Source organism: Saccoglossus kowalevskii, chromosome 9 (genome assembly GCF_978046115.1).
Source record: "Saccoglossus kowalevskii chromosome 9, keSacKowa6.1, whole genome shotgun sequence".
Classification (NCBI taxonomy): Eukaryota; Metazoa; Hemichordata; class Enteropneusta; family Harrimaniidae; genus Saccoglossus; species Saccoglossus kowalevskii.
In genome coordinates, this window is record NC_140649.1 from 13,718,462 (window position 1) to 13,779,409 (window position 60,948).

Below are 60,948 nucleotides of genomic sequence, written 5' to 3' on the forward strand. Positions count from 1 at the left end.
CCAAAGATTATGACATGGTTCAGGTACAATACTAGGGGGTTCCACTGTCGCTCATGCAGCACAGTATTTCTCAACTGCTCCACCTGTATAATCTAGATCAAGTCACAAATGCTGAATTAAGTTTTTCATCTTTATCCATTTCCTCCTGTCAGTGCCAGACGCCATGTTTAAACTCATGAACTACTGGGAACCTGACAGGGTGTCTAAGACCTCATCAATTCTCAGCAGCAGATGTGTCTGTAGTGACAGCATTAAATTGTTGATAATCATAACATAATATCAGTAATCCGTCCTTCCTGCTAACAAGAATTACTGGACATGCTCTGAGACTACAATGGTAATTGCCTCAGATGTTGCTAGGCATCTTAATGCATGTATGAATAACAATTTACACTAACCCAGGTTATTGTTCGCAGCAGAGAGTATACCAATGGCCTTGCAACTACACACCCTGATATAATTGTTACCGATTCTTGTCAATGCATTCTGCAGATGAACCCTCTGTTTTTTCCAGTCACAGCAAAGTACGAACTCAAATGTAAAATTTTGAGATTTTGCAGATTCCCTATATATACCATGAAAATATCCATAACTTCATCTAGCGGTATGTTTGCCACTAATAGTTCTACTTCTGTCCCATACCGTCCAACTTGTACTTACCCTTGACAAATCAGAAGGGATAAAAACACATTTAAAAAAAACGCAAACGTTTAATTTGGCGACAAAGCACATTTTAAATATGCATTTATTATATGTTTATTTCAATCTTTTAATCCTAATCTGCGAATCCAGCAAGTTGAGCTCATATCTAAGTGTATAACAAAAAACACATTTGAAATGCATTTATTCCTTTCTTTGAAGTCATACAGACTTCCTGTTGGTTAATATTATGAGTTACAATATCGATACATGTATTATAAGCATAATTTAAAACAAAATACTATTCAAGAATTATTATTTTTATTTCCTGTAATCTGCATTTACCATGTGTTAACCCGAAACAAATTGTAATTGTGTACAGTAATTAGACTGGTAGAAATTGTATTATTTTCAAACTTGCATTTTCATTTGAGGCAGGCCATTATAAACTTAGGGGGAGAATATAATAGGATGATCAGAGCGCACAGAGACAGTTTGAAAAAAATAAATAAAAATGTTTCTTAAAAAATATAAGATTAAAAATAATATTAAAACCAAAAAATCTAAACCTTTGAACTAGTCAACACGTGGATTCTGTATTCTAAAAAATGAGCGAAATGTTAAAAAAAGTGAAAATTTACATTCCAACCAAAATTAATTAATTGGGGTACTAAAATTGATAAATAAGTTTTTTTTTATCTACAAGGTATAAATATAAATCCCTTATACAGTAGAGCTATCGAGTCTACATTTTACCTATGACCCTATGTAAATGTCACTCGTACTGGGAACATCATGTGAAGGGCTGTCAGGTCATGTCACAGATAATTAGTTTGCGCCGAAGTAATGAGATGTCACAAGCGTGTTACTGCCAATAACTGGGAATCTATTAATTTGCCCATTGTTTTCATTCAAATAATTAACCTGCGTGGACCACGAGAATTATGAACACGAAGAAACAAGGATTTATAAAACTTCGTTACAATAACATGGAATCATCAACTGTTATCTTCCACCGGATTTAGAGTGCTAGGGTAAAGGGAATTAAGTACGTTATAACGTTAAGCTAGTATCTGACGATATTGTACTCATAACTCATAACGTTTGTCACCATTGAAACGATTCAAGTGATGGATTCATGGTGATTGCAAGGTCAATTAGAATTATCATCATTTTCCCCCGGGTCATTTTCACTGACCCGTAAATGTGAGCGTTCAAATATATGTTGCGTTTGTTTTCCTCTTTCTTGATTTATGTTAAATATATTAATTACCATTTTCATCAAAATTTTGAAATTGTGTAAACTGTAAATACCAAACTATACACGTTTTATTTATAAGATATATATTTACATCCCATTGTTGATCTTGGCATTGTAAGTTTATTTTGACTGCAGGGTTCAGCTGATGTATGTCAAGTCATATTCACGAATTGTATGAATGTATCAGACTGTTAGCTACACTGTGGTGTCAACAAGGTGTATCAAATACCCATTAAATGGGGGAGAATTTATCTATAAATTCGTTGCCTTAATTTACAAAAAATACATATGGCCAAGGACACCTCTTTTTTATAAATTGTGCACTTAAAACATTGAATTTGTATTCTTGGATTGAAAAGTGGAAATAAAATACCCAACCATAGATCTTTGAGAAATGTCTAAGAATGTACAGAACAAATTACTGACTGACAAAACAATCCACAATAGCGAAACAAAAACAACGAATAAGTACACTAAGCTACTTATATGGACATGAAGTGATGTTTGAAAAGGAGTGAGCACATCCCTTCTAATCATTTCCTTTGCTTTAGCTTGCTAATTACCGTGTAAACAAAACCCATAATGTTTGAAGAAAACCTTCAAATGTGGCCAAAATTATGAAATCAGTATTGTGTTTTAAGATCAACACATATTTTTTGTCCTAATTATAATTAATTGTTTCTATATTTATAATTATTTGTTTTGATAGAACTATATATTTTTTTTTCGCAGACTACCTGATAGATAGGAAATAATGCACAATATCATAAGCAAAGCTATTAACCTACGGAATTGTGGGGACACGCTTTTTCGAGGCATAGTATTTTGAAAATGACTTGGTCTCATTGAAACTGGGTAGTGAATATTTAAGGCTTCATAATATATGGCTGTACACAGTGCATTTAGGACAAGACAGTCTTAATAATTAAATTTCAATAAACTCATTTATTTTAATAAAATTTGTTTTGTAATAAAGTGGATTTTTACAAAATAATATTTGTTCATTATTCTACAGAAACCTGTACACACAATCCAATGAATGAAGATGAACCCATTCAAAATGCATTTATACTAAGCCATATATAATGAAATGCATTTTAAACGCATTTATTTATAACATATCCCAGCAATCAATGGCTGCGCCATTTTTCAGGCATTCATATTTCATTCCAACTTGACCATCATGATATCTTGTTTTGTTCAATCCAGCTCAATTTCTATTTTATCAAGACGTTCTCGTGCACGTCTCCATGACAATATTTATCCGCCATTCTCACATGCCTGGTTACTTGCTTCATTGTTTACTGCTTCTCTGTCATTTTCAGAAATATACCATTGCAAATATTGTTCTTGTTGGCGGTCGCTTAAAGTATTTCTCGCAAGTCTGTCCTGAGTTTTCACATCCATTCTAGGTTACGCAATGTCACTTAATTCCCTCATTTTTTGTGTTCTGCCATGTTCTTAACTCTGATGTGTACGTACTGTTTGTATTACACCCTTTAAACAGATAGATTTCCCTAATCTCCTAGTTATTTATGTTACGCACTTTATGGCTTTTTAATTAACTTTTGACTTGTTAGTGCCCGTCGGACGTAGTCCGAAACGGGGACTTGTGTTTTGGGTTCCGTCCGTTCGTCCGTCGTCATTTTTCACGCCTGGACAGATTTTCTTCAAAGATGGGACAAAGACAAATCATAATGGGAGACATGTTCACATCGATTTATCTTTTATTTGGCTACTTGTGACCGACTGGCGGTCATTTCTGTCCCAAAATACACCAACGATCAGCATTTGGAGATGTCATCAACCGTTTCTTGAACATGACTTGACCGATTTTATTCAAACTTGGCATTGACATCAGTCATGGTGGGTTATTTATGCACGTCATTTTTTTCATGATTCGATTGAAACTGGCAGAATGGTGATTATTTTGTTATTTACGAGTTTTCTGATCATTTTACAGAGATATGATTGTACAGATTTGGATTACATTTATGTAAAAAGGCAAGATATAATGGGTTAAATGTTGTTTTCAGTTAGTTTTCATCAAAATGTAGCCAAATGGCGGCCATTTCCGTCAAAACCGAATAAATCACGGTTCAATCCATGTCATCAACTGTTTTTTGGACATGCCTTGACCGATTTCTTTCAAACTTGGAATATAGTATTGAAAACATCATGCAATACAATGACAGAATAAACATCATTACTATCATAATTACTAATTTAAAGAATTAGTATTATCGTAAATCAAATAAAAGTTTTGATGATGCAATGTCATATTTGTCAAGTAAACCAGTCAATTCTATTATGAATTAAAAAAATTAGACGTATTAGGTTTTGAGTAAAATGTACTTGGTAGATGCAATGCATTGTGAATGTAAGTACATGAATGAAGCTATAACAATTGAATTGAACAATGGAATGAGAACTTGTGTTCAGGGTCTTGTCTGTCAATATCGTTTATTTGATATGCCAAGACCTGGTGTCAAGCCTTGTACTAAAATGATTCATTAAACTGTTGTGCATATTCACATCCATTAGTTTTCAACGGCCTTTGGCCAAATTTTAACCAATTTTGTCTTCCAAACAGTTGCTGTTTGTCTGGTATCATTTCTCGAGCACGTCTACTGAGCATATGAAGTTGATAAAAATGTTTTTTGACTGTCACGTGTATCATTCTGTCAGTCATTTCTGCCACCACAAGTCATGATACATGTGAATAATGCTTCGTTTTATTTTGTTAACCTTCAACTGACAGCCATTGTTCCCTAAAAACAACATTTGGACACTTTCTGGGGCATACCTTAACCAATTTAAATCAAAATTTAGTATTTATACCTTCATGCACATCTGTAGTTAATATGCTAAATACTATCCGAATATTCAAAGATAATCTGACTATGCTTTTAAGTGTTTGACAAAGACACTGGAACATGACGGAGTCATTGACAATGACTTGTTAATTATAATTAAAATGTAGGCGTGAGTCATTCCCTACACTTTTGGAAAAAACAAATAAAAAAAGATGGCATGTTTTCGACCTGATTTATGAACCAGTTTAACCAAACCATAAGTTTAAAGGTGGACTGTTGAAATTCTTGTTTTGAAAAGTACAAACACATTTAGAGTTTCTGCACTACTGTTTGTACAAATGAGGTGAAACTTTTAATCGATGTAATGCCTTATTGTGCAAAATTATCCTGGGCTATATGTCTTGTGTGAGAAAATAATAGTACTATGAAATATTCGATTGGTCACACATATGTGTTCCTTTATTTATTTACGGACATGTACAAGGTAGAAAAGTCATTCTTATGCCGTTTGTCTAGACTATATTTAAAATTGGTAGTATCATGCTATACATTGCGTACTGGCATGGGAAGATTGTAACTTCCATCATAGGAAAATGCAAACATACTTTACGATAGCGTGGGAAATTACAAACTAGTGTGTGTGATAAGTCAAATATTGTACATGCCTCCATTCCCGTGGCAGCCATGATTATTCGAATAGATTCTCTCAATCCACGTCCATTAAAATACGTGAGGTGTGCCTTTTTTGTGTCAGTTGTCATGATTGAATCGGTGATCTGGAACAAGGTAGATCGTTACCGCTCAGAAATAATAACAATTTATTGGACGTTGGAGACCAGAACATTCGTGTATGCGTTATCGTGTCTTTTATATAACGATAAGGGGGAGTACAGACTTTATAGTTGTGAGTTGGTGATAATCAGCATGGAACGGGGTAGTTCACACACGCACACACGGTCAAAAATATTTGGCCTTGCATATGGTAATAGCTCTTCTTCTATGAGCACATTAACTTTCTCCCTTCGAAAAAGATGAAGAATAAGGTAGCTTGGTGCATGGCATCGCTATGTTCTGTATGACACTACAAGAAATTTATCTTTAACAACGGAATTGGGAATATGTCTTGATAAATGTGCACGTCGACATGAACTATGCTTGCTCCAGAATATGATGTAATACAGTACTATACATACTGTATTATATTATATACTGTATTAGTATCTGTGTCATCATTTAAGACTTATTGTTGATAATAATGACCATATTTAATGTTCAATTGTGAATCATCGATATTCATTACGCCTTGTTGAGATCGCACGTTATTTTTTCAATCAAAAATTGCACGAGTTACACTTTTAATTAGTGGTGTTAGATAGATAATTTATTCGATGTATTGCAAGAACTACATGTACAATGAGCAAACTAGTTTGACAGAAATTAGATTTGTAAATGTTTCTTCAAACATTCAACAGTCAACTCGCTTTCATATTCCTAAATCCAGCCCCATACTTGTCTGCAGTGCATAATATATTCTTCTGTGTTCTTTCTTTCTCTTTGTGGGCCATTCAGGAATGCCTTGATCCGTGGCAATGACGACAGTATGTCTTTGAATTCCTGGCAATTGTAATACGTAGAAACAATTGATAAGCAATTATGTACAGTTATAACGATAATCATTTTAAACTAAACAATCACATACAATGTTTTACTACACATAGTACAATTACAAATTTCATTGCGATGGTCAATAGCTCGAGAATTACCATAACTATGCTGAACTTATAGTAGTATTTTATAAAACCCACCCTCAGTTTTAGATAATCGTCAAGAACGTCAGGAAAATATTTATCACAATAAAGCAAAGATTCCAGAACAGCCAAATCGGCCATAGAAAGATCACCTCCAACCAAATAACCAGATGAGGTGCCACACAATTTCTGTTGAATATCACATCAGTTTGTTTAGGCACATAATATTACGGTGATGATTTGTTATTTATGATGACGTCACTGAAACTACTGTGCAACGATACTGCGCATAACAAATTGTCGTTTCCTGCACTGGTGCTGCCCCAGCCGCTGCTGCTCTCTTGGTTGCTTTCAAGGTTTTGAAAAAAATCCAAAATAGACAGCGAACGTGTCACTATGGATATTAAGTAAGATACTCTGTTTTGATGTATAGGGTATTCTTCATATGAAGCAAAAATGTACGTCAAAGCCGTCACTGAAACGTCGCAGCCCGTATCGCCACGGTGCGTTTTCAGTTACTTCCACGACATTTTTATCTGGCAAATAACCGGCGTTTGAGAATTTCTCAATTAATTTCAAAAATATTATACTCGATAAAATGAGTGGCTCACACTGTTGAACCACGGCGACTAAAAAAGTATCCATGGCGGAAAATAGCATTTACTGAGTGTATTTCGCAGTTTTTTTCAGCAAACAATGTATTTATGCTATTGATTGATGTGAAGCTTTTTATATACATAAAATAAAATATTGCATACTTCAAATATAAGTGTTGTTATTTCGTGGGAGAGCGGCTGTGGTGTATGGTAGCTGTGATTGTGCATGTGTACCAATAGCTTTAAGGAAAAAAATAGTACAATAATTAGTCTGTATATATCACGTAATATATATGTAGGGCAACGTCTCCACATTGACAGCTGACGGACGTAAACAAATGATGTTATCTGGATGTCTGGATGACATGACATCACTAAATTAACACGGAACAGCACAATTATCTCCGAGATTGAGAAAAGTCAACAAAATCAAGCAGTCGCTGTATACAATCAAAAAACATGTTTATATCTCAGTTAACTCAAAACACAACACAGGACTGATTAGAATGATACTGGCCCTAAACATAGAATGGACCCTGACTGAAAATTGTAAATACAAGCACTTGAATGTGTACATGGAAACATGCATGGCTTGGGAACCTTGTGTAATTTAGCACTCTCCAAGTGAAAACTAATTATTTGGATCAACAATATAAGTCATACATAGGAACCATGATTTGAAGCACGCTTTATCTGTACCAAAACAATAAAAAGCAGCATGCTCTTGCTTGATATTGCAATGCATTCGACCCTTATTTACGTCCATTCAGCATACACTATTGTACCGTCATCCCTCACTATATCCAACCATTATACACATACCAAATGTTACACTGTTACACTATTCGAAGGGCGAATCAGGTTTACTATAATTCATGGGCGTGACCCGCACAATGAAAACAAATGTACACAGCATGGCTACTGATAAAACATAGAGGGCAACATGCAGCCACATTCTGATATATATACAATATACGAGGATACCTCGTCATAACCTTATTATTATTATACATATATTCCTTCCAAGGATGCATCATGGAAATGCTGAAATCCAAAAAGTTTAGAACAGAATCAGCGAACTTTGTGTGGAGTCCGGTCAAATACCGCAAAATTACGGCACGCTGTAACTTTTGGCGTTACGGTGACAGATGTATAATACAGTCACTATGTGTAAAGTGCGAAACATAAACAACGAAATAAACAGAACACAAACCTTGACACAATCTTTTCACGTGTGCTGCATCCTGAAGATACGTAAATGCACTTATGCAGGGAAATGCTACTCGGAATTTGCGTTATAAATTGAAAGCTCATTCTAGGAACAAATGGTGGGGTCACATTTTGACATCATTAATATGCATCACTGTAATATTCCAAGCACTGTTGTAGATATAAACTGGCAACCTGTATTATAATGAAGGCATTGGGCAACAGATATGATACATATTTCGGATAACCATATATGGTCATGTGACCCCATTATTCAGCATAATTGTCATATCTCAAACACTATTGCAGATAGGTTCACGAAACCAGGGTTATAGTAAAGTAGTAAAGGAAGGAACAAGAATTGCATAACTAGAATTTCTCAAGCACTGTTGTAGATATATAAACATACAATTAGCACTATAATGAAGGCATTAGACAACATACATGACAAAAATATCGAATGATCTCATTAATATGCATAACTGTAATATCTCATGCACTGTTGCAGATAGGGACATGTAACCCGTACTATCAGTGTACACAGCACATGTGCCAAGTGTCATTTGCCATGAGGTTCGAAACCCCGGTCATTGCTGCTATGCAGCTATATTTCAATTTGATGTTTGTTTCTTCATTCAGATACTTAAATAATTTGAGTGGATAAATTTGGTTTCACATCACACGATCAGCTCAAAACATTAAATGCTGAACACGTAATGTATACAGATACCTCAACAAATATTTTGCCTACTTATTTGTCTTTTTCATCCTACTTTAAATAATAAAATACCAGAAATAATATGTAACCATTTATTTGCAGTTTAGTATATTTACTCTAGATTATTATTGGTTCAGTCGATTTTTAACAATTGCCACGAACTATATTTGAACATTTATGTTGGTAAATATGTTGGGTATTGTTGCCACAGTAACCGTTTCTATTTTGGGGATGATTTTCCATTTATAACTAAAAAGTAATAGAATGACTCATACAATATTCAGGAGAGGTCGTCTTTGGTACACTAACGGGCACATTCAATTTTGGTAGAGATGTAGATGCAGTTGTCATTGAAATAATCATCTTGGGTAATTTTTCACTTTTTATGTCATAGGGAAATATATTTGTTTCACTCTCCTCTCACCTATTACTAAATGTCAGAAGAGAGTGACCTTAAAACAATGACCAATTCGCCACATTTTGATATGGTTCTAAATATGGTTTCCACTATAACATGAATTATGGAAATGATTTTTATTAATAACTTGTGCGACTTGACAAGTACAATTCAATCAGAGGTCACTAAAGCTGGTTGTTCATTCTGGAATTGTTATGATAATCCATTACTAAATTTTTTTAGTTATCAATGATAAATCATTTCCACAATTAGTGTGCCCATAGCAACCTGGTCAACAAAATGTTCGAGATTTTAGTATGAAGGCAAAACACTCCTGAACCCACACACAACTTTTGTGTCATAAATAAAAATTTATTTCCGAAATGTATGGTCTCTTTGCAACAAGGTCAACATCTAAAACGAAATGGAAATTATTATTACTTGTTTGTTGTAAAAACCCTCCTTAGTAATAATAATAAGGTCATTCTCTTGTTTTTGTTATCAAATTATATAGCACATCACTTCTTAACGTCATAAAAATTCACCTCTTAAATACCGATGCAGTGTTTACCTGACAGTGTATTGACCCTACAGCCATTACTAACCGTTCATATGCAAATACAGGTATCACATCTGTAAACTACCCGCTTCCTCCGTTTTTCTAGTGCACATTTAAACCACACATTAAACCCTCCATGACACGTCTGAATAAATGTTATTGTGACTATATTTGAGTCAAGCAAAATACACAATATAGCTGGATTTTGTGATTTCATACTACACAGGTGAATATAAATAGTAATTTTCACTGATCGTGTGCAACAAATTTGGTATAATGTTGGAAACGTCGGCGTGTGGACAGTAGTTTTTTTTACATGCAAATATATAGCACTGTATTTTAGACCGTTCGAAGCCGGTAGATTGAGACTGGGAATAATATATCTATGCATGGACCAATCAACACACGGATAATTGTAATCATTGTCCCTACCGGAACAATAGTAAATATTGGTAGATGAATGAACAAAATAGAGGTTTGAAGATAGAGAGCATGATAAAATTTCAAGGGTGGCTGACATCAGCCTAATCGATTCCCCCAATATCGCCCATCAAAGTATGTTAAATGTGCCTTCATTGCGGTGAGCGCCAGAATGCAAATGAGGAAATATGCAAATGATGCACCTGTGGATTGGCTCTATGAACTTAAATTACAGTAAGGGAGGTTTGTTGATTCAGTGGTGTTGATGGAGTGCTGTACCCTAGCCAGTAGTTGACTATTATAATTTCAAATATGTTCAACATCGTACTTTTTTGTGAAACTACGTGTACGTACTCTTTTGCACTGTAATGTTTATTTTTGTAGATTCCGTTAATTTAACGTCAACAATGTGGATTGCATCATTAGACCCAAAATAGTCGTTACCATGCCATTTTTTGCTGTTCCTAAATGCATCATCTCTTAAAAAGGTGTTTTTATTCTCTTTACCGTGCCTCCCTGATAATAGTTCTAAACATCTACACTCAGGTAGAATATCAAAATATTGAATTGAGTGTTTTTGTGCTATATTTCTTGACTAGCTATGCGAGACACCGTCTGTGGTCTGTAATATGTAACACTGAATGGTATGTAATATGTAGTACCATGTCATGATGTGTATGTAACATGTAACATTATGTGGTATGTCATATATGACTCCATGTGGCGTGTAATATGTAAGAGTGCTTTGCAAAATGAAACACCATGTGGTATGTAATATGTAGTACCTGTACACAATTTGTAACAATATGTTGTTACCCTTAAAGTATGTAATATGTAGTGCCATGTGATATGTGATATATAAATCCATATGGCGTGTAATATGTAGGCACTGTGTGGTGTGTAATATGTAACATTGTGGTGTGAAAAATATAACACCATGAGCTTCATGTGTGGTGGAGATTCGGCTAGAATGTGTGTTGGCCAACTAGCGATCTTGTATAAATCGGCCTATCACAGCATGATTCAATTACCCAATAAGTGATATGTAGTAGAGTTTTATGGCCAATTTATTGGATATTCAAATCGTACTGCCTTCTATTTTTATAAAAACTGCTACCCCACATCTATCTGCTATAATACACTCGGTAAATGTACTCACTTGTTCTGCAACAGGGTCCAATCGTCAATAATACCAGCCTGCTTCTATATACAAATTACTTGATATTCATTCCAAAACAAGGTTTGTATGTTTTTCACAAAATGTCAATTTGAGTACAACAAATTTAGCCAATCGCAGCACTATTCACAGTACTTTCGACTAACGAACTATTTTATATACTGTTAAGTAAGAAAGAAAGTAGCCCCAATTCATACTTGTCCAGTCAGACAAAGGCGGACCCTCTCTGTTGAGATTGTACGTGTTGATTACATCTTGAGCCATAGGACAGCGATGTCTGGAATCTAAATAAGCCTAGTAGAAAATATATGTGTCAGATTTCCTTTTTTATAATTGCATTGTTTCCAGCAAACATGATGAAAAATAAAACTGATTTGAATGAATAGGTTTGACTGAAAATGTATTTTACAGACTATAGCCTTAGGATTTATTTGCTATAATCATATAGTGAAGTACATAGTATATTGTGGATACATTCTGGCCATAAAATTGCTTTTGCAGCATATGCGTGTTTTTCTTATTACAACTGCGTATATCTCTATAGAATTTTTGAAAAAACGAACTTCTTGGTCCAACATGACCCCGCGACCCCGTAGCGTATTTTTTTTTATATATGGTACATCTATTTGCGAAAGTTTTACCGCACACATGATCAACACAGACCTTGTTTAAAACATGTTTTTTTCATGTGATAATATATAATGTTAGCTTTCATAAGGTAAATGACATTTTATTCTTTCCTGGTTGGTGTGTCTGAAACGTGATGAAATTCAGGCTTGTATTTTTAGCACACACGTCTATTTGTGAATTGAATTAGCTAAGATTTGCTAATCCTGACCACACTTGAATTTTGTAGAGTATCAGAGCTGTATACAGTAAGGACGATTGTGTGAATAAATAAAATATTGTGATGCTTTTTTTCTTTCTGGCTAAATAGGTTTGAAGTGACCTGAACCTACAGGAGTGTATATTGATCTCCTAATACACTATCAGCATAGACATATCCGGTTACGTACTTACTGGTTGCAAGGATGACCGCATTGACGAATGGCCAATCAGATATCGTGAAAAAAGAAACGTTGGCGTGAGTTGCTTCCGGTAATTAAAAATATGAGGGTTTTTTGATACATTGACAATGTTTCATTTGACCATAAAATTCTGCCTTTTTTTGTATTATTCATATTTATGTGAGTGAGCCATATTTCATATGCTGTATATTAGGATTCCCTGTTGATAAAACATCTATTTATGAAAAAACAGCCAGATCATTATTATTGGTTAAGACACACAGACTACCTTGTCAGAAATATCAGCAAGGAGTAGGGCATACAGACTGCCTGGTCATCAATTCCACCATGACCATCATGATGTAAGACAAACATTCAGACTACCTTATACACTACTACTTTAACATAATTGTGAAATCATTACCTGGAATTTCTAAATTATCTGAATAAATTTCTATTACTATAATACACATATTATATTATATAAATCATGAATTTGAAATGAATCAAAACATTTAATCATCCGATGGTTCAATCCTATATCCGCAGCACTGTTTGGTGTTTTATGGAGTATAGGTATCTGAGTATAGGCATGGCAAGTCACCCATTTTTATTACTGATCGCCAAAATTGGACTGAAGTTCGTTTTCATGTCAAGTGATTGAACAAGGATGAATCCGATCCACATCCAATTGCAAAAAACGAATGTAATGAACTCATGTGCCATTATATGTAAATAACAACAACCAGATAGAAAATACGTATAAACGATGGCATCTTAATCTGATAAAACTGCTAATGAATATTGCAACGAATGTAATATTCTCGAATTTCCTTCTGATAGTTCTTAGTAAATAATGCTACTTGCGACCGATATAAGTTTCATGCTTCACCATTAAATGGTCATGCGCCCTCCACAAGTACACCGGTGACATCAATAATATGGCAACACATGATTTTAGTTTATGCTCACACTTACAATTATATACAACATATTAACATGTAAAAACCAAACATTAGAATTTGTAATCATTTAAAGTGGATAAGAATTTCCTTTGAAACAATCACATCCAATCGCACGGATGTGATTGGTATGGAAACAAGCAGTGTGTGGTTCTCACTATTTCCCAAAAATATTACGCAAAAAAATATCTATAGCATATATACCAAACAACTTCGATATGTGATGGATTTGTAAAAATTGAAACATATAAAATGGAATGACATTCTTTAAATTAATTAATTAATGTGCTTCGAAACAAATTGTTTATACTATGTTATGTAAGATTTTATCGTTGGTTGCTTCGATAATTAGTTAATGTATTTACTACTGAGACGACAGAATGGACAGGGTATGTTTTCTTGATTTTTTGATTATCAAAAACATGGTTTAGGACAATATTAACGAATGACAAATTGTTCAGGACTATGTGAAATTGAATCACTGTTATGTTATATTGTAAAATATTGTCTAATTAAACATGAAAAGATTTAAATATCATACGACAATTATTTTAACATTCTGTGTAACATATTAGATGTGTTATGTAAACAGTTCAAGCAGTATTTTCTCCCAATTGATTAAAAACTCATAGGTGATATAAACACTTCCTAATATGTGTACACTTTACCATAGACACATGGTAGATTGAGACAGCCGAACATATCACCTTGGTCTGCTAAACCAAACTGTTTCCTAGAAAACAACTATGATTGAAAACAATATCAGAAATATTAATTTGAAATATATATGCATTGTCATATATATATATATATATAACTGCACTATGCCTGAACTTGACCATATTGTTTCCAGATAAAAAAATAAAATAAAACCAATGGTGTCCAGTAGCTCGAACCTTAATACAGTGTGCAATTATGTATATATATATATATATATATATATATATATATATATATTGATGAGCACATAATACTATAAGACGAAAAAGAAGGTAGCTTGCAGACATCCGCAACACGAACAATTCTTAGCTATCTGGTAAAGAGGATATCAATCTAAAATAGTAAAAATCGTCATTACATGCAAGACGAGAGTCACACTTTTTATGTTTTATCTCAAGATAAAACACATCTATGGAACAAAATATTTGTATCACCGACTTGGATTGTGTTTTGTATACATCATCATAAAACACAGACGTTATGTTCTATACATGACACTCGAAAAAAGTTAACAACTTTAACAGCTTTAACAACTGAATTTGGGAATAATTTGGCACATCGACATGATATGCTGTATTACTGTACTATGCATACTGTATAGTATCTGTGTCATCAATTAAGTCTTATGGTTCATAATACTGACATTATAATACTTAACATTCATCAATTGTGAATCGTCGACAATCGATACGCTTTGTCTACAGTTATGGTCGCATGTTCATTTAAGCAGCCAATCAATAAATGCACGAGTAACGCCTTAGATTAGTGATGATAGATGATTTATTCAATGTATCACAATGAACGTTAATATTCTTAAATCCAGCCCCATACTTTACTGCAGTGCAGAATAAATTCTTCTGTTGTCTTTTTTTTTCTTTGTGGGCCATTCAGGAATGCCTTGATCCGTGGTAATGACGACAGTCTGTCTTTGAATTCCTGGCAATTGTAATATGCAGGAACAATTATGTACAGTTATTACGATAATTTGACATTTCAAACAAAACTATCGTATACTATGATTTACTACACGTAGTACAACTACAAGTTTCATTGCCATGGCCAATAGCTCGTGAACTTAATAAGAATACCATATCTATACCGAACTCATAGTAGTTATTTATAAAACGCACCTTCAGTTTTGGATAATCTTCAAGAACAGCAGGGAAATAATCATCGCAATAAAGCAAAGATTCCAGAACAGCCAAATCGGCCATGGAAAGATGATCCCCAACAAAATAACCAGATGAAGTCTCAGACAATTCCTGTTGAATATCGAATCAGTATGTGTAGGTACATAATACTATGTTGGTGATTTGTTATTCATGATTAATAACACGACTATCTATATTATATTGTTCGCATATGTTGTTCATATATATGTTACATACATACATACATACTAAAAAGCAGTACTACTATCAAAATCAAAATCTAAAAAAAACGATACCCACTGACCTTTTCAAACACTGTAAGATATCTGGGTACGGCATTTGCTTTTACATCCTTGCTATCGTCCTCTATGCCTTTTTTAAATCCAATATACACAAACTTCATTATAAAATCACGTGCACCATCATATAGCACATCGATCCTAAATAGAAAGTAGTATTGTATTGATTGAAAGTCTATCAAAACACTTAAAAATATCTTACTGCCAAACATCAGTGGTTAATTATGAAAATGTGCATTAGGAATATATATCTGAATCGAAAAAACACATACACAAAGGAAATACTACATTATCTTTCAAAATATCTGCCAACATGCACAATCTAGGTACATGTATAATTATGGCATAACGATGTGACAACATTTATAGATACATAGAAAAAACTCCATCGCACATTGGTTACTTGCTAAAATAAAATGTTTAGCCTGTCAGCTTAGCAGTTGCAGACATGGGACAACTGTCTTGATGTTTTATTGTTTGTAATTCAAATTATATCAAGACGTTGTATGTATACAGCTTTCATTTCATTCATTTGCTATGGGGCATGGAAAACGATTGGACATTATGACCCTAGCAACTAACAACAATGTCAAGTCTTTATCTGACAGTCATTGTTTGACAGCGTTATCAAATCCACGACGTAGCACAATATCTGATCTCACCTTGTTTTCTGTTCCAGTGTTTTACCATACATGTCGTATTTTCTGGCAATATATCGAATAATAGCGTTGGTTTGTACCAATTTCATGCCGTCAATTTCTAACATTGGCACTTGCTTGAATAACAGATCACCGGCTAAAGAATAACAATATTATTGTCAAAACGAACCAAAAAATAAAACAAATATATGTGTGAAGGTAACATATATGCAGGATAAAGTTCTTAATTAATTAATTATTTCAATTTACAGGAGTATCCTGGTAGGAGTGGAGTGTTCCAAAGTTATAAGATAAACAGTAGGTGTATGTAAAGTGAGAATCGGAAATAAACGAAATAAACAGAACACAAACCTTGACGTAATCTTTCCACGTGTGCTGCATCCTGAAGATACGTTTCCTCAAACTGTAGAATAAATATCAATATTAACTAATATAAACAACGTGCAATATGGATAGCAGAAGTGCCATCAACGACCATTATTCAACTTGATTTTCTGAGTGCGTTTTTTTATTCAGATGCTTAAATTTAAGCGGATAGATTTAGTTTCACATTGCACGATAAACACAAAACATATTAATAAGTTCAAAGCATCTGATCACGTATTGTATACTGAATTACATACAAATAACTCAAATGATGTGCCAACTAAATTTTTGTTATTTTCATCTTACCAAAAATAATACCAGATCATATGAAAGCATGTTTAATTTTTCGTAATGTTAAGTGATGTTAGATTTCTGTTGGTTCAGTCCCTTTTGAAGGAATGTTCCGGACTGCATTTGAAATGTTATGGATGCACTGTCTCATACAATTTTCAAGAAAGATGTTTCTTGGAACAGAAACGGACTGCTCGTTGCATTTTGGTAGATATGTGGGTACTGTTGTCATAGAAACAGTTTATATTTTGGGGATGATTTTCCGTTTATAACTAAAAAGTAATAGAGGGATTATAATGAAATATTCAGGAGAGATATATTCATTTGGTAGAGATGTAGTTACTGCCAAAGAAAGAAGAATTTCAGGAATGATTTATTTTTTATTTTTACAATATTTTATTATTTTATGTCATAGAGTAATATATTTGTTTCACCCTCTTCTCACCTATCACTAATTAAGTTATGTTCATTTTCAGAAGAGGTTGCCCTTGAAACAATGATCAAGTCGCTACATAGTTCTAGATCCGGTTGCCATAGTAACGTGATTTCTGGGAATGATCTATATTGATCATTCATGCGAGCTGACATGACATGTTTATCCTCTACATAAGTATAAACCAATCAGAGGGAACTAAATGACAATCCATTAATAACACATTCCTGAAATGTATGTACCTATTGCAGCAGGATCGACATTTCAAACAAAATGTAAAGGGAAAACCCTCTTAAATATTTCAAGGAAAACCATCTGTTACCAGTAATTGTAATTGTAATTTGCGAAAAAATTATCAAACGCAAAAATAAACAAGCCATACATGGCACAGTCCCCGTTAGTTATCAAATTTAAGATATATAGTTTTGTTTACAGTAATATAGCTGGAATATAACCATGTCAGGAATATGATATTTTAACATTAAAATGATTGACATTTGTATCTGATCGTCAAACAATACTTGTCTATATTGAGAGATATTGCTCTGGAACAGCATTCAAAATCAGCTATTTTGAATACATGTATATATATAACATGATGTATAACGAATATATAAAATTTAAATATAACAAGTCAAAGCATTTAAGAGATATGGCTCTAGAAGCCCAATCATTAAAACAAAATGGCCGCCAGTCAACCATTTTGAATCTAATCTAAAAAATAAAATGACGAGCATCAGGAACCCATAATGTCTAGTGTATGTACCAAGTTTGAACGAAATCCACCCATAGATGCTTGATATTTGATGATTTTTTAGCACAAAAATGACCACCATTCGGCCATTTTGAAAAGGATAGTCAAACCAATACATCTGTTTATCTATGACATGATGTATAATGAATATTTAAAATTTGAAAATATTATCAGTCAAAACAAGTCGGAGATATAGGTCTAGAAGCCCATTCATTAAAACAAAATGGCCACCAGACAGCCATTTTGAATCCGATCTGGAAAATAAATGATGTCCATCAGGAACCTGTAATGTATAATATATGTACCAAGTTTGAACAAAATCCATCCATAAATGCCAGAAATGCTTGATATTTGATGATTGTTTAGCACAAAAATAGGATCGAATAGGATCGTCAAGCCAATATATCTGTCCATCTATGACATGATGTATAATGAATATTTAAAATTTGAACATAATTAGTGAAAGCAATCAGAGATATGGCACGAGAACCACATTCATTAATACAAAATGGCCGCCAGTCGGCCATTTTGAATCTTATCTGAGAAACAAAATTATTTGCATCAAGGTCCCATATTGTCTAATGTATAATGTATATACCAAGTTTGAACAAAATGTTGGGAGCAGATTTCTGTGTTTAACATATTTGGGGATACCTTATGATATTCTTTATCTTACATTACGTCACTATAATTTATAGCCTATTACGTTAATGTAACTTGAGATTGCCCGCCAGATTGTAAACTTGTCACATGTGTGAGCCAAGGCGAACACGAGGCAGTAGTGTTTAGACCACGGAATAAAGTAATCGTGCTTCTCAACTCGAAGTAACTGACTTGTTATCTGATTCGGTGCCGAGACCAGGATGACCGATTCAAAAGAACAAGTTATTCAGCAGACAATTACGATGGATGCACGGACTGCTCATCACGGAAGGATGACGATACTGCTCGCCCGAGCTCAAAATATTATGACTACGTTCAACGCCGAAGACCCCAATCAGTTCGAAGAACTCATCATGCTAAAAGAATGAATTCATGAAAAGTTTGACACGATAAACTCGACGCCCTGATTGCCGATAAAGCATATAGAAGCGAAATACATGCGGTAATAGCTGAAACTGGAGATTATACCCACGATATATTTGCCAAGAAATCCAAATTTGAAGATTCATCGAGAGAAATACGCCAGATATCGCCCGCCAATGAAATACTCAAGTGTTGCCGTGACATCAAATTCTTCATCCGTTAACCTACCGAAACTCGAGTTTTGAAGACGCTTTTATCGCCGCTGTAGACAACAATATACACCTTGGTGTGGTTCAGAATTTCCAATATCTTCACGCCAAACTGTCCGGTGACGCCGCACTAACAATTGAAGGATTACAGTTAAGTAATGATAATTATACGCATGCACTCGAACTTTTACGTAAACGATACGGCCAAGAACACAAAATTACCTCTGCGTATATGAAGTCATTGTGCGAGTTACCAAAACCGATAAATACCCGAGATAGTCTTCGTACCTTTTACGACAATTTAGAAAGTAGCATACGCGGACTGAAAGAGTTAGGGAAAACGGAGAACTCCTATGGTGATTTGCTTACGCCACTCATTATGGAAAAACTTCCTGGGAACGTTCGGAAACAGATGGCACGGGACCATGGCGATAATGAATGGACACTTCCCGACCTACGCACAGCTTTGTTAAAAGAAATCGTAGCAATACAAGCCGGGTACGCGATCGACGAAAACCAGGATGCATTTCCACTTGTAAGCACCGCCGCATTCTACACGGGTACCAAGACAAACGTTAAGCCATTCACGCGTCAATCACAGCGCCCGAGTAAACCGAGAAATTGTGCCTACTGTAAAGGACTGCATTACCATAACGATTGCATTGTAGTTACGGATAAAAACAAACGACTTGAAACAGTCAAACGTGATGGACTTTGTTTCAATTGCCTTGGGAAGCATCGCGTTTCTGAATGTCGATCGAGGGGTAGATGTTTGATATGTTCACGTAAACACCATACTTCGCTTTGCAATACTAACAATTGGACACCAGGCAAAACCCAACCCGCTGCTGTGCAAAATCAACCTCCTACTCCGACACACGTGAACTTTGAAAAAACGAAAGATGTTCCGCGCGCTGAGCCAGTCTTATTAAAAACTGCCGTAGCACCTATTTCCGTGAATACAGACATATTAAACGCGACTATACTATTTGATGAAGGCGCAACCCGGTCATTTGTCACCGGGAAACCGCTGAGAAACTGAATATGAAACCCGTCGCCTCAGAGATGATACAACTTGCAACGTTTGGAGACACTGACTCGAATGTTAGATCATTTGATGTGGGAACTTTTCAAATCCAAACACTCTTTGGAGTTCGCACCATTAGTGCTCTTATAGTTCCTGAAATATGTGTGCCTCTGTCGAATCTGATAACACACTCGCTCGTAAACTTGCCTCATTTACGTGGACTAAAACTGGCGCACCCGGTCTTCAAAGCTGATTCATTCCAAATGTCTGTGTTAATTGGAGCTGATCATTATTGGGATTTTATCGAAGACCACGTCATCAGGGGACCGGGACCTACAGCTGTTTGGTCTAAGTTTGGATATTTGCTTTCGGGACCATCTGGTAAGAAAAGTTCAAATATCAATACTACTATTTTGCATATTGCTACAACTACACGAGAGGAAGAAACAAAACTTCAGAATGAATGGAAACGGGAGACAATCGGTATTAAGGATGACGCAAGTGAGAAATGCCTTAAAGAAAATGATTTTGAATCGTACCGTGATGCGCATTTACGAAGTGAGAATGGGAAATATATCGCCAGACTCCCGTGGAAATCGGACCACGCACCACTGCCAACAAATTATCGAATTAGTGATAAACGTACTCGCTCCATGGTACGTAGATTAACACCGGATTTACTGCAAACATACGACAAAATAATCAACGATTAATTGGCACGTGATTTTATTGAAGAAGTCGTGGATGATGATGCTAATCGTGGTCATTATCTACCTCATCACCCGGTAAAAAAGGATTCACCTACAACGCCGATATGTGTAGTTTACGACTGTAGCTGTAAACAGTCAAACGATTATCCCAGCTTAAATTATTGTCTACAAACTGGGCATCTGCTATTGAACAGTTTAACAGCCATTCTGCTCCGGTTCCGAATTAATGATTTTGCGATCTCCAGCGATATCGAGAAGGCCTTTCTTAATTCACGAAATTCTTGTGGTTAACGGACCCTACCAACCCTGAAAGTACATTCCGGGTGTTTCAATTTAAATCGGTACTTTTCGGGGCAGTTTGTTCACCATTTATTTTGAATGCGGTATTGAAAATTCATTTAGAAGCCAACAATACGACTCCTACTTCCGCTGATTTGAAAGATAATATCTACGTAGATAACGTTGTTTCTGGGACTAAAAACGTAACAGAAGCGGAGAAATACTATCATGATGCTAACGCTCTGATGAAATCATCTGGTTTCAATCTACGCTCTTGGTCATCAAACTGTAAAGAAATACGCGCACTTGCTGAGAAAGACAACGCCCTAGAAATGAACACCAACCTTGGTATTCTCGGTATTCGCTGGCAAACTGACTCCGATGTATTTTCTATTAAGAAACTCACTGGACATAATCCGGACCACAGAGTCACTAAACGCTATGTTACTAAGGTCGTCTCAAGTTTGTTTGACCCGTTGGGATACCTGACACCAGTGCTCATAAAAGCTAAGATATTTATTCAACATCTCTGGTAGGAAAGCCTGAGTGGGATGAACCGCTTGCCGATATACAAACAAAAAAATGGGAGGAGATAATATCAGATGTTGTAGCCAGTACAGACATTATGATAAACAGGAAATACTTCACTGATCACACTAAGTCTACTGATGTCCACAAACTCCACGTGTTTGTTGATGCTAGTCCTAAAGCATACGGTGCTGCCGTGTATCTACGTCAAGATCGACAGACCTCGTTAGTTATTTCTAAGACACGTGTTGCGCCACTCAAAGAAATGAAACTACCACGCCTTGAACGTATGGCAGCATTAATAGGTTCCAGGCTTATTCGATTCGTCTCTCATGCTTTGAAGGATAAGATTAACATCACGAAACACGTCTTATGGTCTGACATCCATATAGTTATTCATTGGATAAGAAGTGAGAAAAGGTTGCCAAGATTTGTTGCTAATCGAATTAAAGAAATTAATGAATTTCCTTGCGATGTAAAGTATTGTCCGATTAACGAAAACCCCACTGATCTTATCACACGTGGCATTTCAGCTGAAAGTTTGATGAAGTCCGACATTTGGTGGCTTGGACCGACTTGATTAAAACTCGGTGATTGGCCTGTCTGCAAATTATTTGATAGTACCGCGTATCATGTGGCCGCCGCAATCCCTGACCCTGAAATCGGACATGATAAACTTCGAATTCCGGCTACCAAAACGAAACCCATCGACCGAAAACTTGGAATACATCACGTAATTGACGCAGAAAGGTTTAGTACGCTTACTAAATTACTACGTATTTCTGCTCTTGTGATACGGCTCATTTCAAATTTGAAACGAAAGAGTGAATCGCGAAAAATTGAACCTATTTCCGTGGGCGAAATAAAACACGCTGAAAATAAATGGATAACGGACATTTAAATGCAGGTATATCAAGACGATATAAACACGCTTAAGTCCGGGAGAAGGAAGAGTACACTTTGTAGACAGCTCGGTCTCTTTCTAGATGAGGATAATATACTGCATTGTGGTGGGAGATTGCATAATGCTCCTCTGGACTATGCTACTCGCTTTTCAATTCTTCTAGCACCCCATCAACGATTTACTGAGCTCGTTATAATAAACGCACACTCTCAAGTACTTCACGGTGGAGTACAGTCGACTGTCACCCATTTAAGGCTACGTTTCTGGATTGTGAAAATTCGTAGAACGGTGAAGAGATTATTACACGCGTGTGTTACTTGCCGAAAAGCCAATGGAAAACTATCCGAATCCGACCACAGCAGCACTTCAGTCGTTTCGCGTCAATATAACTCCACCATTCACTATAACGGGAGTTGATTTCACCGGTGCCCTATATGTAAAATCGCCTACAAACAACAGAGAATCCAAAGCTTACGATTGCCTATTTACGTGTGCCGTGCATTTAGAGTTAGTTCCTGATCTGACTACTCGAACTTTCTTGAACGCCTTTCGACGATTTGCTGCAAGGCGATCATTGCCTACCACGATGGTGTCAGATAATGCATCTACGAATTTATCCGCAGCCGACGAGTTGCGCATTCTGTTCGACTCGCCTGAGATTAAAACCTATCTGACAAACACACGTGCAACATGGAAGTTTATTCCCAAACGTACACCGTGGTTCGGGGGATTTTGGGAACGACTTATTGGAATTACAAAGAACGCAATCAAGAAGGTCCTCGGTCGCTCTTACATAACGTTTGACGAACTACGCACATTATTAACGGAAGTAGAAAATGTTCTGAACGACCGACCACTGACATACGTTTCATCCGACTTGGAAGATAACGCGCCGCTATCTCCATCACATTTGTTACACGGCCGCCCACTTACGTCGCTTCCCCATATTCCCGCCGACGAAGATGAACTCGTCGACCCAACTTTCGGTAATCACAACGATCTCAACAAAAGATACGCTTATCTGCCGAGACTACACGCGCGATTCTGGCGAAGATGGGCCTCTGAATACCTAACCGCGTTACGCGAAAATCAGAAGATATCGGGAAAAACGGAAAATGTTATCAAAGTTGGCGATGTCGTGCTTGTGCATCACGACACTGATAAACACGTTAATTGGAAATTAGCTACAGTACTCAAGCTCAATCGCGGAAATGATGGTATAATTCGTTCTGCACATATTAGAACCGCTAACGGACTTACTAGTCGCCCGGTTACTAAGTTATACCCACTAGAAGTGAATGTAAACATCACGCCTACCGAAGTTCTCAATAATGACACTCACATGGACGTAACACATAAACAGCGTGGCACGACTCTACAAAGATCAACGCGAAATGCAGCAGCTATAGCCCGCTGCAAAATACAAGACTTGAACAGATTTCTGTGTTTAACATATTTTGGGATACCGTATGATATTCTTTATCTTACATTACGTCACTATAATTTATAGCCTATTACGTTAATGTAACTTGAGATTGCCCGCCAGATTGTAAACTTGTCACATGTGTGAGTCAAGGCGAACACGAGGCAGTAGTGTTTAGATCACGGAATAAAGTAGTCGTGCTTTTCAACTCGAAGTAACTGACTTGTTATCTGATTCGGTAAAAGATCCTATACCCCACACAAAATCCATCTGTAAATAGCAGAGAAATGATTGATTTTTTGTGTATTTTAACACAAAACTGGCCGCCATTCGGCCATCTTGAATTAGACCGCAAAACAAAATAATGTGCATCCAGGTCCTATAATGTCTGATGTATATACCAAGTTTAAACAAAATCCATCCGTAAAGAGCCGAGAAATGGTTGATTTTTTTGGTATTTTAGCACAAAAATGGCCGCCATTCGGCCATCTTGAATTAGATTGCAAAGCAAAATAATGTGCATCAAGGTCCTATAATGTCTAATGTATATACCAAGTTTGAACAGAATCCATCTGTAAACAGCCGAGATATGCTTGATTTTGATGATTTTTAGCACAAATCAAGTGGTGCCAGAGGAAGTGAGATTTTCACAAAATGTGCCACGTAACAATAAGTCGCCCAAACCACAATCCCTAATTGGAACTGTGACCAAACAAACTACGGAAACTACGAGGGTTTCAGAAAAACAAGATGGTGTACATCATGCCATTAGTTTATTCAAGACGCTCTGTTGTCTGCAACTACTCCAAACAGCATGCAAATTAAATGCATTGTCTTTTGACGCAACTGGTCAATGGTTATGTAGTGTTTTAGTGTCAATATAATTAGTCTTAGCTACTGTTTGATACATATACTATATGAATATTTATTTGAAATAAATATAACAACTTGCGTCTTGTAAAAGTATACACTAAAATAATTCCATGTGCTTTTTCCTCCAGATAAACATTCTACAATGCCAAATATTATTTGTGCCACAACAGCACCTATAGGATCAACAAATGAAGAACAGAATTATGTTATCAACACAGGTCCCTTCATGGTGTAGGAGCATGTATTTGCGACCCTCCTTTTTACTTATACCCCTTCCCATCAAAGCTGAATAATCATGAAATGTACAAAGAGTGGTGCAGGATAATGTACAGAACAGACAAATTAACCAAAAAAAAGAACTGGGAGGCTACCAAATATGATCATGTTTGTTCTGAGCACTTCATTGATGGTAAACCAACAACAGAACACCCATATCCTACTTTGCCTCTTGGAAGATCGTTGTCTAAAGTAAAAGCACCCAGAAGAAAACTCTATAAACATGCACTTGAACCAATACGAAACAGACAGAAAGTAACATTCACATATTCATCAAATACAGACAATACTGAACTGTCAGATACACCATCAACAAGTCATTAAAAATGACACAGTCCCCGTTAAATTTTTGAAAGTTTTCTTTGTGCTCGTCATATTAAAGGGGATGGGTTGTCACGAGCATGTCCTTGAAACTTCAGTTCCAAGTGGCGTAGACAACAGAATGTTTATTTACATCAAAACACGTGTTCCGTGTAGTAGTAATATGGCCAAAAATAAAAACAGCCGTTATTCGGCCATCTTTGATCTGATTATGAAACACACTGATATGTATGATGTATGTGCCAAATACAAATGAAAATGGTACATAAATTGTGGAAATATAGTAGTAAGGCCAAAAAGTCAGATGGCTGTCAATCGGCCATTCTTGACCAGATTTTGAAACAAATTGTCATGGACATGCATCCTAACATGTATAAAGTACATGCATGTGCCAAATTTGAATGAAAACTGACAGAGCACGTCCAAGATACCACATAAAAATAAAAAAACAAGATGCCTGCAAGTCAACCATTTTTTATCCAATTGTGAAACAAATCGTCATGGACATGTATCCTAACATGTATAATCTATGTACCAAGTTTGAATGACAACTAACAAAGCATGTCCAAAATACAACATTTTCAAAAAACAAGATGGCTGCCAGTCGGCCATTTTGAATCGAATCGCTAAACCACTGCATGTGCATAAGTCCCACATAAGGTACTAGACACATGCTAAGAATGAACAGAATCGGGCAACAGGATTCTGAAATATGACTCTGGACAGACTGACGCACAGACGGACGGACATACTGACGGACGGGCGGACAGACTCAGGAACTGACGTCGGTCGGGGACATGTATCGTAACATGCATGATCTATGTATTAAATGTGAATGAATACTGACAAAGCATGTCTAAAATACGACATTTTCAAAAAACAAGATGGCTGCCAGTCGGCCATCTTTGATCCAATTGTGAAATAAATCGTCATGGACATGTATCATAACATGTATAATCTATGTACCAAGTTTGAATGAAAACAGACAAAGCATGTCCAAAATACAACATTTTCAAAAAACAAGATGGCTGCCAGTCGGCCATTTTGAATTCAATCGCTAAACCACTGCATGTGCATATGTCCCACATAAAGTAATAGGCACATGCAAAGAATGAACGGAATCAGTCCAAGGGATTCTGAGATACGACTCCGGACGGACGCACGGACGCACAGGGACTAATAACATGCCCTACAATTGCTGGCCCTTCTGATGATACAAACATACCTGAATGGATACATAACTACAGAGAGCCACTGCAGTGTGATTGTTCAGGTGAACATTGTCAAAGGTTCGACATGAAAGACATTGAAATAAAAAAAAGACAAACTGATAAAACAACTTTCTGAAAAACCTCCAAAGCCTAAACTACAATTTGATGGAATTATAACTGATGACAAGACTTGTCTTTTCTACACTGGAATAACAACTATTAAAATATGTAATCTATTATTTGAATACTTGAAACTAAAGGTTGCTAAAATGATGTATTGGAAAGGCACAAAGACATCAAAATCTCAAAAAACAAGAGTCACCACCTATGAAGCGAGGACCTGGACGAAAGGTGGGAATAAAAGAAGAATTGCTTATCATTTTGATGAAATTGAAACTTGGATGAACATTCAATTTATCAGAAGGTTTAGTATCATCAATATTCACAACTTGGGTAAAAGTGATAGGCCCTCTCCTGTAAGAAAGCAACCTCCTTGATTCATTAATCAAATGAACCAGGTTGAGTTATTTTCTTGCAGGACTGATAGGATAATGTGCAACTTTCAGTTTTTGCAGATATCTGGATAACTTATCATGTTTCATGAAGTTCCATCAATGCTTCAGCTTTCTTATATTGTAATTTCTGTGTATTTGCATAAAATATGATAGTTTTGTGATCAAACCTGATAAATACGTCTATATAAAGAATAATATAAACAATGTTTTTAAAATATTTTTCTGACAAACTTGGTTCATTGACATTACATGTTTGTGATAACACACAGGCATATCAAATACTGTATCTTATACAGTAAAGATAATATTTGGTAATCGTAGTCCTAAATAACTATTAAAAATAGCTAAAATAGTTATTTAGGACTACGATTACCAAATATTATCTTCAATATATCATACTTATCAGTCCGAGCAGCGTTTATTTATTTATAAACTATCTTATACAGTGTATAGTTATGAATATATATACTAATAAATATGAACATTTTAATTTAAATGCAATGTGGATCTTCAGTTTGATGATCATGTTAATTTACCACAAGTAACGTTAACATATGTTACTCCATGAAATAAATATGTATTCTGGCGGTTTATGAATGAAGTGTTTAAATCAATAGGATTTTGAAAGACAATATCAAAGAAAGCTTAGAAAGAACGCCCATGTATTGGAGACACATTAAAACCAAATTAAGGTTTTCTTTTCAAACAAGAAGCTTGTTAACTAGTTTTTGCTATTTGAGATGCATAACATGAAAAAAATGTGATTCACATCATCAAAATTTATAATGGGTCATTCAAGTTTATATCTGCACCCCCTGTTGATGTGGTCGGATTTCCAGCACTGTATGATGGGGAAAATATCCCAGAATTCCAATAGTGAAACAGAATCTAGAAATCCAGACGAGTATGGAAACAAAATCCTGGAAATCCAGGCAGTTATGGCTACTAAATAAAATATGGCCTAGTGTATCTCGCCATATATCGATTGATGAGGTTGGATTTCAAACAGTGTGATTAAAAAAAACTTGGAATTCTGACTGTATATCGTAAAAAAGGGCCAGTATGAAATAGTTATTACTGAAATCAGATAAGGATGGTGGCACAAATAAATTTTTGAACTTCGTAAATTAGCATATGATGAGAGTTATATTTGGAAATCCTACTCTGTATGGTGGCACAATGGAATTCATCAACACGATAAGTAGGAACTATAGTTTTGGATTTCTATTACTGTATGGTGAATGGAGATTCGGAAATAAAACTTTGTATGACTTATACACCCATGGAAATTATACCCTGTATGAAGTAAACACACAAGCTCATCAACAGGGGGTGCAGATATAAACTGGAATGGCCCAATACATACAGAAAATACATTTGATTTTTCATTCATGGTATTTACCGGGGGGGGGGGGGTAGTCTAATTTTTCATACATGGTTTTTAGTCTAATTAGTTCCATAACACCTCTGCGATGAATTAAATTTAAATCTGATTTTTCTGATGTCAGAAATGGGCTAATAATAAATATGCAATGTGTATGGTTATCAACATTAAACTAATCATGTATGTGGATTACCTCATTGAACCAAATTAATTATTATACAAATTAAGCACTTATCCATAGATTTATGTCTGCATATTGTTTCAGGGTGCTCATGTACAAAGTTTCATTACAATGTGATGATTAATCCTAACTAAATTAGTGGAAAACTGAAAAGTAAATTATTATGCCAATTAGGTAATTGTTATAGATGTATATAAACCTAAAACTAATTTGAATATCACATTGTGTTAGAGTACATATGAACCAAGATAAGTACTGTCACAGACCATCTATGTACGAAGTTTCATTGAAATTGAACCCAAAATTATGATTTATTATGCAAATTAGATAATTAATATGATCTGATTTTAACTCAAACTGAGTGGGTATGTGCATTGTTCTGGAGCATCAGTGTAAAATCTAAAAATTAACTAATTATGTAAATTAATTGATTAATATACACACATTCTTACCAAGTTTCATTGAAAAGTAATAAAGTAATAGTACTTGAAATATCAAAACCTGAAAATTGATTAATTATGCAAATTAGGTAATTAATATTTCACATATCTGTATGTGCATCTTCCTATGTATTTTCAAGTGGAAAAGCCGAAAATCTAATCATTATAAAAATTAGGTTAATTATATGCATGAATTTTAACCCAAAACTAATCACATCTGTGCATTAGTCCAGAGCATCTATGTACCAAGTTTTATCAAAATCTAATGAATGGCTCTATAGATAACAGTGGAATAGTTAAAAATTAGCAAATCTGGTAATTAATATGTATGGATTTCAACCAAAACCAAATCTGCGGATTAGCCCAGAGCATCTATACACCAAGTTTCATTAAAAACCAACATTTGGTTCTTGAGATATCAGTGGAACGGACATACACACACACACACACATACAGACAGGGTAACTGCAAAAACTCAAAAATAAAAAAAAAATATACTATTTCATAAATGTCCATACTTTAATTCAAATTCTACAATAATATTCCACACACATATTGTATAGTACACATGCCACTTCTACTTCATATTAATAAATATAGAAACACGTCTTGTACAATGCTGACCACCATGGTGTCTATTTTATAAATGTTAAAGGGCATCATGTTGCATCATTTGTGATTTATTTTTTGTTGTTGTCATTTTATCCGAGTGTTGAGTCATCTGCATTTGATAAATACTGAAACCAGTTTTAAAAAAATAATCAAGTTAACATTTGCATTTAACCGAATAAATGTTGTGTAGGATTGCACTGGTAGTCAGCACTGTAATCTAAAATTATTTTCTGCAGTTAGGACAATACCACTTTTCCTCTCCAAGTTCTTCATCACCCTCCCCTTTAATGTTCACACATCCCCAGTGACACCACATGTTGCATTTATCACACATGATACTGTTCATTTGTTTCAATGTATGGTGTTTCAAGGCACTCTGTTGTGCAAATTACACACAAGTAAATGGGTTCATTGACCACCTTATGTTTTTTGCCCTTTCATTTAGCTGGCTTTTTGCCTCTTTTCTTTGCTTCCTTTGTAGACATTGTTATTGGCAATTAGGATACTTGCACAATGTGTTCAACTACTGGTATACTGTCCGGAGCAACTCGCGTTTAATTCCAACAATTACAAGTTCTTAAATTTAGAGAATGAATGTATGGACAAATATTGACCATATAACTGTGAGTAAATACCTGTCGTTTAATTAATTTCCACCTCTACAAGGTTGAGAGAATTGAGAGAATAAATGTGTCCACAAATATTTGAGACATAATTTGTTGTAAACAACTCGTGTTTGATTAATTCACACAATTGCAAGTTTTTAAAATAATATACTGGTATCATTGGATATTTGATTTATTTGTGAAACTTTCTAACAATATGTTAACTGCTAACAATTCCGCAGACACAGTATAAATTCCACAACACCACAGAAGATATTGGTCTATTTCCTGAATTGTTTTCGTAATACAGGGAACGCCATTGACACTTTAACAAAACTACCTTGACGCAAGTTGTTATTATTATTTATTCATTCAGTTTTGCATGGTAAAATTTCGTAAGGTTTATTATTTTTTCGTGACGTTTTTTTGTTCACTTGTTACGGTTTGAGGGATTTCAGTTTATTTGATTTACGTTTTTACGGTTGCTCCGAGCGGGATACGAACCCCCTGTCGTTTTAAGCTAATTTTGTTTTATCTTGATGGCACGTTTGTGTACCACGCCACGACGTTGCAATTGGTAGTTGAGTGGTGTTCATTTTTCTAACTACTTCAATGTTCCGATGAGTTTAACGGGAAAGCCAAAACGATTGTTGGTTTCTGATTGCTTCGGTTCTGGTGAGTGTGTATCTAGTGTGATTTGAACCCGTGTCGTTTGTATTGTGCGTTTTTTTATTTCCCATGTTGGCTACGCCGTAATATGCAACCACTTCCTCGTTTTATTGTGATTTTGTGAGTGTTTAATGATGTCTTCCTCACCCGTCACGCCATGACCCAGTTTCAACCACACGGCCATTTTGCAACAAGTGCGTTACCCTTGGCGTGACCCGACTGACTATATGATTGTTCTGTTCAACTGTTAAGCTAAGATGTATTACCGTTATTATCATTATATTGTCACGTGATTTGTTTTACCTTATGTGTAAGTATCTTAATTACATTTTATAAACTAAAATAGACATGTAATTTATTCTATAAGGCTGTAATAAAGAATTATCTTATCGTATCTTATCTTGTACCAATTCGTATATACCGAGGAAACGACCCCGATTGAAGATCATGTATTTTGTCATGTCACCAATTCGTGTGTAGGTACGGCTTCTAGAACTGTGCCGAAATATGTGACAAAACGAAATAAACCGCGCCCGCCGTACGCTATACTGTGCAAGAGATTTACTGTGTGTATACAAGAAATTAACTGTAAACTGCGTGTACAAAAAGAGATTTACCGTACTCCGTACTGTACACGAGATTTACCCTACGTTGTACTGTACAAACGAAAAGAGATATACTATATACACTGACATTTGACTTACACATTTGACACTGACTTACTTCGATTCCAACGGTGGCTAAAATCAGCCTTATTGATTCCGCTAATCCCCGCCCATCAAAGTAGATTAAATGTGCCTTCATTTCGGTGAACGCCAGGAGTTGTCGGAGATATGAAATGCAGAATGCAAATGAGGCAAATAAGGTGGCGTGGGTCACGACGTCACTTCCGGTTTACTTCCTACTTTGCGTGTACAATGGCGGCCTCGAGCAGAGTTTTGTCACGAGAGGATTAAGTCCGTTCATTCGGTGCTACTGTAAAGGTAAACCTTTTCATCATCTTTTTTCGTATAATTTCTGGAAGAATATATAGCTAGCCTCCGCATACCGATGTGAAACTAGTTTAATACTTTCATAACTGCGTTTTTTTGTCGATGGCATTTTCAAAATGTAAATAGCCATTCCACGCGAATGGCAGTATTTACCAAATCACTACCGTTTGTTTAATCGCCGTTTACGAAAAAAAACCGCTTTTCATGTTATTTTTTGACATTTCTGTTTTCTTTAGTATACTTGCTGTGCAAAAATGCGAAGGCCCCCGAAGGCGCCCCTTTTTAATTTGGTGTTTACGCCCATTCTTTGAGGCCTATTGCTGGAGGACATTACAACCTTGAACTGCACGCAAGATAAGAGATAGCTCCGACCAGGGAGCTCCGACAAATTAATTATAAATGATCATTTTTTTTTATAGAATCATGTCGAGACCGCGTGAGTCTAACACGCCGACGCCTGGACAGTTAAAAAGAAGCAAGGTGTCAGTACACCTACCTGAAAGTAGTGTTAAACCTCCTCGGAGTAGGAAAGTGTTGTTTGATTATCAAAAGGTAAATTAGTTTTTAATTAAAATTGTATTATTGATTCCCTATTACTTATAAGCTTCTCTACATAAAACGTTATTACATCATTGCTCGTTTACATGTTTAGAAAAGCAATGTACCATGTGCTGGCAAGTCAAGAAAATGGACATATGGTGAAGAATCAGCATTGGTACAGTTTATTGCATTGTACTCTTGCATTGATGGTAAAAACACAAGTCCGTGGCCTGCCACAAAGGATGAATACTTTTGGAGTAAATGTGCTGATGCTGTAGCTAGTGTATCAAAAGAAGAGAAACGGGAGTGTAAGTTTTGTAAATTTTATGTATATTTCTTCTTACTTTAGACAAGCATTGTTTAATGTTTATCTGATCACTGGATATACTGGTAATTAACAATAAAATGCTGATGCTATATTGCTAGTGCGTAAGATAATATTAATTGAATTTAATATACTGCCATCTACACACCTATCACTTATGATGATGATCATTGTTTATTATATAATGTTGCTATATAAATGTGTTCATGTATAAATTGTGAATATAGCTAAATTTTATGTATTTTTTTTAATGGTAATTCTTTCAGTATTTGAAGTTCACACTGCCTGACTTTTTAATTTATTAACAGGGCAGGCTTGTAGGAGTCGGTGCACTAAACATCTCAGGACAAGATTTGCAAGTGTGTCAGAGGCGGAAGAGTTTTTTAATATCAACTATAATGACAGTTTTGAATTCTTCTGCGATGACTCCATTATTCAATCTACCCGTACTCCTTTAAACAAAATATCAGTAGATGTTAGTTCACCTATGGCTAATTTCAGCCTAACGGGTAAATCATCAACACCATCAACGTCTGGGGAGTATTTTGAAAATACACTTGGCAAATTCTCAATGTTGAGTCAACGACAGAGAGTAAGCTTGCTATCACAGATCTTCAGACTCTGCATGATGGTTAAATTTCCTGAGGTACCTTCACAGTTTGTACCTGATAGTTTTCTTTCCCTACTGATGAATGGTATTTCAGGGTTGCATAATCAGAAGCAGGAATATACATTTCTCTATTTAGCGCAGTCTCTGCAACTAAGAGAAAATTCAGATAGAACCAGAATGCCACTTGACCGAATGCCCTGGTCAATGTCGGCATACAACATTAAGTTCTTTGCTGTTGATAATGCCGAGCAGTGCAAGTGTCCAGAAATTTATCAACAATACATGGAGACAATGTATACTTATTTCGGCAACAAGTGGTTGTCTCTTCATTGTGGACCAATGTGGAATTATGCAGATTCCAGTGAAAATGCAAGCATCAGATACAACTGAAGTTAGTGAAACTCGTGACACTTCATTCAGTGGAAATGTGGAGGACATGGATACAGATATACTTGCTACTGCAATGAAATCATGCGATATTGAATGGCACAGTGAAAATGACATCAATCAGGAATGGGAAATAATGGAGCTTAATTTTAGTAACCAGAGAAACCTAGATATTTCAAATGGTAATGTAAAAGATTCTCAACTGGACAATAATGCAAATGAAGTTGAGCTGGATATTACTGAAAAAGAGGTAAATTGGTTACTGGACTTTATTTTATTTGTGTGGTTATTAAGTTGTCACTGGATGATACTGGCGAGTTACTCTGGATATTGTGCTATATTATTAAACATCAGTTGTTGTATCTCAATAAGGAAGTTCCATGTTTTTGGTATTGCATGGGGCATTTACATTCTACTGTATTGAATTATGGTATAATTACAAGATATTTCCAAGATGACTGGGCAACCTACACCAAAACATGTATAATAATAAGGTCATTGTGAAGATAAAGCAAATCATGTACTCTTACAGTACACTGTCACGTGGACCTTCACTGCATGCCGGATGATACTCCCACTGTACTTTTTTCATTCAATATGTTGCAATATCAATAACCTTGTATCATAACCGAACAATGTTCCACTTATTATTTAATAGGGTCATTCTTCAGTGAAAACTTTATTTGGAATATTAACTTCTGCTGAAGAGAAAGAGTTAGATGATGCTAATATTTGTGATATGTCAGGTGTGCATGGCATTTATCCTCAGACAAGAAGGTGTGGTAGGAAAGAAAGAGACCCATTGAAGGTATGTAAACTGTCTACTCAACAAATGCCTGATTTCAGGTTATGCTTTTTGAAAATAGCCTGGAAGCCTAAAATACCTTATGTCATGATAAACAAGGTATCTTTGCTAATAAAATTCCTTTTAAAAAGGGTATGAAGTAGGAACATACCAAGATAATTGGCGTTTTGGGGGGTTGATTTGGGCCAGTGAAGTGATCACTCTACTTTGAAATTGACATCTGCAATTTGAATGGAAACACAAAAATTGGTGAAGGTACACTGTTGTATTTTTAAAATGATTCGTTTATGATTAATTTAAACTCAATTTGCAAATTAAGCATGTTGTGTATCTAATCAAGTTTGTTTCCAATCTATAGGCTAAAGTAAATATAGCTGGCATATCTAAAAGTACTTTGACATGACGTATTGGTAAGAGTGGGTTCAGTAAAGATACAGCCATTCAGGTTTGTATAATGTACATGTATAAAACTACATTCAGAAGTTACATCTGGATTTGAATGATATTGAGTGCAATTGATTGTTCCAGACAAATTATATTTTTCTGGTTGAAAATTAGTATAATATAGATGTTTTGACACTGACTTATTTGTTTGTTATTATGTTAAAATGCCTTCCAATACAGTTTTTGTTGAACCCATTTTACTTGCAGATTGAGGTTTTGAGAAATGTTCAAAAGAAAATTAAAAATGGCAGATGGTGGATAAAAGCTGATGCTACTGATATGCGAGCTGGTTTAAGGGAATCTGTTAAAAGTGTATGGACAGGTGTGTTTGTGTTGCTTAAATTTCATGCACTATATTGCTCATAGGCACTGTATTTCCTTCATTATAATCACACCCTTACAAGTTACCTGCGATTCCATGGGTCATCATATAAAATCATATTAGACGTACCTAAGTAACCATTCCTTTTTACACCATTGTGGGGTTGTGAAATTATTTAGATTTGCATTCTTTCAGCTTTTAGATACAATGTAGTAATATATTCATATAAAGATGAAATATATTGAAGCTGCATGAATTTTTTTTATTGTCATTCATTGATTCCATTAAATGCATTTTTCAAGTAATATTTAAATGCGTCGTGTAGGTGATGTTGACACCGGCAATGGTGAGCTTGAAGCACTGAGGGCTGAGTATGATGGCAGGTTATTGTTCTGCAAAGGGATGGGAATTGGAATGAGAAAAGACAGTACTTTACAAGACTTGAATTGTCTAAACGCAAAGCTTGTTGAAGACTGCATATTTCTTCAGAAAGGATTATTATCATCAATAGCTATTTATGCCAAGAAGGAAAAACAAATGAATTCTTCTGAAGACAGTCTGTCTGCATTAGCATAGGATATTGAAGGTTATGAAAAGCTCATTGAGAATTGCAAAGAAATTAGCAATTCTGTAAATCAGGTTATTGGCATGTTTAATGGAACAGTACCCAGCTGTAACATACCCCATGCATTGAAGAAGATCAGAAATGGCATGAAAGAATATACAAAGGGTGTATTTCTGAAAAAGAAGGAGGCTGCCTCACATTTGTTGCTTTTTATGGTATCGGATGAAATGAGGAATACGAAACCATATACTGTGCCAGTCAGAGCGCTACCTATTCGAACTATAACTGACAACTACATGAGAGAACTGAAAGATGAACTGAAAAATGCTATGAAAGCATTAGGAATGGTGTTAGTAGGCAAGTTGTTCTATATCAATTAAATTGTTATAATAATTCTTCAATATGGAAATATAGCCAGGGATATTAATTATTAAGTAATTATTCACCTCTGTTATCATGGACAATGGAACACAATGTTAAAATTTTAATACATTGTTTGTATGATTTATTTGCAGGGTTTGTGACTGATGGTGAATTCAATTCCCTACGCACTAAAGGAAGTGTAAGGCCAGTTTATATCATCCAATTAAGTATGGAAGCCAAAATGGAGTCCAGATCAACACCAGTTACCACTATCATCAAATAGTTTACACTACAAACTGATGCTGGTAGGTGAATTACAATGTATTGTCCATCTAATCAAATCACCTTTGATTAAATGGGTGTGCATAAATTGTCATCTATGATTCAATTGTATAGATATCCCAAGACCAATCGTTCACCATCCAGCCGTACCCATTGAAGATGTAATTTGGGTTGTTGAATTTATGGCAAATAATAATAGCAGCTTTGATCAAACAATACATATATTGAAACGGAAATTATTTCCAGCTTCATATGATCCAAGACCTTCGGTTCCAGGTAGGCATATTCATTTAAAAACTGACTCAGCATTGTTTTATTTGTTTAACCCTTCGTCTCACAGAGTAGGCACTAATCAACATCCACATGTATGAAAATGAGCTTCACTTTTGTCCAAGTCAAGTGATGCTTTATGATATTACTGATTTTCCCATCTTTAATTTTTCACTTTGACATCTTTTTGGTATCTTTGGTGAGCTTCTAACAGATTGGTTTATTTTCTATTTTTTACTATGTACATTTCTTTGGGTTGATCACCATCAGATGAACTAGTATTCAATTTGTGACTGTATCTTCAATCTGCTTCTTAGTATGGTGCAGATTACTTGCAAAATATTTATAACATACTGTTTACAATGAAGCTATATTAGTCTGCATGCTGCTGGTATTACCACAATATATATATATATTTCGGTTGGAAGTAAGAGAGTGGGCACATCATGGTATTGACTTCATTCACCATCTGTATGTACCAGAATATGATGAAGATATCAATGAATATCACCAGGACCGTGAAGACCATGGACATTAGATGAAAAGAATAGGACAATGTACTCGTTCAGGATCAGTTCCTAATATCAACCTTGCACATTTTGTTAAGGCTTTAAACGGTCCTAGCACAGGTAAGAATTGTTGGTGGAATTCCTCGTGTGTACGAAATTGCAACCTTAGATACTGTTATGTAGATAGAATGTTGAAGTAATGCTGTGGAGGAAAATCAATGTTATCGACCTTAGTTTGATTTTGCACATCTATTTAAAGGTTTGACTTAATCTTACAGGCCTCACTTACACAGCATTGACTGGTAAACGCAAGCAAAGTGTTGTGGACGTTGAATAATTACTATCCCCTGCAGTAGCGAATTTTTTTGAGGAAGAAGGACACCATGCTGAGTGGTCTTATGTGCAAATTATTGCTAATTGGCATAAAGCAACAGATGGGCGTGGGTTAACTGAAGAGATGAGAGCTGCATATAATCATGATATGTTGAACTATATATTAGATGATTGGATGCCCTGGCATGTCTACATGAAAGATTATTCAACAATGGATCCCAACAGGTAAACACTCGTACATAACTATAGTCGTAACCCACGTGTCATAAAAATAATCTTTCAGTTGTTTTCTATCCTACTTAAACTTAAAAAAATAAAAGAAGGCTCTTGTTGGTTAACATCACGGTTTTGCAGTCTATCAAATTGTATTTAATGCAGGGTAATTAAAGGTATAAGATGAATGACGAGGGAAGTCATAGTTGGCGTTATTGCCAATATTGAAAGTGCAGAACGAAGACGATCAGAAGACAGGGTTCGTCAGTTACCTCCTGAACATCCAAGAGCTGGAACATCTAAGGATTTTTTTCCATAATGCACTCTTTATTAGTAAGGATTTTTGATCACAAAACGTTTAAAGATAATTACAGGTAAGATACAAACGCATTACAAATCAAAACAAACAAGCCAAGCATGGCACAGTCCCCGTTAGTTATCGAATTTAAGATATGTAGTTTTGTGTACAGCTGAAATATAACCAATGTCAGGAATATGATTATAATGATTGACATTTGTATCTGATTGTCAAACGAATACTTGTCCATATTGAGAGATATTGCTCTGGAACAGCATTAATTAAAACAGAATCAGCCATTTTGAATACATTGTATATATCTAACATGATGTATATGGAATATTACAAATTTGAACATAATCAGTCAAAGCAAGTCAGAGATATGGCTCGAGAAGCCCATTCATTAAAACAAAATGGCCGCCAGTCAGCCATTTTGAATCCGATCTGAAAAATAAAATGAGGTGCATCAGGGACCTGTAATGTCTAATGTATACCAAGTTTGAACGAAATCCACCCATAAATGCCAGAAATGCTTCTATTTGATGATTTGTTAGCACAAAATGACCATCATTCGGCCATTTTGAATAGGATTGTCAAACAAATATATCTGTATTTCTATGACAATAATGTATAATGAGTATTTAAAATTTGAAAACAATCAGTCAAAGCAAGTCAGATTATGGCACTAGAACCACATTCATTAAAACAAAATGACCACCAGTCGGTCATTTTGAATTATATCTGGAAAACAAAATAATTTGCATCAAGGTCCCATAATATCCAATGTATATACCAAGTGTGAACAAAATCCATCTGTAAACAGTCGAGAAATCCTTGATTTTGATGATTTTCAGTAAACAAATGGCCACCGTTCAGCCATCTTGAAACAAATTGATCTGCATATGTATAATATTATGTATGATGTACGTGTGAAGTTTGATTGTGATTGGTCCAGGCATTTCTAAGATACAGGTCTGGACGCATGCACACACAAGTCTCCGTTTTAGAACCGTGTCCAAACGCATGCACACACAAGTCTCCGTTTTAGAACCATGTCCGAACGGAGAATAAAAATAGACAAGGTTGGATGTGCCAAGGCCATTCAAACTAATTTTCTGTATGGGCCAAAATTAACAGCAGCAGAGCTGTCCCTCACACATTTTATTCTTGTGGCAACTTAAGGTAGAGATGCAGTTTACCTGACAGGTATTTTTAGTCCCTGTTCGGACGCAGTCCGAAAACGGGGACTTATGTTTTGACCTCCGTGCGTGCGTGCGTGCGTGCGTGCGTGCGTGCGTGCGTGCGTGCGTACGTGTGTGTGTGTGTGTGTGTGTGTGTGTGCGTGTGTGCGTGCGTGCGTCTGTGCGTGCGTCCGGACCTGTATCTTAGAAATGCCTGGACCAATCACAATCAAACTTCACACATACATCATACATGATATCATACATATGCACGTCAATTTGTTTCATGATCTGATTCAAGATGGCCGAATGGCGGCCATTTTTGTGCTAAAAATCATCAGAATCGAGCATTTCCCGGTTGTTTACAGATGAATTTTGTTCAAACCTTGTATATACGTTGGACATTATAGGACCTTGATGCACATGATTTTGTTTTACGATCTGATTCAAGATAGCCGAATGGCGGCCATTTTTGTGCTAACAAATCATAAAAAGCAACCATATGCATTTCTCGGCTGTTTATAGATGGATTTTGCTCAAACTTGGTATATACATTAGACCAGCAAATAATTGGAACCTTGATGCAAATAATTTTGTTTTTCAGATAACATTCAAAATGGCCGACTGGCGGCCATTTTGTATTAATCAATGTGGTCTCGTGCCATATCTCCAGTATTTTTTTTTATTGATTATGTTCAAATTTTAAATATTCATTATACATCATGTCATAGATATATTAGTTTGACGATCCTATTCAAAATGGCCGAATGGTTGTCATTTTTGTACTAAAAAATCATCAAATATCAAGCATATATGGATGGATTTCGTTCAAACTTGGTACATACATTGACATTACGGGTTCCTGTTGCACGTCATTTTATTTTTTCAGATCAGATTCAAAATGGCTGTCTGGCGGCCATTTTGTTTTAATGAATGGGTTTCCAGACCCATATGTCTGACTTGTTTTGTCTGATTATGTTAAAATTTTTAATATTCATTATACATCATGTCACAGATATACGGATATATTGGTTTGATGATCTTTTTCAAAGTGTGCTATTTTTGTGCTAAAAAAATCCTCGAATATCAAGCATTTCTTGCATTTATGGATGGATTTTGTTCAAACTTATAACACACGTTAGACATTACAGGTTCCTGATGCATGTCATTTTATTTTCAGATTGGATTCAAAATAGCTGACTGTCGGCCATTTTGTTTTAATGATTGGGCTTCTAGAGCCATTATATCTAAAAAATACTTTGACTGATTATATTCAAATTGTATATATTCGTTATACATCATGTTTTATATATATATTCAAAATGACTGATTTTGAATGCTGTTCCAGAGCATTATCTCTCAATATGGACAAGTACTTGTTTGAGGATCAGATACAAATGTCAATCATTTTAATGTTAAAAAAATCATATTCCTGACATGGTTATATTCCAGCTATATTACTATAAACATAACTATATATCTCAAATTTGATAACTAACGGGGACTGTGCCATGCATGGCTTGTAATTAGTTAATTAGGCAACCAAGATTTCTCCCTTGTCCACAAAACTATATATTTTTGGAAAGCTTATTGTATTAATTTTGTATTTTTTTATGGACACTAGTTTGAAATATGCACAAAAATGTTTTCATTGGTCTAAAAAAAATTAACTTCTAAACCATGCTTCTGTTTCCTGTCAAAATTGGTTTACGGATACATCCGTTTACTATGAAGAAAGTGTCGTCTTGAAAACTGTCTACCAGTTGTCAATTTTGCTGTGCGCCAGCTCAAGTTTATGCACAAATTAACACCCAGGCTAGTTGCCTGTTCATCCAAAAACAATGCTCCGACAGAGTTTTGAAGATGCACGTTGTCAATCATTTGTGAAAATTTTAAAAGAAAAGGTCAAAGCGTCTAGGAGCTATTTTTTTCTGGGATGTGCACTAAAAAAAAACTAAAGCTAATTTGCATATTTTATAGTCAAGTAAAAATATATGCTGATTTACATTGCCATTGGATTTAACAGAGTTCTACTAATGATTTTTATTTCAAATTTTCACAGAATACAGATGTTCAAGCAATGCCGTGAAATTTGCAAAATAAACTGCATCTCTACCTTAATGATTATTTTTATTAATTTCATCCTGCTTTTTTTTACAGAAAAATAAGCAACGAATTTTCAAAAAGAGTTGATCCTGATCTGCCGTTTTATTATTGGACTGGTTCAAATGAGCTTTTCACAATTGGTCCTCTTTCAAGTTTTAACCAGCCATCTAAACATGGCGGAGAGCGGTGAGATAAAGTAAACCTAAACAGAAGATCAGATCCTGGAGTGTTTCAAGCCAATAGGGCATCTGTACCTCAGCGTGGTTCATTAAAAGTGGGAGCGCAATTTCATAATTTGCCAGAAGCGCTACCACCACCAAGATTGAATTGAGACTACTCTCACCACATACAGTTATATAAATTGTTAAGTCTATTTATGTATAAAGGAGACATTAAACATAATGTATTTTTTATTGAAAAAAAAATTGCATGAGTGATATTTTAAACATTTCACCACCACTCAAAGAGTAGTGTAAAAGGTGTAACCCCTCAACATACTGTAAAAGGATTAATTATTCACTGGGTAATATGTAACATTTAGCATAGAACACATGTTAATGATAAAACCCACTGAATATGCCTGAAATAGTAAATCAGCGAAATTTAAACCCAGTGAAAATTAGTCATTTTGCAGTAAAGCATACCTGTTTGTAGAGGGGGGGTTAATTTTGTCAACAGGACACTACTGAAGCATTAACAGAAGATTAATACAAGCAAACAAACTAATAATAGAAAAAGGAGTTTAATAAAAAATCTAAAAGCAAATTATTGCAAAAATAAAAATTTATGTATACAATATACCGGTATAGCCTATCTAACTGTCAGACTTTCCCGAAGTACTTCTGCCTCCCACTGACTGCCAGTACGTGTAATACTTATTTTGGCATAAAACCAATAATTAGCCAGGTAGTTCGAAATTTAATACTATCTACAACAACATCAGTTATATTATTGGCTTGTAAAAGAGGGTGTACATACTTTGTCAATTCTCGTTGTAAATAACCCACCTCTGCAAAACCAAACCCAACATCAAAATCTACAGCAATGGCTTGAAAACCAAATGAATTGTCTGGGTCTGGTCTTAAACGTACTGGTATTGAGTCACCAGTATCAATCTTTCTAAAACCCTCTTCGAGTATGGCTTGTTTCGTCAAGAAATACCCAGAACCCATGACTTTAAAAGGAAGCGTGTGTATTGTTGGACTCTGGGCATCATCTGATAATGCCAAATCAGAAAAGTCACTAAATACAGATTCGGAGGGATTGTAATCTGAAGATAAATTAGAGAACGACTCTAAGTCAGACACTTCACCCGTGAAGTTCCACTTCCAATAAAGTACATACTCCTTATTGTCAATAAGAACAAGACAATATTCAAGGCAGGTAATCTTCATGTCATTTGACAATAATAATCTGTGGTCCGCTGTTTGAATCAATCCATCTTCATGGTTTGTATAATTATTATTTGTTTTAAATTTTATTTTTGTCAGGTTCAATTTTATGACTTTGCAACATGGGATTGTCCATGTTATACTGTCATTGACCTCCAGAACTGTTGCAGCAAATTCCGTAAATTCCTATAATAAAAAAAATCACTCAATGTTTTGCAGAGATAGGGTGTTTATTGCAGAGTTGGGAGGGCATCCATTTTATAGGCCAAAATTGATTTGACCTTAGCTTATTTTGGGAGTGATTAACTCTCGTTTTTGGGCGCTATGATAAAGTAGGTCAATACCCCCTAATCATAAATCTTGTTGAGGTCTGAACGATTCATACAATGCCAATTACTGACAAAAATATGCATTTACAATTCCTTGTTGTACATAGCAGGTGGTGTATATTTATTGTCAATAAAGTTTTTGTTGATAAGTTGCCAACAGCCAAATTAAATGCTACACTTTGAGGTAACACTCTACGTGTCAAGTTAAGGAATCAATACAAACTATTTTGTACTTCAACAACAATGAAGAACACCAGTTCTATCGAATACTTTGACAAAAATTCTCATTTGGATTTCACTTCAAAATGTACCCAAAATTGGGAGTATGACAAAGGTTTTAGTGACAGTGCCTTCTAGATGACACCCTTTCAAGTATGCACACAATAAACTTATAATACATCATCCAGACCTAATCACGTTGTCTGAGATGCTTAGAAACAAGTAAAATAGCAATATTTATTGTAGTTTTCACGCTACAACCTTTATTTTTTTATTTCCATAGTAGGCTATAGTTTACCTGTGCAACACTGCAAAACAGTTACTTATGCGATACAATGACAGATTTATAATAATATAATGAAATCTTATTGTTATTTTATATCATGTTGACATGAAACTGAAAGGATACTCTCCAGCATACGGCATGTCATGATAAGAGGAAGAATTATGTGGATTTAATGGAACCATGGTCCTGGTCTTTACATCAAAAACTAAATGCAACTTGAAAGTGTTCACAGTTTTTGTAAAATCAGCTATGTAACTGTCAGGAATAGATTCATTTCTATTGAGATAGATCCCTATCCTTGCAATGGCCTAGAAAATAAATAGAAAATGTTAAATTAAAACACGACACAATTTTCAACTGCCTCGTTAAAAACTGCTACAAGACATCTACAATTTTACCGACTGATTATAGACCTACTATTATACAGCTTTCAGTTATAGTTCTCGTTTAATTTTTTGCCACAACACATGCATGAGCCTTATGATTTCTGTAGTTGGACTATGCCAAAATGTATTCCATTTCACTCGGCTGAAAAATTAAATACACTGCACACCTAAAACCATGAAGCTTAAATGTCCTCATCTTTGATGGTAAATAGTCACAGCCTGATAATATACAGATGTATACAAACTTTGTAATTGACCAATTCTCAAGATTGACACATTTATGTAAATTTTCAGATTCCACTAAACGTGCTGTTCCAAAATCAAAGTCAGTCTTTGTAAAAACCTATAAAAAATCACAGTACGATTAGTAACTGATTCTTCAAACACTATGGTATGAATTTCAGGAATATAGTCATATTTTGTAAAGATAACTTACCTTTGAAACACCATACACAATTGCATCTGAATCTTCAGTTATTATGCCTTCCACCACACCAGTTTTACACAAATAAACCATCTGTGTATCTGCTTCATATGGAGCTACTATGTAATCAACATTGTGCTCACGTAGTGACTGTAATAAATCATAATAAAATAAATCAGATTGAGGCACATCAGCTGTCATAATGCCATTGACATTAAATTATATTTTTTCTATTGAAACAATATGATAGAAATAATTTACATTTACCTTAATTGCTGCTTGCACCATTTGTTGAGCATCACTGTAATTTTTTGCTCCCAAAATGCAACCCCTTTTCTTACTGAGATTGCACGGCATCTAAAAAAAAAACAAAAGAAAACAATTTTAGAGTGGATGAATCATAACTGTCTGAATAAATGCATAAAATCACAACACAAATCTGCTGCTACTCACTTTCTACGTTTCTCATTTTCGGCTAGTTTGGCTGGAAATGATTGACCATCAAAGACAACCAGATGGATGACTCCAAATGTCTTTAAATTCATCACAACTTTCATAAAGTACTTCAAATATCTATAATGAAACCAAAATGAGATGCACATTAGCAAAATTAAATCAAAATAGCTTCCTAAATTTCTTATTTTGTGATCTACATCCACAATTTATCATATAGATATGCATAATATCACCTATCAGTTGGTATGACCATCACAGGCTCTCTGGCACAAATCACAACATCCTTTGTGTAGAATCACGGATGCATCTAGTGCAAGCGTTTTCCCTTTAAACTCTTGCAGTCTAACTGGCCTAGTAGCGCTATGTAGTTCACCAAATAAATTTTTAATTCCCATACCTGATCTGAAAGCAATAAATTTGATATCAATATTCAAAGTAGACAATTATCGATAACTTTCTAAATCAGCAAGGAAATTAGCATATTTGCAAGCCAGGGAAAATCATTCGTACAATAAACTCCAAAATCTATCAACAATTCACAACACACATAATTTACAATTCTGTTCACGTATTTCAATGCAAAATGTGTTGGTGTATAGTATTTGTATTTGAAGGCTGAACTTTAGTCTCCTGTCACTAGCGATTGTTTACTATACATTGAACTATACTAATCACCCAGTTCCCTACAAGCTAGCTGCCAGAAAACAACCAATGAAATGTCTTGCTTGTAAATCTACGCTCACATCAATATCTGTAATATGTGGGGATTATCTTTATGAGTGCCCAGTTGTAAAACAAAATACATAAGTGATTGGTTCACTACAAAAACCAATAAAATGTATATCCTGCAAGACGTGTTAGAAAATGCTATACCTAGTCCAAATGAAGTCATTGTTTAGACACCCTGCAGCTTGAAATGGTATGGCCAAATCCAAATTCGATATGGTGGCGTTGAATATCTGTGCGATATGGCAGTGTCGTCTAAAAACCACGCATCAAAATGATTTCTGTTTATTTATTTACTGTTGTAGATCCTAAGAACTAGCCATTGAATATGATGTCGGGAATAAATGGTTTTCTGAACAAGCTTTATTAATTATTGCTGGCAATATTCCAGTATGAATTGGGAGCAAACTGTGACACCAAATCTAGTCGTTGTATTGTTATGCCTCTAAAATATTTTTTTTTTAAATAAAATAAATTAAATAGAAATATATTATGTGTATTTTTGTATGTGGAAACATGGCTTGCCCACTAATAAATATAAAGAAGTGTGGTCTGCAGTTCTTTTTTTTTTAATTTTTTTATTTGTGAAAAAAACTTTAGTGTAAACAATAAAACACTCACAATGCAAGGCTAGTTCACCAACATGTCTATTCTCTTGCTTGAGTGTGAAAGTACATGGTTTAGTGACTACCTCTCATATTTTTAAATTTTAGAATTTTTTTTTATTTGGGAAGGTTCTTCTATAAAAATAGAACAGATGTAATGAATTAATTTTAATATTTTATTTTAATTTCAGAAGTAAAGCAAATTCAATATCTGAGACGTATATCGTACACGTATTCACTACGCCTAGGCTATCAAATCTATAGGAACAAGTTATAAGTCATGCCACAGTATGTTTACAGGTGAGTGAATTGTATACCGTCTCTAATTATAGCATAACTAGATACTCACTGTTTGTAATTGTAATGAATTAATTTTAATATTTTATTTTAATTTCAGAAGTAAAGCAAATTCAATATCTGAGACGTATATCGTACACGTATTCACTACGCCTAGGCTATCAAATCTATAGGAACAAGTTATAAGTCATGCCACAGTATGTTTACAGGTGAGTGAATTGTATGCCGTCTCTAATTATAGCATAACTAGATACTCACTGCTGGTAATATTAATGAATTAATTTTAATAATTTAATTTAATTTCAGAACTAAAGCTGAATCACTATCTGTGAAATCAAATTTTAAAAGATTTCAACGATGGCTAGTCTGACCCCCCCTAGGGCTAAAAGTTATATGTCATGCCATAGTATGTTTACAGGTGAGTGAATTGTATACCTTCTCTAATTAAAGCATAACTAGATACTCACTGCTTGTAATTGTAATGAATTAATTTTAATATTTTATTTTAATTTCAGAAGTAAAGCAAATTCAATATCTGAGACGTATATCATACACGTATTCACTACGCCTAGGCTATCAAATCTATAGGAACAAGTTATAAGTCATGCCACAGTATGTTTACAGGTGAGTGAATTGTATACCGTCTGTAATTATAGCATAACTAGATACTCACTGCTTGTAATATTAGATCTGTTTAATTCGTTTAAAAGATTCCTCTCCTTAGTAAATAGCGCCCTCACTCCACATTATTTAGAATGAGTGGTTGGTCAAAAGTTTGATGAGTCAAGTGCATCTATTGGCTAAGCTTGTTGTACATAGATGCAAATGAGTATAGGAACCATTAATGCTGTAGGGTGTACTGGGAGGGGTGGAGGATTTCATGTTTGTAATGACTGGTTGTAATGTGGTATCTCGTTGTTTTCAAGATGCAGCATGATATTTGTTGCTTTCTTGGTTGTTCAATTGTGGCTAAAATTTGTGTTGTGGGTGGGAGATGTGTTTATTGTTTGTTGAGTCATTGTTTAGACACCCTGCAGCTTGAAATGGTATGGCCAAATCCAAATTCGATATGGTGGTGTTGAATATCTGTGCGATATGGCAGTGTCGTCTAAAAACCACGCATCAAAATGATTTCTGTTTATTTATTTACTGTTGTAGATCCTGAGAACTAGCCATTGAATATGATGTCGGGAATAAATGGTTTTCTGAACAAGGTTTATTAATTATTGCTGGCAATATTCCAGTATGAATTGGGAGCAAACTGTGACACCAAATCTAGTCGTTGTATTGCCTCTAAAATATTTTTTTTTAAATAAAATAAATTAAATAGAAATATATAATGGGTATTTTTGTATGTGGAAACATGGCTTGCCCACTAATAAATATAAAGAAGTGTGGTCTGCAATTCTTTGTTTTTAATTTTTTTATTTGTGAAAAAAACTTTAGTGTAAACAATAAAACACTCACAGTGCAAGGCTAGTTCACCAACATGTCTATTCTCTTGCTTGAGTGTGAAAGTACATGGTTTAGTGACTACCTCTCATATTTTTAAATTTTAGAATTTGTTTTTTATTTGGGAAGGTTCTTCTATAAAAATAGAACAGATATATATGAAGTACAATACCATTCTGTTAATTTATTACTATGATATTTATAGTTTTGCTTTTGAGATGTGTTTGTATCTGAATGTTTCACTATTTGTTCATTCAACCTGGGTTGTTTACGTTTGAAGAATCTAAGATGACAATCAGTAGATAGTCAGCCAAATCTTCCATTTACTAATCACATTTTAGATTACCAGTAAAAAGTATTGAAATGTGATAATACAGAGTAATTTGCAGCTAGTGTATATTGAATAAAAAGGGGGAAAAAATCAAAATTCTGTTTTGGGTGGACAGGACATGCGTTTTGGTTTGTTTATGTTTGGTCTTAATGTAGCTTGTAATCAAACAAACCAGGACATACACTTTTTGTCTTGCAATTCAGAGTAAACAATCAAATTTGCCTAAACTTTCCCTTTTAAATATCTATGAATATATCCTTTTGCTTATATAGAAATGCTAATTTTGGAGTTGGTTCAAAACGATAGATGTTATAAGGGTTAAAGTGGCTGGTACAGCACCAGTGCAGCAAACGACAATTTCTTATGCGCAGTATCGTTGCGCAGTAGTTTTAGTGACGTCATCATGATAACAAATCACCAACGTAATATTATGTGCCTAAACAAACTGATGTGATTTTCAACAGAAATTGTGTGGCACCTCATCTGGTTATTTTGTTGGGGGGTGATCTTTCTAAGGCTGATTTGGCTGTTCCGGAATCTTTGCTTCATTGCAATGAATATTTCCCTGCCGTTCTTGAAGATTATCCAAAACTGAGGGTGTTAAAGATAAATTGTTTGTAGTGTCATATAGAACATAGCGATGCCATGCACCAAGCTACCATATTCTTCATCTTTTCCGGAGAGAGAAAGTTAATGTGCTCATAGAAGAATAGCTATTACCATATGCAAGGCCAATATTTTCGACAGTGTGTGCGTGTGTGCGTGTGTGAACTACCCCGTTCCATGCTGATTAGCGCCCACTCACAACTATAACGCTGTACTCTCCCTTATCGTTATATAAAAGTCACGATAACGCATACACGAATGTTCTGGTCTCCAACGTCCAATAAATTGTTATTATTTCTGAGCGTTAACGATCTGCCTTGTTCCAAATCACCGATCCAATCATGACAACTGACACAAAAAAGGCACACCTCACGTATTTTAATGGACGTGGATTGGGGAATCTATTCGAATAATCATGACTGCCACGGGAATGGAGGCATGTACAATATTTGATTTATCGCCCACACTAGTTTGTAATTTCCCACGCTATCGTGAAGTATGTTTGCATTTTCCTATGATGGAAGTTACAATCTTCCCACGCCAGTACGCAATGTGTAGCATGATACTACCCATTTTGAATATAGTCTAGACAAACGGTATAAAAATGACCTTTGTACGTTGACCTCATTCATTTATCCTCAAAAGGACATATGTGACATACATGACCGTAAATAAACAAACGAACACATATGTGTGACCCATTGAATATTTCATAGTACAATTATTTTCTCACACACGACATATAGCCCAGGATAATTTTGCACAATAAGGCATTACATCGATTACAAGTTTCACCTCATTTGTACAAACAGTAGTGCAGAAAATCTAAATGTGTTTGTACTTTTCAAAACAAGAATTTCAACAGTCCACTTCTAAATTCATGGTTTGGTTAAACTGGTTCATTTTTTTATTTGTTTTCCAAAAGTGTAGGGAATGACTCACGCCTACATTTTAATTATAATTAACAAGTCATTGTCAATGACTCCGTCATGTTCCAGTGTCTTTGTCAAACACTTAAAAGCATAGTCAGATTATCTTTGAATATTGGGATAGTATTTAGCATATTAACTGCAGATGTGCATGAAGGTATAAAGACTAAATTTTGAATTAAATTGGTTAAGGTATGCCCCAGTAAGTGCTAATAACATGTCCAAATGTTGTTTCGTTGTTTGGAAGACAAAATTGGTTAAAATTTGACCAAAGGCTGTTGAAAACAAATGGATGTGAATATGCACAACAGTTTAATGAATCATTTTAGTACAAGGCCTGACACTAGGTCTTGGCATATCAAAGAACCGATATTGACAGACAAGACCCTGAACACAAGTTCTCATTCAATTGTTCAATTCAATGGTTATAGCTTCATTCATGTACTTACATTCACAATGCATTGCATCTACCGAGTTTATTTTACTCAAAACCTAATACGTCTAAATTTGTTTTATTCATAATAGATTTGACTGGTTTACTTGACAAGTATGACATTGCATCATCAAAACTCTTATTTGATTTACGGTAATACTAATTCTTTAGTAATTATGATAGTAATGATGTTTATTCTGTTATTGTATTTCATGATGTTTTCAACCCTATGTCCAAAAAACGTTTGATGACATGGATTGAACTGTGATTTATTCGGTTTTGACGGAAATAGCCGCCATTTGGCTACATTTTGATGAAAACTAATTGAAAACAACATTTAAGGGGGGAGGGGTACATATCACAGTTCACAGACATTAAAATTGGTAAATCACAATTCGCAGGAAATTTGTCAATTCACAGATCACGAACAAAATGTATCTGAATTGTAGCTTATAATGATTAACGGTACAATTGTCACGATGAGGGCACTAAATAACAATATTGACATCAACATATTTATTCATACCTTGTCCGTAATTGACAATCTGGGCAATTAACCAGTCTACCGAACTTCTATCATACGTCCACTTCGTGTGGTTACTGCTCTCATAAATGTAAGTGCATCAACTTCATTATGCTTGAAACTTTTTGACCAGTTAATAACACCAATCATAATGTATGGTGCTGAAATTTGGGCTGACAAGATATCTAATGACAACAATATGTTAGAGCAAGTGGGTAGTCAGTTTTACCGCCTAATACTACACCAACTGTTGGTGTAAGAGCAGAAATGGGAAGATTTTCAATTAGAATAACAATAACAATAATAACAATAAATTAAATATTGGTATAGACTTAGCATGTTTGCTGACAATTATATTCTAAAATGTGCATTGAATGAAAACAAAGCAATTACATAAAAGTGGATAAAACATATTGAAAATATAATGGTCACGAGAAACTGGAGGAAGCAAAAGAACAGCACAATGTAGATAATATTAGCCAGTTATCAAACATCATGAAAGTGAATTTATAAGACCAATACAAACAGTCTTGGAAGGAGCAGCTAAACCCGTCCACTAGTAGTAGAGGAAAAAAATGAAGGCAATAAACTTAGGACATATAAACAATTTAAAATAAACAATGAACTTGAAAATTATCTAAATGTAATAAATAACTTTAGCTTATGTAGAATGTTATCAAAATTCAGGCTTAGTGATCACATTTTGGAAATTGAACTGGGGAGAAGGAGAAAACCAAAACTACAAGCAGCAGAAAGAATCTGTAAAATGTGATCAAAGCGATATTGAAGATGAAAAACATTTTCTTGTGAGCTGATCACATTTTGAAAATAAAAGAAAAAATCGTCCTGAAAAACTGCAAAATTACCTGAAAATAACAAAGACGTAATGTTCTTAGAAATAATGGAAAATAACATTTCTCTGTCTCTATATCTTAAAAAAATACCATATATAAAACACCGTCTGTGTAAACCCCTGGGTAGGGAGAAAATTTACTTTGATTTACTTACTGTATTTTTATTACTTTCTGATTTTTTGTAGTTGTTAGAACTTTTAAATTTGTAGTTATTTTTAGTTGCCTTATTTTACACTATTTTTATTTTACTGTGTCCACAACAAATTACAGTTGTGTAATGAACTATTATTATTATTATTATTATTATCGTTCTTGTATGAGACTCGGAGTCTGTGTCCGTGTCATATTCTGATTATTGTTCAGAATCCCTTCCCATCGGAATCTTCTTTCCCCATACCAGTCGGCATTTTCTTCTCAGAATGGATATTCCCATCATGTATATTAGGCTCAACATGTGGTTGTTCAGTGACATCTGTAAATACTACTTGCTCTTTTGGAATTGTTGATACTCTATTCATGTTCAGTGGTAATATAGCAGCTTTGAATGTTGTAGTTTCCTGCCTCATTGTTTTCTGATTCACACATTTTCCATATTCTATAGCCCATTCTTACATCTATACCTGTAGCTCGTTTCATTGATTTTGATTGATGTAATTTTGGGAAATTATACAAAGGTATAACTTTAGTACTGGTTGGGTAATATGAGGTTTCTTTTATGAAATAGTCTTCTGCCCATGGAACAACTCTCTTTAAACTTTCATAAACTGTATTGGGCAGATTTCTGGCATAATGTAAAGCTGTTGGAAACTGCTCTTTGAAGTGGCCAACAGCATGAAATTTCTCAGCCTGTACAGTCAAACAGATCTATTCTGTATTCCACATTAGTTTTTTTTTTTTTATAAAATCCTGTAACTCTCTCAACTGCTAAATTATCATTGAGAAAGATAACCTAGTTTGTGAGAAACAGTTCCTTCTGGCCCATTTGTATTTCCCCGGAACCCTGTTGATTGCCTGACTGCATCTTCTGGCCTCAATAGATAGTCATTAAGAGTGGATACATTGTTGTATAGACAATTTGGGGACAGGCTGATTGGTCAAGTGAACAGAAAATGCCTTGGAAAACAGACCAAGATTCTTAAGAAATTTAACCATTCGTTTTACTGGCGTAATTAGTTGTATGGTACCAGCTTGAGCATCAGTAACATATATACAACCAAACTCAACACATATACCCTTTAGCTGCCCAAATTAGAAACATCCAATTCACTACGTCCGACGGGGACTAAAAAGTCAAAAGTTAATTAAAAAACCATAAAGTGCGTAACTTAAGGTAGCAGAATAGTTTTTTGGGCACTTTTCTCATTTTTTTGTGAAAATCACAAGCATAGCTCCATAAGGCATGCCACATACATTAGTGTATTTACTTTATTGAAAAAATAATATCTTGTACATATCTTGGTTTTTTTCTTGTGTGCAAACAAATACCCAAGTTTTTGTTTATCCAGTGTACACCCCACCAGTACTTCTCATTAATATTCATGCCTAACAAACATAACTGAACTGAGGCTAAGCTATTTACAAACAACTGATAAGATATCTGTTTGTAGTTTACACACAGCTGATAAGATATGTGCACTGCTTCGTTTCGAGAGGAGGAAGCTGTACAGCAAAGACAAAAAATAACTTTTGAAACACAACACATTTTGAATAAACAAAAAGGTACGTGAGTATATCACTCCAACGTATTGCCGGATTCTGCCGTAAATTCGCTTGGGCCGTTTAATGGTAGTTTTTTTTTTTTTTTTTTTTTTTTATATATATATATTTTGGGAAGAGGAATTTACGTTCTAAATGGTTATTTTAAATCTGCAACAATCAATCTGCGTGAAATGATACACCATTGTGCGGGAAATCAGTTGTAGATTTTTTTTATGACCAGATCATGGGAAAAAGGCCTTGTTCATGTGGACGGCGCAATTGTTACGATCTCCTCGACGTATATTTACACTCTAAGGAGCAAGCAAAGACGTTCATTTCCAAAATAATAATTTAATTAACAATGCCAATAAAAATAAAATAATCCCACATGTACAATGAATTATAAAAATGGCAATACGTTTACAGTCGTACATTTCATTTGGTCATCTACAATGTTCGTCGGTATCATTCACAAATACTTGAAGGGCGTCTGTGATTTCTTCACCTTCAAATTCTGGGTCACTGTCTTCGTCCAAAAAATCAAATTCGTCATTTAGCTTCTCAAGCTAACACCTCTTGAAGTTTGCTGTTCAGTGACTCCACCATTAGCGGCTTGGTATTCACAGCAGTTTGTTGTTTCCTCAACGGCGGCACTTACAAAGGCCCGGTAAAGGATGTTTCCCAAGAAGGCCGACGACGCATTCATTACGGAAGTGGAAAATATAAACAGACCAGAAAAGTTCGACCGAAGTGGCCAGTTCGCGGCAACAAAACGACACCTCGTAGCCTTCTCATAGCCATAACAACAAACCACGTGGGGTTGTTTAGTGTCTGTCAATATTTTAGAACACTGCATTTTCATTGGTCGAATTACGTAGAAAGAGTCGTCAATTGAAACAAATATTACAGTCTCTTGACAGTGATTGATCACTCTTATCATGAGCGGAAAAAAAAAGTTGTTATCCGCAATGTACTTGCTGTTGGGATGCCACACTACGGTAGCTTCCTACGCCGAGATCGCCAGAATCCGCAGTCGCTGTGACTTTTCATGGAAAGAAAGTGGCAAGTTTAAAACGTGATGCAGCGCGGTTATTGGCGAGCATAATGGACTTGAATTTAGCTGCTACCAAAGTCAGACCAAAGTCCGTCGTACCTGCAAAAAGAGTGTATATAAATGTGCTGTAAGACGAACACTTGGGTGTGGTGGGCGGCGTACTCTTCGAAATCGCTTTAGGCTTATCCAGGTAAAATGAAAACTAAACTTGCACGAACACTACAAAAGGTCCCTCCCGAAAATAACAAAAACGGACTCGCCGGCTAGCAGATTTACAATATTTTCGTGTTGAAAATTGACTACATTTTCCCAAATCCATACTTTAAAAGAACTTACCCGACAGCCGCCATTTAATTTTCTACTGTATTCTACGCAAGTTTGCTCGCGGGAGTCTGTTCTTCTGTCTCTAGAAGACTTTGAAACTCGTGGAATACTCGAGAAAATAAGTTTGCAAATAAAACGGTCCAAAAATAAATACACTATGTTGACAAACACTTCAACTGCCGAGTGTAGTATTTGTGTTGTTTGCAACCTGCAAACAGAACCGCCTACTTTGCATAATCCTAGCTGTAATGAATGACGTAACCGTTCGTTATCAGCATAGACCGTCTCAAAACTCCACAACGTGAAAGAAAACGGTCAAAAAATACTGTTTTTTTACAGATATAAATGTTGATTCATGATTTTTCTTGAAAACAACCTTCAAAGTAATTTATTTACTATTAGCCCATATAAATTTTGCTGGTAAAACGGGAGTTAACGTCGATTGAAGTTTAAAATCATAAAAGTGCCGATTTCTCGGTGTTCGGTTTCTGGCAATTACCGTTGACCTAATTTTAAATGGCGTTTCAGTGAGTAGCGCTACGATGTCGCCGTTTAGCTTTTCGTACTCTCGAATATGTTGGCTTCGTATCCGTATTTACATTTTTGCGAAATTCTATCGCATATTTTCACAAACCTCACGCAAACCACCGATATACACTAACTTCAACACCAAAAAACGTGCTTGAATTTTTTTATTTTCGGAGAGGAAAACAAACTTAATGTAAAAAATAGAAATACGGATTTAAACTTCATGACCCTTGCTTCAAAACAGTGTAAAGTTTTTGGCCGCATGCTTGACCGTAGAGCTGACATTTTAAAATGTATTCACGTTAGTTAATTATCAGCCGCCCCATTTTCAGAATCACGTGACGCTAAAACAAACACAATGTTCACAAAATATTAATAATAGAAAAGTACAAGTCAAGGGCTTTCCAAACATATATAGATTGTATGGTTTCTTGTAAAATTTATTCCGATTATAGGTGTTTACATTTTCCATGCAAAAAAAACTATCCTGCTACCTTAAATAACTAGGAGATTAGGGAAATCTATCTGTTTAAAGGGTGTAATACAAACAGTACGTACACATCAGAGTTAAGAACACGGCAGAACACAAAAAATGAGGGAATTAAGTGACATTGCGTAACCTGGAATGGATGTGAAAACTCAGGACAGACTTGCGACCGCCAACAAGAACAATATTTGCAATGGTATATTTCTGAAAATGACAGAGAAGCAGTAAACAAGGAAGCAAGTAACCAGGCATGTGCGAATGGTGGACAAATATTGTCATGGAGACGTGTACGAGAACGTCTTGATAAAATAGAAATTGAGCTGGATTGGACATAGGAAGATATCATGGTGGTCAATTTGGAATGAAATATGAATGCCTCAAAAATGGCGCAGCCATTGATTGCTGGGATATGTTATAAATAAATGCATTTAAAATGCATTTCACTATATATGGCTTAGTATAAATGCATTTTGAAGGGGTTCAACTTCATTCATTGGATTGTGTGTACAGGTTTCTGAGAATAATGAACAAACATTGAAAATTATTATTGGTAAAAATCCACTCTATTACAAAACAAATATTATTAAAATAAATGAGTTTATTGAAATTTAATTATTACGGCTGTCTTGTCCTAAATGCACTGTGTACAGCCATATACTATGAAGCCTTAAATATTCACTACCCAGTTTCAATGAGACCAAGTCATTTTCAAAGTACTATGCCTCGAAAAAGCGTGTCCCCACAATTCCGTAGGTTAATAGCCTTGCTTATGATATTGCCCATTATTTCCTATCTGTCAGGCAGTCTGCAAAAAAAAAATATGTGTTTATCTTAAAACACAATACTGACTTCATAATTTTGGCCACATTTGAAAGTTGTCTTCAAACATGGGTTTTGTTTAAGCGGTAATTAGCAAGCTAAAACAAAGGAAATGATTAGAAGAGATGTGCTCACTCCTTTTCAAACATCACTTCATGTCCATATAAGTAGCTTAGTGTACTTATCCGTTGTTTTTGTTTTGTCAGTCAGTCATTTGTTCTGTACATTCTTAGACATTTCCCAAGATCTATGGTTGGGTATGTTATTTCCACTGTTTAATCCAAGAATACAAATTCAATGTTTTAAGTGCACAATTCATGAAAAAGAGATGTCCTTGGCCATATGTATTTTTTGTAAATTAAGGCAACGAATTTATAGATAAATTCTCCCCCATTTAATGGGTATTTGATGCACCTTGTTGACACCACAGTGTAGCTAACAGTCTGATGCATTAATACAATTCGTGAATATGACTTGACATACATCAGCTGAACCCTGCAGTCAAAATAAACTTACAATGCCAAGATCAACAATGGGATGTAAATATATATCTTATAAATAAAACGTGTATAGTTTGGTATTTACAGTTTACACAATTTCAAAATTTTGATGAAAATGGTAATTAATATATTTAACATAAATCGAGAAAGAGGAAAACAAACGGCGACATATATTTGAACGCTCACATTTACGGGTCAGTAAAAATTACCCGGGGAAAATGATGATAATTCTAATTGACCTTGCAATCACCATGAATCCATCACTTGAATCGTTTCAATGGTGACAAACGTTATGAGTTATGAGTACAATATCGTCAGATACTAGCTTAACGTTATAACGTACTGAATTCCCTTTACCCTAGCACACTAAATCCGGTGGAAGATAACAGTTGATGATTCCATGTTATTGTAACGAAGTTTTATAAATCCGTGTTTTTACGGAAAGTGTTCGTGGTCCACGCAGGTTAATTATTTGGGTGAAAACAATGGGAAAATTAATAGATTCCCAGTTATTGGCAGTAACACGCTTGTGACATCTCATTACTTCGGCGCAAACTAGTTATCTGTGACATGACATGACAGCCCTTCACATGAAGTTCCCAGTACGAGTGACATTTACATAGGATCATAGGTAAAATATAGACTCGATAGTTCTACTGTATAATGGATTTATATTTATACTTTGTAGATAAAAAAACTTATTTATCAATTTTATTACCCGAATTAATTAATTTGTTTGGAATGTAAATTTTCACTTTTTTTCAACATTTCGCTCATTTTTTAGAATTCAGAATCCACGTGTTGACTATTTCAAAGGTTTAGATTTTTTGCTTTTAATGTTATTTTTAATCTTATATTCTTTAAGAAACATTTTTATTTATTTTTTTTCAAACTGTCTCTGTGTGCTCTGATCATCCTATTATATTCTCCCCCAAGTTTATAATGGCCTGCCTCAAATGAAAATGCAAGTTTGAAAATAATACAATTTCTGCAATACAATGCTTATAATACATTTATTGATATTGTAACTCACAATATTAACCAACAGGAAGTCTGTATGACTTCAAAGTAAGGAATAAATGCATTTCAAATGTTTTTTTGTTATACACTTAGATATGAGCCCAACTTGCTGGATTCGCAGACTAGGATTAAAAGATTGAAATGAATGTATAATAAATGCATGTTTAAAATGTGCTTTGTCGCCAAATTAAACGTTTGAAGGGATGTTTGCGTTTTTTTTAAATGTGATTTTATCCCTTCTGATTTGTCAAGGGTAAGTACAAGTTGGACGGTATGGGACAGAAGTAGACCTATTAGTGGCAAACATACCGCTAGATGAAGTTATGGATATTGCCATGGTGTATATAGGGAATCTGCAAGATCTCAAAAACTTACATTTGAGTTCGTACTTTGCTGTGACTGGAAAAACAGAGGGTTCATCTGCAGAATGCATTGACAAGAATCGGTAACAATTATATCAGGGTGTGTAGTTGCAAGGCCATTGGTATACTCTCTGCTGCGAACAATAACATGGGTTAGTGCTAATTGTTATTCATACATGCATTAAGATGCCTAGCAACATCTGAGGCAATTACCATTGTAGTCTCAGAGCATGTCCAGTAATTCTTGTTAGCAGGAAGGACGGATTACCGATATTATGTTATGATTATCAACAATTTAATGCTGTCACTACAGACACATCTGCTGCTGAGAATTGATGAGGTCTTAGACAACCTGTCAGGTTCCCAGTAGTTCATGAGTTTAAACATGGCGTCTGGCACTGACAGGAGGAAATGGATAAAGATGAAAAACTTAATTCAGCATTTGTGACTTAATCTAGATTATGCAGGTGGAGCAGTTGAGAAATACTGTGCTGCATGAGCGACAGTGAAACTCCCTAGTATTGTACCTGAATCATGTCATAATCTTTGGGAAGAGCGTATGTGAAGAAATAACTCGTCTGGAGGAAGTATTTCCATATTTACAATCAGTTGAACTAACACTGAACCAAAAAAGTGTTTTCCGCGCCAGACTATACAGGACATTCATCAAACATGGTAAAGTTATGAGGCAACGTCCCACCATTCGTTTCTACAGTGATGTCAATGGTTTATCGTAGAGAATCGTTGCATTTTTGAAATTTCTTTAAATTAAAGGAAAGTTTTCAAATTCCTGAAAATTTTTAATAACACATTGTTGATGCCATCGGCAAATACTGAGATTAAGTTTTTAACGCACAGTGCAAAGTTGTGCAAAGTGATTGCAAAGTTGTGCAAAGTGATTTCAAGTTTGATAGATGTATTTGTAAATATTACCCCAGTTGTTGGCATATAGAAACACGCAGTTTAAAAGTCGATAAATTCAGTAAAAGTTAGTTGAAAGCAGCCTATATCAGCAGATGTTCACATGTGCTGACCGTAAAATGTTCGAAAACAGCGTGTAAAGTTGGTAAAAGCGATTGAAATGTTGGTGGAGTTGCTTGTATGTTTATCCTAAGTCAATGTCATGACAACCCCGCAGTTAAATGTCGAAAACATTAAGTAAACGTCTCGAAAATGCCACAAATATCTGCAGAACATCACAACAGCGAACCGAAAAATCGACGACAAACTGCTTACAAAGTTGTGAAAAGCGATTGAAAAGTTGGTAGATTCAGTTGGGATTGTTACCTGTGATATTATATTAACATGTCTCATTGTTAAAAGTTCGAAAATGTGGATAAATATTTCGTAAAGTGGCTTTAAATTCGTGTAGTGTTACTCGGAGCATGTAGAGGTCATAGGTCAATTCTAGAAGTTTTCAGTGCAAGCGATACCAACCTTAAAACATTCCCAAACATGAAATAGCCGCCAATTAGACGGAATTACAAATAAATAATGCAGCTGTATGGTTAGTTGATAGCCCAATGTCTGAAGTAAAGCAAAACTGGTCGTGATTAATAGTTGCATGGGAGACTACCTCTGGAAACAAGGTGTTGGATTTTTTTTTATTTTCATTCATCACACATGGTAAAGTCATGAGGCAACGTCCCACCATTCGTTTTGACTGTGATGTCAATCGTTTATCGTAGAGAATCGTAGCATTTTTGTTATTTTTTTAAATTAAAGGAAAGTTTTCATATTCCTGAATATTTTTAATAACACATTGTTGATGCCATCGGCACATACTGAGATTAAATTTTAAACGCACAGTGCAAAGTTGGGCAAAGTGATTACAAAGTTGTGCAAAGTGATTTCAAGTTTGGTAGATGTATTTGTAAATATTACCCCAGTTGTTGGCATATAGAAACACGCAGTTTAAAAGTCGATAAATTCAGTAAAAGTTAGTTGAAAGCAACCTATATCAGCAGATGTTCACATGTGCTGACAGTA

General features: G+C 35.0%; 2 protein-coding genes and 2 pseudogenes across 3 annotated transcripts; 2 read left to right on the plus strand and 2 right to left on the minus strand.

The window, feature by feature from the left end:
* Positions 1 to 14,991: 14,991 nt before the first annotated feature.
* Positions 14,992 to 32,246, minus strand: LOC100370282 (glutathione S-transferase alpha-4-like). Its single transcript, XM_085503745.1, has 6 exons — positions 32,099 to 32,246; positions 16,690 to 16,741; positions 16,342 to 16,474; positions 15,685 to 15,820; positions 15,360 to 15,491; positions 14,992 to 15,165 (listed from the first exon to the last, which is right to left on the minus strand). The coding sequence occupies exons 1-6, from the start codon at positions 32,177 to 32,179 to the stop codon at positions 15,043 to 15,045; spliced, it is 657 nt and encodes a 218-aa protein (XP_085359871.1). The 5' UTR covers positions 32,180 to 32,246; the 3' UTR covers positions 14,992 to 15,042.
* A 70-nt stretch (positions 32,247 to 32,316) lies between these two features.
* Positions 32,317 to 33,996, plus strand: LOC146738351 (uncharacterized). The gene is made up of 5 exons (XM_085503947.1): positions 32,317 to 32,358; positions 32,787 to 32,919; positions 33,020 to 33,215; positions 33,541 to 33,824; positions 33,979 to 33,996. The coding sequence occupies exons 2-5, from the start codon at positions 32,791 to 32,793 to the stop codon at positions 33,994 to 33,996; spliced, it is 627 nt and encodes a 208-aa protein (XP_085360073.1). The 5' UTR covers positions 32,317 to 32,358; positions 32,787 to 32,790.
* A 192-nt stretch (positions 33,997 to 34,188) lies between these two features.
* LOC144347577 (uncharacterized) lies at positions 34,189 to 42,345 on the plus strand (annotated as a pseudogene). Its single transcript, XR_014930546.1, has 11 exons — positions 34,189 to 34,479; positions 34,888 to 35,037; positions 35,393 to 35,479; positions 35,686 to 35,800; positions 36,126 to 36,722; positions 36,881 to 37,033; positions 37,125 to 37,325; positions 37,679 to 37,909; positions 38,068 to 38,347; positions 38,501 to 38,709; positions 41,975 to 42,345. The product of XR_014930546.1 is annotated as an uncharacterized LOC144347577 (transcript).
* A 385-nt stretch (positions 42,346 to 42,730) lies between these two features.
* LOC144347578 (uncharacterized) lies at positions 42,731 to 45,243 on the minus strand (annotated as a pseudogene).
* Between the last annotated feature and the right edge of the window lie 15,705 nt (positions 45,244 to 60,948).

What these genes read in the sequence shown, in the direction of transcription:
- LOC100370282 (XM_085503745.1), bottom strand. Translation starts at nt 32,179, where the DNA reads ATGAAGGCACATTTAATCTACTTTGATGGGCGGGGATTAGCGGAATCA. An exon ending in CGTGGAAAGATTACGTCAAG is followed by an intron (nt 16,475 to 16,689) that starts GTTTGTGTTCTG and finishes GTTATTCTTTAG; the next exon opens with CCGGTGATCTGTTATTCAAG. An exon ending in ATCTTACAGTGTTTGAAAAG is followed by an intron (nt 15,492 to 15,684) that starts GTCAGTGGGTAT and finishes GATATTCAACAG; the next exon opens with GAATTGTCTGAGACTTCATC.
- LOC146738351 (XM_085503947.1), top strand. Translation starts at nt 32,791, where the DNA reads ATGTCGAGACCGCGTGAGTCTAACACGCCGACGCCTGGACAGTTAAAA. An exon ending in TGTTGTTTGATTATCAAAAG is followed by an intron (nt 32,920 to 33,019) that starts GTAAATTAGTTT and finishes TTACATGTTTAG; the next exon opens with AAAAGCAATGTACCATGTGC. An exon ending in AAAAGAAGAGAAACGGGAGT is followed by an intron (nt 33,216 to 33,540) that starts GTAAGTTTTGTA and finishes ATTTATTAACAG; the next exon opens with GGCAGGCTTGTAGGAGTCGG.